Here is a 72,089-nt window from a genome sequence, read left to right on the forward strand (position 1 = left end):
AACACGATTGGTATCTAGCACATATACTTACTGTAAATAAAATATTAGGTCAACTTGTCGTTAGATATACTAGACTTCCTATTGCACTCCTATAATATTTCAAATCTACAAGTTTTCCTTCTAAGTCAGAGTCAATTTTAATATTAGTTGCCATTGGAGTATTTATATTTTTAGAGTTTTCTATTCCAAACTTTTTAATTAATTCTTTAGCGTATTTGGTTTGAAAAATATGAATTCCTTCTTTTGTTTGTTTTATTTGTAAACCTAATAAAAAAATTAAGTTCTCCTACTAGGCTCATTTCAAATTTATTTTCCATTACTTTAGTAAATTCTTTTAGGAATTTAGTATTTGTTGAGCCAAAGATGATGCCATCTACATAAATTTGAGCTATAAAGATATCTTTTTTAAGGTTTTAACAAATAGGGTTTAGTCTATTTGGCCTTGGTTAAATCCCTTAGATATTAGGTATATTGAAAGTCATTCATACCATGCCTTAGGTGCTTATTTTAATCCATATAAAGCTTTCTTTAACATAAGGACATAGTTTGGGTGATCTAGATCTTCAAATCTTAGGGGTTGATTTATATAAACTTCTTCTTAATGAACTTGTTTAGGAATGCATATTTTACATCCATTTGGTATAACTTGAATCCTTTATTTGCTGCATAGGTTAGCAGCATCCTTATGGATTCAAGTCTGGCTACGGGTGTATAGGTTTCGTCATAATTTAACCCTTTGGTTGGATCGAAAGCGCTAGAGGGGGGGTGAATAGTGCTCATGGCTTTCACATTCATTTCGAAAAACTTCAATTAAATACGCAGCAGAATAATAAAACACAAACACAAACACCAAGGATTTTATTTGGTTCGGAGCCTATGGCGACTCCTACTCCAAGGCCCACGTTCGTTGAGCATTTACTTCAGGCAATCACTATCAATTTGGAAGTCACAATTTGAAGTACAATATAAACAAAAAACTTATACTGACAAACAAGGAATTAGTAAACTTGAAGCTTCTGGTCGTCGGAGTCGAGTTGCAGCTTTATCGGATCATCCTTTGAGCAGCAAATGGAAGAAAGATTGTGTTTTCAGTTGTCTCTTTGCTGCTGCTCAAGACATGCTTATATAGCCTGTTGAGGGCACCCTCAATAGCATGGAGGGCGCCTCCAACCCCTCTGGATCTGTAGCGTGGATAAGCTCCGCTTCACCCGCAGCCTATCCGCCCGAGGGCGCCTCCATGCCCATGGAGGGCGCCTTCCATCCAGCGTCCAAGGCGCCCTCAAGCCCCATGGAGGGCACCCTTGGCCTGCTTCCTGCGTTGCTTTGGCCAAGGCACCCGAGGCGCCTCTAATTTCCATGGAGGGCGCCTCGCACACTATTCATCCGGGCTTTTAGTACTTTTTCATTCCCTGCAAGATATGTTTGAACAAAATACAAAACATATCCTACAAAATAGAGTTAGCACAAATAAAATAAGATTAATATAAGAATTTGACAACCATCAGACTATCCGGTTCTGACTTTGAATTTTCATCCAAACACCATTGATCGAACCGACGCCTACTGTTTCCTCACCGGGGAACATGTTCTCACCTACTCCACTCAGGAGAGTTTACCTATTGCTAGACCTATCCTCCAGATTGACTGGACTTTTACTCAGTGCCCGAGGCTCCAGGACTTTCTGCTAGATGTTTACTCCACGACCCGTCTAGTCTTCCACCCAGTTCGCGACACCAGGATTTTCCACCTAGAGTCCCAAACTCTAGGGTTTTTGCTCGAAGCCCTCGACCTGCCAAGACTTTTCGCCTAGGGTTACCACCCCCTAGGGTTTTCCCTTTGCCTAATCGTAGCTAGGACTTTTGCCTAAGTACACTTAGAACTTTCCTATAAACTCATTCAAACATGTTAAACCACAAATAGCCTTAACTTTGAACCCTTTGCCATTTATCAAAACTCAAGTTCGATCATCAGATGCTTCCTGCACCAACAATCTCCTCATTTTTGATTATGGCAATAAAATTCAAAGTTAAGTAAAATATGAAAGTAGCGTACAAGCATAAAATCAAGATTCAAGTGCAATCAAGTGGAAAAAAACATGTAGGTGCAAAAAATATAAACATTTAGTTGCAACTTGTTTGTATCTCCCCCTTAATCACTTATTTACTTAACTTTCACTTTCCTCTCCCCCTTTGCCATATATCAAAAATATTACTTAAAAAGGAGAAAAAAAAATGGAAAGATAGGAAATATTAAACTCCCCCTCAAAGGTAGCTCTTAATTAAATATAATTTTGCAAGAAGAAGGAAAAATTTGAAAGAGACTTTAATTAAATATTAAAAATACCTTATCTTTAAGGGATTTTAGACATAGGTAAGCACAAGCTTTAAGCTAAGTTGATTAAACACTTAGCTTTAAAAGTACTCAACTTAAATAAAGATTCTGATAAAAGTTTTAGCTTAGTCAAGTATTTAGTAAAACCTTTTGATAAAAATACTTTTGACAAACTCTAAGCTTAAAAACTAATTTAACATTAAGCTTAATAATAATTCAAAAATTAAGCTTAAAAATAATTTTAATATTGAATAAACACTAAGTTTTAACAAAAGACTCAGCTAAATTTGTACTAAGCTTAAAAATAATTTGGTTAAAGATGAAAAAATAATTTCATTTTAACACAAGTTTAAAAATGTCTAAGTTTTAAAAATAATTTTAAGTAAAGTTTAAAAAAAACTTTTATTTGAAAAATACTTTTAAGAACTTGGCTTAATTTGAAAATTTTCTTTTACTTCCCCTTGACTAGTGCCAGTTAATTTTTGTAAACAAAATTTAAAGTCCTAGAGTACACGCATGAGTAACAAAATATCTACTTTTAAATAAATGTCTAACCTTTAGTTACTAGATGTTTACCATGAGGTAGCAACTTTCACTTGGTTAGTCAAATTAAGTATTCCAGTTAGTTTGACTAAGCATGGACAACTTAATTTTATTAATATGAGTTTGATATTTAATTCCCAGACTTATGTTGATGCATAGACATAAGCATTCTGAAGTCCAGACAGTACCCTATGCATCTCACACCATTCTAAGTGTCTTTCATACACAAGCAAGGTAATCCTAGTGTGCTTGTGAGATGCTCTGGTTGAAACTAGGGGTACATGCTTTCTAGGGGGTAGATACATAGGTTAAGTCCGAACTTTGAAAACTAACAAAATTAGGATTTTAAAAATATTTTTCCTAAAATTTAAAACTAAGATTGTCACTTTGAAACAACAATTAAAGAAGAACTAATTTTGAAAGTAAACTCTATTCTACTAAGCACATTCTTATTTGTCTTCTAAGTGCACTGAACTCAAGTTCAGGTAAGGGTTTTGTGAAAATGTCAGCTAGGTTTGATTTGGACTCAACATAGTTAAGTACAACGTCACCCTTAGCTACATGATCTCTTACAAAGTGATGTTTTACTTCTATGTGTTTAGTCCTTGAGTGATGAATTGAATTCTTGGTTAAGTTAATTGAACTTATATTATTAATTGAATTTTTGTATTTTTATATTCTAGTTGATAGTCTTTTAAGGCATGTATCATCCATAATAGTTGAGATGCACATTCCTTTAGGGCTATGCACTTAGCTTCAGTAGTGGATAAAGCAACACAGTGTTGATTTCTGCTTGACCAACTTACTAGGCATTGACCTAGAAATTGGCAACTACCACTTGTGCTTTTTCTATCAAGTTTGTATCCGACATAGTCTGAGTCAGAATAGCCAATTAGGTCAAAGGTGCAAGTCCTAGGGTACCAAAGCCCTACATTTAGGGTTCCCTTAATATATCTAAGTATTCTTTTAACATTTGTTAGATGTGACTCTTTTGCACAAGATTGGTATCTTGCGCATATACCTACTGTAAACGAATATCGGGTTGACTTACAGTTAGGTAGAGTAAACTCCCTATCGCACTTTGGTAATATTTTAAGTCTACTGGTTTTCCTTCTAAATCAGAATCAATTTTTACATTAGTTGCCATTGGAGTATTTATATTTTTAGAATTTTCCATGCCAAATTTTCTAATTAATTCCTTAGCATATTTTGTTTGAAAAATATAAATTCCGTCTTTGGTTTGTTTAATTTGTAAGCCTAAAAAGAAGTTGAGTTCCCCAACTAAGCTCATTTTAAATTCTCTTTCCATTAATTTGGTAAATTCTTTCAAAAACTTAGTATTGGTTGAACCAAAAATTATATCATCTACGTAAATTTGGGCTATAAAGATGTCTTTTTCTAGGATTTTTACAAATAGGGTTTGATCTATTTGACCTTGTTTAAACCCCTTAGATATTAGATAAGTTGATAAGCGTTCATACCAAGCCCTATGTGCTTGTTTTAGTCCATATAGGACTTTCTTTAACCTAAAGACATGGTTTGGGTGGTCCAAGTCCTCAAATCCTGGGGGCTAATTTTGATGTAAATTTTCCTAGGTAGTCTTTAGTGTTTAGAATGTGGAATTTACATCCAAACACCTATAGATAATTTAGGTTGGGTATTTTATTATAATATATTGCATAAGGAGTTTTATTATGAAATTTATTAATTAAAATTCTATTTTAAATGTAACAAGCTGTATTAATTGCTTCAGCCCAGAATCGATTATTTATGTTATATTCGTTTAACATGGTTCTAGCAGCTTCTTGTAGGGTTCTATTTTTACATTCTACTAGACCATTTTGTTGAGGGGTTCTAGGGCATGAGTACTCGTGTTTGTATCCATTAATTTCACAAAATTCAGAAAATTTATGATTTTCAAATTCTCCTCCATGATCACTTCTAATTCTTTTAATTTTAGTATCTTTTTCATTTTCTACTAAGTTGCAAAAAGTTTTAAAGATTCATAAGTTTCATCTTTAGTTTTTAGAAATTTTACCCAAGTAAATCTTGAGTAATTATCAATTATAACTAAGTAGTATTGATTCTTGCTTAGTGACTTGACTCTATGTGAATCAAACAGGTCTAAGTGTAGGAGCTCAAGTATTGAGTTAGTTCTATTTAAGTTGGTTAATTTGTGGGTTGATTTGGTTTGTTTACCGTGTTGGCAAGCATTACAAATTATATTTTCTATAAATTTTAATTTTGGTAAACCTCTAACTAAGTCATTTTGACTCATTTATGAAATGAGTCTGGTATGAGTGTGACCCAGTCTTCTGTGCCACAATGTAGTTTTCTCTTGTTGTGTCAATAGACACTTTAGTGAGGAGGTTGGTAGGTCAATTGTATAAATATTCTTTTTCCTAATTTCCTTAAGTATAATTTTAGGATTTTCAACATTTTTAATTAAGCAATTAGTTTTTGAGAATGTGACTGAGTACCCTGAGTCACATAATTGACTAATACTAAGTAAGTTAAAATTCAGTTGATCAACCAATAAAACTTTTCGAATTTTGAAATTGGAACTTAGTTGGATATTACATGTTCTGATTACTTTAAGTGTTCCGTCGTTATCGAATACAACTAACCCTAGGTTTTTGAATTTCAGCTTAGTAAATTTCAATCTATCTCCAGTCATGTGTCTGGAGCATCCATTATGTAATATCCATTGATCCAAATCTTTATGCTCCTACACATAAAGTATTTGATTTGGTTTAATTTGATGGAAAAAGATAGTTTGATTGAAATTAATTCTTTAATATTCCATCTCACCCAGTCTAGATTATTGGTATTCCTATGGGTGATTGAGAGATGGTTTTGTGTTTGAATTTAATTAAGTTAAATTTTGAATTAAACTAGTTAACGATTGGATATATTAATTTGGGTTAATTAAGAATTTATTAAATTGAATTAATTAGATTTATTTGGTTAATTAATTATTTATTAGATTAATTTAGTTATTGATTAGATTAATTCATTAATTAAATACTTAATTGATTAATTTTATAAACTGATTAGATTAATTAATTGAATTGATTAGATATTAATTAGTTATATTAATTTGATTAGATTAATGAATTGATTAGATTAATTAATTGAATTGATTAGATATTAATTAGTTAAATTAATTTGATTAGATTAATGAATTCATTAGATTTATAAATTGATTAGATTAATTAATTTGAATTGATTAGATATTAATTAGTTAAATTGATTTGATTAAATTAATGAATTAATTAGTTAGGTCTAAATTTTACCTAGGTCCATCTCACCCTTTTTTAAGTTATCAATCAGGGAACCTTATAGGTTTTTGTGAAATGGTTAATTTCATCTTTGATTTAGGTTATCATCTGAGGATTAATTTACATTTGAGTTAGACTCAGATTTTTCAATTAGTCAATTAAATATTCATTTTAAAGATTGGCTTCCAAGTTGTGACGAGACACTAGGCCTTCTTGGGTATGAGATCATCCACTACTTTTAGACAAAGCCTTTAAAAGAAATTGGATATTTAATTTTCTTTTTGAAACTCCTAGTTCTAATTAGTCAAGTGTAAATCATGCCTAGGTCTTTATCTAGCCTAATCTAAGCATGTATAATAAGAGTAAGAAAAAAAAGCATCAAACAATTCTATTTATAAAAATAGTTTTTCTATTGGCTCCCCCTAGATCATAGCCTCGATAGTGTCTATCAAGGTAGTGGACTTGATCCTTGGGGATCCAATATTGTCCAAGTCCAACTTGATTAATCAAGTTTAACTTGGGGACCCATGCCTGGACTACTTTTCTATTTGTTCTATTTATAATTGATAAATATGACTTGTATTTTCGTTTAGCCTTAAATCCAAGTTCGGATCGATTGTAGATGAATCACTATTTTCCAAGAATCAAATTAAGATTCTTGGAACCAAAGTGAACCATTCCAACGTGTCCTTGTTCTTTAACTTGAGTTTTCAAATTGAAATTTTCTTCCTCAAGTTGTTGGACTTGAGTTGAACTTTCAATTTGAACTGACTCAGTCAAAGGACTCAATTTAGTCTCCTCCTTAAGGATTGTTACCTCCTTTTGGAGTGACTTGACTCGGAGGTTGGATTTAGTTAATTTATACATAAGGTAATTAACTAAATTATGCAGTTTACTTAATTGAGAAATACTTACAGTGGGTTTAGGCCCTTCATGTAACGACCACCTTTCTTACTACTACTACTCTCTAAGGATGACCGTTACTTAACTACTAACTCTACTTAACCAGTATGATCAAAACCACAAAGAATCCCTACCGAAAAATTTCGACAGAATCTCCCCTGTACCGGTGACCAAATTCATCAATACATGCAAATAATAAACCATCAGCCACATGCGGCTGGTATATATACTTCACAACCATGCAGTAATAAGACAACAACTTAAAAAAAAACTCCTCTAGCAATAGTAAATGAATAAAGCTCCAACAGTGGAAATAACCAAACTAACAATGCGGAATAGACTCAATTAGCAACATCAGAAAAATAAGACTCAACTCCATAAACAATCTCAATTGACATAAATCATAAAGTACGACTCAATTTCCCAGATCTCTCCCACAGTCCTGGCTTCACACACCATCCGCACCACCTTGTCGCCTTCCTTGCTAAATCTTTTCCTTTCCTTTATCTGCAGTAAGAGGAAGTGCAATCTATAAGCAAAATTTGCTTAGTAAGCGCTATCTAACTCACAAAAACATGAATATGCATGTATACAGAAAGAACTAGAAACTATATGCCCTAAAAGAAAGTAAAGCATAAACATAACTGCTCATGTCAAACTAATAGCAAAGAAAAGCTAAGGAATCTACTCATGTAATTCTAATAGCTAATCATGCTATACTAGGATAAAACTGCATGCTGGAAGATAAAGCTAATCATGCTCAATAAACTAATCAGGAAACAAACAAAACTAAAACTGCATGCTTTAAATTAAAAGAAGCTAAACTTACTGACTCTAAGCATAAATGGTGCTTGTTTTAAAACTTATCTTTATTACTTTAAAATAATAATCAACTTCTCTTGGGCCCTGCATTGTACCAATTTGCGTACATCCTTAATATGAGTCGAGGTAGCTAATCCCGAAACTACTAAGGTACTTCTAGGCGATTTTGTGCCTAGGGGCGATGTAGGAGCCCACCCAATGGACCTTGTGTCCGGTACATTCTATTAAAAAGTAAAATACTTATTTTCTTTTTAACTATAACTTCCTTATACTTGTTATTCTTTAATTCTCTTACAACAAAATGCCTTGGCATTTATTCAAACACTTAGTGTGCTTTTAATCCTAAACTTCTGGAATTTAGGATCAATTTAAGACCTTGGTCTTTTCTCACTTATAACTACTCATTATAGCAAGGATAGTCTAAACTACATGCTATGTATATATATGTATATGCTATATTCTGTTCATGCACATCTTAAAGCAAGAGAAAAAAAATCAGCATACTACACTTATAAAAATCTGCACTTAAACTCAATAAAATGCTTAATAAAATTATGTATTGCAATGCTCAATAGAAATCTGCATTTCAAGCTTAAATAGAAATCTGCATACATAACTAACAAAAATCTGCACCACTTTATGCTAATCAAAATTCTGCACTTGCTAATAAAAAAAGGCAAAACTAATTCTGCACTATAACTTTTAAAGCAAACCTATGTAATCTTATTTAAAGCTTACCCCTTCACAAAGATCTCCAAAACAACTAAAAGAAGAAGACCAATCTGATCCGGAAGCAAGGAAAAACAAGCTAAATCCTAGCTACTGAAATAAGATCTTGTTTTTTATTGGTTCTAAGCTTATACCTTATTTTCTTCCTTTGTAATTCACGGCAGCAAGTTTAAAGAAACAATCCTCAACTTCTCACAAAGGTGTGACCCAATTCAATCCATAAAGTATCGTATCAATCTTAACTTACTTAGACCTCTTCAATTGTCAAATATCCAACCACCCTTGACTTGATTGATAAGTATTTAATTAATCTTAATCTACTTGACAAACGATATCAACTTAACTTAAGCATGTTGTTGGAATATTAAAGCTACTTAGTTGGCCTCGACTGCTTCGTATAATTGCACCAAAAATCTCCATAACATCATTTGGTCAACCTCAACCACTTATGGCATGATTGCATTCAATTAAGTCAACTTGGGTAAAAAACAGTTAGAGCTTAAGGTAAATCATGTTTAGGAATATGATGGACTCAAAGCTATACATACCAGAAGTAATGAATTCTGTTGGTGCAGTAAGCATCCGATGATCGAACCTCAGTTTTGATAATGGCAAAGGGATTCAAAGTTAAGATTCCTTGTTATCTAACGTGGTTAAATAAGGTTTCAGGAAAGTCTTAACTGCGGTTAGGCAAGGGAAAATCCTAAGGGGGGGGGTAACCTTAGGTCCTAGGGGGTGGTAACCCTAGGTGAAGGAAAATCCTAAGGGGGGGGGGGTAACCTTAGGTCCTAGGGGGCGGTAACCCTAGGTGAAGGAAAATCCTAAGGGGGGGGGGCAACCTTAGGTCCTAGTGGGCGGTAACCCCAGGTGGAGGAAATCCTAAGGGGCGGCAACCTTAGGTCATAGGGGGCAGTAACCCTAGGTGGAGGAAAACCCTAAGGGGCGGCAACCTTAGGTCTTAGGGGGTGGTAACCCTAGGTGGAGAAAAACCCTAGGGGGCGATAACCCTAGGTCGTAGGGGGTGATAACCCTAGGAGGAAAGTCATCAGGATCGGGAGGACCGATGGCACAGTAATCTCTCTTGAGGGAGTAGGTGAGGCCTCCCCATAGCAGGGCGTCGAAGTCGACCTAGGGTTTCCGGCGGCCGGCGAGAGTCAGGAGACTGTCCATATTTCATTTATCATATTTATTGTGCTAACTTTGTTGTTGCAGGATAGTGTTTGGGACTAACGTATCTTGCACCGCAAGGAGCAACCTAAAGTCTCGGATGAATAGTGTCCGGCGCTCCATAAACTTGGGCGCCTGTGCTAACTAGAGCTGTCATGGCACCATTGGAGGTGCCTTGAAGAGAGCCTTCTGGCGCCTTGAGTGAGGTTTAAGGCGCCTTAAGCAGATGACTTCGACCAGTTCAAGCTTGATCCACGCGGAGGACTCGACAGCATAGAGGCACCTTGAACAACCTTCAAGGCGCCTTGAACACTCTTTATAAGGGGGTATCGACCAACACTTCAGATCAACAACTTCCACACTTCCTTTCTTCAACGTGCTGCTAACGAGATCATCCCGAAGTGCTGCTACGACATACCGACGACCCGGAGCTCCAGACTTTGATATATACTTATTGTCGGTATTGTTTTTCTTTATAGTTCTAATTATAACATTCTTGTAACAATTACGTGCTTATAGTTGTTGCCCACGGAAAGTGATCACGGATCGCGGTCCTTTGAGTAGGAGTCGTCACAGGCTCCGAACGAAGTAAATCCTCCGTGTTTGTGTGATTGTCTTTTCTATTTTCGCTGCATTTACTCGTACGTTTTAAATCAAACGATTCCGATAATTCAAACGAAATAGCCACGAGCGCTATTCACCCCCCTCTAGCGCGGTCTTGATCCAACAATTGGTATCAGAGCCCTAAGGATCAAAACATTCTTAACTAGAAAATTGAGTATCCTTTACCAACTGTCTAACCTTTAGTTACTTGCTGACTGCCTATAGGGCAACAATTTTCACATGGTTAGTCAAGTCAAGTTGATTTGGTCCAGTTAGATTTGACTAGGGCTGGAAGACTCAACTTGATTAATGTATGTTGCGTATTTAATGCCCAGACTCATATTGATGCACAGATATAAGCATTCTTGAGTCCAGGCTATACCCTATGCATCTCACGCCGTTCTATGTTTTTTTTTTAATTACAATCAAGGTATACCTAGGTGCTTGTGAGATGCTCTGGCTTAATTCTAGGGGAACATGATTTCTAGGGGGAAAGCCTAGGCTATTTCAATTTTTTGAACAATCTAGGAAATTGGGAATTTTGAAAATTATTTTTCTAGAATTTGAAAAATGATAAGTAAATCCAGAATTTTGAAAAATCAAGGAAATTGGAAATTTTGAAAATTATTTTTCCTAAAATTAAAATAACAAGACAACAAAATGAGATACCTACTCTACCCAACACATTCCTATTTGCCTTCTAAGTGCACTGAACTCAAGTTCAGGTAAGGGTTTTGTAAAGATGTCAGCTAGGTTTGATTTGGACTCAACGTGGTTGAGTGCAATTTCACCTTTAGCTACATGATCCCTTACAAAGTGGTGTTTTACCTCTATGTGTTTAGTCCTGGAGTAGTGAATAGGATTCTTGGTGAGATTAATTGAGCTGATATTATCAATAAAGATTTGTGTATTTTTATACTCTAGTTGATAGTCTTTTAACGTATGCATCATCCACAGCAGTTGAGATGCACATTCTCCTAGAGCTATGTATTCAGCTTCTGTGGTGGATAGAGCAACACAATGTTGCTTTTTGCTTGACCAACTTACTAGGCACTGACCTAGAATCTGGCAGCTACCACTTGTACTTTTTCTGTCTAACTTGCACCCGACATAGTCTGAATCAGAATAGCCATAAATGTTAAAGGTGCAAGTTCTTGGATATCAAAGTCCTACATTTAGAGTTCCTTTAATATACCTAAGTATTCTTTTAACGTATGATAGGTGTGACTCTTTTGCACAGGATTGGTATCTTGCGCACATACCTACTGCAAACAATATGTCGGGTCGACTTGCAGTTAGGTAAAGTAAGCTACCTATGGCACTCCTATAGTATTTTGGGTCAACTAGTTTTCCTTCAGGGTCAGAGTCAATGTTTATGTTGGTTTCCAATGGAGTATTTATAATTTTTGAATTTTCCATACAGAATTTTTTAATTAACTCTTTAGCATATTTAGTTTGATAAATATAGATTCAATCTTTAGTTTGTTAAATTTGTAAGCCTAAGAAAAAATTAAGTTCTCCAACCATAGTCATTTTAAATTCACTTTCCATTAATTTGACAAATTCTTTTAAGAATTTTGAATTAGTTGAGCCAAAGATTATGTCATCAACATAGATTTGGGCTATAAAGATGTCTTTTTCTATAGTTTTCACGAACAAAGTCGGATCGATTTGTCCTTGGTTAAATTCTTTGGATATTAAGTAATTGGATAATCTTTTATACCATGCTCTAGGGGCTTGTTTTAGTCCATATAGTGCCTTTTTTAATTTAAATACATAATTAGGGTAGTCTATGTCTTCAAACCCTGGAGGTTGGCTTACGTAGACCTCTTCCTTGATAAAACCATTTAAAAAGGCTGACTTAACGTCCATTTGGTACAATTTGAATCCTTTATATGCTGCATAGGCTAATAACATCCTAATGGACTCGAGTTTAGCTACTGGAGCATAGGTTTCATCATAGTCTAAGCCTTCGACTTAACTAAACCCTTTGGCTACTAACCTTGCTTTGTTTCTTATTATATCACCGTGATCATCCAACTTGTTCCTAAAAACCCATTTGGTGTCTATTATTGATTTATCTATGGGTTTAGGTATAAGGTCCCAGACTTGGTTTCTCTCAAATTGGGCTAATTCTTCTTGCATTGCAATGATCCAGTCTGGATCAGGCAGGGCTTCTTCTATAGTCTTAGGTTCAATTTTAGAAATAAGGGCAATCTGACTAAGGTTTCTATAGGATGATCTAGTTCTGACTCCTAGGTTTGGGTCACCCAAAATTTGGTCAGGTGGGTGAGAGGTACTTACTCTAGTTGGTCTTATCTGTGAGTCAGAAACTGGTTCTTCTGACTCATTAAGATTAGGTTGTATTTCATCATCGTCTATAGCCCTTGGATTAATGTCAATATTTTCATTTATATAAGGTAAGCTGTTTTCTTCATCAAATATTACATTAGTTGTTTCTTCAACTTTCGAGGTATTTTGATTATATACTCTAAAGGCCCTACTGGTAGAGGAGTATCCTAAGAATATTCCTTGGTTAGACTTGGGTGTAAATTTTCCTAGGTAATCTTTAGTATTTAAAATGTGAACTTTACACCCAAATACTTTTAGATAGTTTAGATTGGGAATTTTATGATAGTAGAGTTCATATGGTGTTTTATTGTGAAATTTATTAATTAAAATTCTGTTTTGAATATAATTTGCAGTATTTATCGCTTCAGCCCAAAATTGATGATTTAAGTGATATTCGTTTAATATAGTCCTAGCTGCTTCTTGTAATGTTCTATTTTTACGTTCCACTAGTCCATTTTGCTGGGGGGTTCTAGGACATGAAAATTCATGTTGGTATCCATTTATTTTACAAAATTGGGTAAACCTATGATTTTCAAATTCCCCTCCGTGATCACTTCTTATTCTTTTAATTTTAGTATCTTTTTCATTTTCCGTTAAATTGCAAAAATTACTAAATATTTCATAGGTTTCATCTTTTGTTTTTATAAATTTTACCCAAGTGTACCTAGAGTAGTCATCAATTATTACTAAGCAATATTGGTTCTTGCTTAGTGATTTGGCTCCATGTGAATCAAATAGATCAAGGTGAAGGAGCTCAAGTATGGTGTTGGATCTTTCTAGGTTGGTTGACTTGTGGGTTGACTTGGTTTGTTTTCCTTTTTGACATGCATCACAGATTGAGTTTTCAATAAATTTTAATTTGGGCAAACCTCTAACTAGACCATTTTGACTCATTTTTGAAATGAGTCTAGTGTGAGTGTGACCCAGCCTTCTGTGCCACAGTTGGGTTTCCTCTTGTTGTGTCAGGAGACACTTTATTGAGGATATTGATAAGTCAATTGTGTAGATGTTATGCTTTCTAAGTCCTTTAAGTTGAATTTCCGGGTTTTCAATATTTTTAACTAGACATCCAGATTTATCAAAATTGACTAGATATCCACTGTCACACAATTGACTTATACTTAGTAAATTAAAGTTAAAATTTTCAACCAATAAAACATTTCGAATAATGAAATCGGAACTAAGTTCAATATTACCTTTTCCGATTACTTTAAGTTTACCGTTGTTGCCGAATGCAACTGATCCTAGACTCTTGTACTTGAGTTTGGTAAACTTCAACTTATCTCCAGTCATATGTCTGGAGCATCCACTATCCAACATCCATTGATCCAATTCCTACACATGAAGTAGTTGAATTGGTTTCTTTTTAATGGATTTAAAGATAGCGTGATTGAAGTAGACTACTTAGATTTTCTATTCTATTGTATTCAAGATAATTTAGTAAACACTTATGTTTATTGAGTTTTTTTTAAATATTTTGAAATTTAAGTTTTTAAATAATTTTGAAATTTAAGTTTTTAAATAATTTTGAAATTTAAACTTCTTAGTCATCTCACCCAATCTAGATTGTCAATAAGGGAATCCTATAATTGTTGTGAGATGAATTATTGTTGAATTTGAGGGTCTGGTTTAACTTTGTGTTAGATTCAGGTTTAGCTTTGGGTTCAACAAGTAAGCATTTTTTTGATAAACTTCTGGGCTATGGTGAGTCACTCGGAGCTCATTAAAGTAACCAAGCCTTCGAGGTTTTCCAAATAGTCCTACCCATTGAACTTAATACTAATCCTTGGTCTAACTTGTTAGGATCCATTTAAGGGTAGCTTCGGTCAGTTCTACTTGGCCAAATGCACCAGGTCGAAGCCATATCTTCCTAGACATGCGATGCCCAAGTTTCCCTTGTAAAGCCCGGGAAAAATTCCCGAATTTATTTTAGAATTTTTCTATGATTTTTGTGGAATTTTTAGATATTTTTCCGGAATTTTTCGAGTAGCGGAAGTGGCAAAAATAATTGGAACCGTAAAATAGCTTAGGCGGGAATCGAACCCGAGACCTATGGTTTACAGATAAGTTTAGTAACCGGTGAACCCAGCAGGGCCGTGCTGAAAGAAAGGAGAACCAAATATATTTATATTAGAGTTGGGTTCATTAAACCACTTAATATAAATAATAAACTTAAGATGGAGTTGGGTTATTTTATTTTGGTTCGGCAACTTTCCCTCACCCTAACCTCACCGACGCCACCTCTCCCTCTCCTCCTTCTCTCGGCGCCACAACAAGGGAAAGCCTAGGGTTCTTTCTCTAGGGCCCCAAGGACACTTTCCGGCGACGACTCCAACACGAAAGAGGTTCGTCTCCGCGAGAGGAACGCGAAGACGTGAGCGAATCGTCGAGAAATTTGTCTTCACCGGAATTTCTAGTGAAAGGAATTGTAAGAAAACCTTGCGATTGAGGTAAGAAACCCCTCACTTGAAGTATAATTGCTCTCGCTTGTTAGTTTTGGCGTTAGTTCAGTAGTTCTACAGTTTTCAGTTTTAGGGTGTGCTTATAGTGCACACCAAGCATTCGGTAGAATGCCCAGTTCAGAAGGATGCACCAGTAGGCGTCCTAACAGCATGTAAAATGTATTAGAAATATTTTATTCAGCTTATTACCAGTTATTACAGCTATATGGATCAGATATCCATTGGGTGGGCTCCCACAGTAGCCTCTAGGTTCAGATAACCTAGCTCTAGGTTCAGATAACCTAGAACAGCAAAGTAAAATAAAACAGTATTCAGTATTTTACTTTTATTCAGTTGACACTGTACTTGGATCAGATATCCATGGGCTGGACTCCCACAGTCGTCCCTAGGTTCAGATAACCTAGTAACCCTGCTGGATTCGGAACTTACAATCCCGGGTCTCGTAGGGATGCGCGCACAGTAAGTACAGTTGCCAGGGCCCAACAGCATGTTTAGTATTTTCATCTATTATATGTATAGTTTTCAAATTTGAAACTAGTGATGAGAACACTAATTTAGCTTTCAGTTCAGTTCAGGTTAAGTTTACATGATTTGAGTTCATGTACAGATTTAGATATATGCATGACTAGTCCAGTTTCATACTCAGTTTATAAGTGTGCCATGTTCAGTTTAAAGCATGTTCAATTTATATGGTATACATGTTTCAGTTCCAGTTTATGCTTTTATATGCCATGCCATGTTGCCATGCTCAGTTCAGTCTTCAAACAGCATGTTTTAAAAACATAATCGCTTCGTTGCATGTTTTTGTGAGGTAGATGGTTTCTTACTAAGCTTAAAGCTTACAGATACTATTTTCCTTATACTGCAGATACAGGAAAAAGGAAAATGGATTAGCAGTGGAGGCTGGAGGTCAATGCAGATGAGGATGTATGTGGAAGGAACTGGAATAAAAGACCCTCTGGGATTTAGCATTTACCTTAGCACTTTTCAGTTATTTGGTTTAGTTTCATGTTTTAAGCAATTAGAACTTTTAGAAATTCATACCTTCATGCACTTTAAGTTGTTAGAATGCCGTGAACCAGTAAACCTTGCTTTAGCTTAAGTTTAGAATTGTTACTACATGTTGCTAGAATGTTTATTATGCATTAGATAGTAGTAGTGTGAGGTTGTCACAAATCGGTCTTTGAAATCGAGGATTTCGATCGATTCTATCGATTATCCGAGCCGATTGCAATTCTCCTTCTCGGATCGGTGGATCCGATGGCCGTGCAGATATCTGCTATATCGTCGTCGGATCTCCTGGCGACGTCCATCCGAACGAATGCCAGTTCGCGAAAACCGAGTTGGGAGGGACGAACAACCGACATTGAGCAATCGGCGACATCGGGCCCAGATCGATCGGGCATCGACCGCTGTCTTGGCGATCGAGGCCAGCGATCGGTCCCGTGGCCGATCATCAACTGATCGGGCGGACCGATCCGTCTAGTGTTCGTGTCGATGGATCATTCACGGACCGATCCAAGCTCGATTTCACCTCCTCGGTATATAGCTATGAATATCTAGAAGGTAGTTGGATATGAAATCTCACTCTCACGGAGTTAACGGAGGCAACTACAATAGTTTAGTAAAATTTTATTTTACCCGGTCTTCCGTACAAGACAACACAGTGGTTTCAATAGTTAATGTAGCGATCCGGCTCTCACTTAGTACCCGGAGTTGGGGCGTTATAGTGGTATCGAGCAAGTTCCTCACTTCCTACACACACATCAACATTGTGCGACTTCCAAGTAAGAACGTCTCTCACTCAGGTTTGTTTTCAGCTTTCATATCGGTTATATGTGCTTCATGTTTGCTCTCATGTTGGTAGTTAATTAATTCATGTTTACTGATAGTATTTAACATGTTACGAGTAGTTAACTATAACATGATGGCCTAGTTATATATGTGTTCTTATTTAGAAAATGAGTACGAGGGCGTCAAAGCATCAGCAGTGGTGAGCCACATGAGCGCAGTGGCATGCCTGCCTTTACGAGACTAGTGGCTCGGCAAATCAATTAGGAGTGCGAGCAGGAGATAGCCTCCTTAAAGGCTAACCAAGACTACTCCCCCACACCCACTCCGATAATCTCACGACTCCGGTAATCGGAGGTTGTACCAGCTGTAGTACTAGTCGAGCTGGCGTGAGCGGGCTAAGAGAAGCCTACCTTATCCGGCAGAAATTAAGCGAGAACTTCTCGCAGTGAACCATGGAATGCTCGGGCATGGTTTAAAACAACCTGAAAGCACGATGGAGAGATAACCGCCTGCTCTCCTAGCGCAAGGCGAATCACTAAATCTCTATCTTGCTATAGGCGTCGCGGCTAATTTAAAATTTCACTAGCGATTATAAAGTCTTAACGACATTCTAAGAGTATCTAAGTGTTGTACACATGCTAGGAGAGACAATCTATGCCTCTCGAATGTCCCGCTAACGAAATCGGACATTTCAACCAACCCGTGAGTCGATTGAGCTTGAACGATTCACGAGATCGTTCGGTACGATCTCGCACGAGGCACCCTGGATCTGGCTGAACGATCCATCAGCTTTCGCCGACACAGAAGCGATCGGCTCGCTGCCACCGATCACCGACCGATCGCGGACAGACAGTCGAAGCGGCTCTGCGCCTCACGCGTTCGCCACAGGGCCCAGAGCGCATTCGACGAGCAGCAGACGGGCATGTAAACCATCGTGCATTCCTAACTACATTACGCTCACGGGATCGGTCGGTGGACGATCCATAACCTGCCAACTACGTTTGTGCTCGGCAGGTGGGGTGATCTGCGGTGACATAACTCATTCCTGATCGGTCGGTGCGATCGAGTTCGATTTCGAATCGAAACTCCGATTTCAACACTGGTTCGTGCCAAAACCTCCCACGACAACTATCTAATGTATAATAAACATTCTAACAACATGTAGTAACAATTCTAACTTAAGCTAAAGCAAGGTTTACTGGTTCATGGCATTTTAACAACTTAAAGTGCATGAAGATATGAATTTCTAAAAGTTCTAATTGCTTAAAACATGAAATTGAACTAATAAACTGAAAAGTGCTAAAGTAAATGCTAAATCCCCGGAGGATCTTTTATTCCAGTTCCTTCCACACACATCCTCATCTGCATTGACCTCCGGCCTCCACTGCTAGTCCATTTTCCTTTACCTATGTCTGCGGTATAAGGAAAATAGTATCTATAAGCTTAAAGCTTAGTAAGAAACCATCTACCTCACTAAAACATGCAACGATGCGATTATGTTTTATATCATGCTGTTTAAAACATACTGAATATGCAAGCATGGCATGGCATGGTATCATACAAAGCATGACATAACATAAAAACTGAACATGCTTTAAACTGAACATGGCATACTTACAAACTGAGCATAAAACTGAACTAATCCTGCATATATCTAAATCTGTACATGAACTCGAATCATGTAAACTGAACCTGAACTGAACTGAAAGCTAAACTAGTGTTCTCATCACTGGTTTCAAATTTGAAAACTATACATATAATAGATGAAAATACTAAACATGCTGCTGGGGCCCTGACAGCTGTACTTACTGTGCGCGCATCCCTACGAGACCCGGGGTTGCAAGTTCCGAATCTAGCAGGGTTACTAGGTTATCTGAACCTAGGGACGACTGTGGGAGTCCAGCCCATGGATATCTGATCCAAGTACAGTGCCAACTGAACAAAAGTAAAATACTGAATACTGTTTTATTTTACTTTGCTGTTCTAGGTTATCTGAACCTAGAGCTAGGTTATCTGAACCTAGAGGCTACTGTGGGAGCCTACCCAATGGATATCTGATCCATAAAGCTGTAATAACTGATAAATAACTGAATAAAATGTTTCTAATACATTTTACATGCTGTTAGGACGCCTACTAGTGCATCCTTCTGAACTGGGCATTCTATCGAATGCTTGGTGTGCACTGAAAGCACACCCTAAAACTGTAAAACTACTGAACTAACGCTAAAACTAACAAGCGAGAGCAATTATACTGCAGGTGAGGGTTTCTTACCTCAATCGTAAGGTTTTTACGATTCTATCCGCTAGGTTTTCGAGCAGATCCTTTCGACGATCCGCCTCTACGTCTTCGCGTTCCTCTCGCGAAGAAGAACCTCTTCGTGTTGGAGTCACGGAAGATGATCCTATGGACCCTTGCCTTGGTGTGCCGTGCGTGAGGAAGAGGAGAGGAGGGAGAGGCGGCGGTGAGGTTTTGGAAGAGAAATTGGCGTGAGGGCTTCGGTGAAGAGATTTGCCGAACCAAACTTCTAAAATAAACCAAACCCACTTAAGTTTATTATTTATATTAAGTGGTTTAATGAACCCAACTCTAATATAAATATATTTGGTTCTCCTTCCTTCGCCTCATTGCGTTCACCGGTTTCTAACATTATCCAATAAAGGTCTCGAGTTCAATTCCGCTTAGGCGTTTTACGATTCTATTTATTTTTGCTACTTCGCTACTCGGAAAATTCCGGAAAAATATCTAATAATTCCGAAAAATCGTACCATAATTCTAATATAGTTTTGAGAATTTTGCGGCGAGCACGAAAAGGTGAAGTGTGCCTCCTTCTATTTAACGAGAGGCAGACGCGTGTGGTGGGAGGCGGATTAAATCGTGGCGGCCACGATGACATGGGCCAACCGAGAAAAGAATTCTTGAGAATTCTTTCACATCAAAACACGACACTATGCGAGTTTAGATTTCGTCGGCAACCTATCGATTCGGAGGCCGTGAAGAAATTCACTTGGCCTGGTCTGTGTCCGGAACTAGTCACTCGAGAAGGAGCGGCGGTTGATTACGAAGATGCTCGGCAGAGATCGCAATGAATGTGGTGGGTGGCGTTCATGAGGCTACAAACCACAAAGGAGCTAGTGGTAGTGCTCCGATCACGCGGCACTATCGGCAATCACCGGTTTTCCAGAGCCCAAGGACAAGCGGGCTCGGTACTCAGCGAAACAATGGACATAGCTCCAGCTGGAAGGGAAGCGTAAGGCAAGCGGTGACCCAAAATGAGGACCGAAAACATTCCGACATCCCAAGTGTGCTACTTGTGGGAAACATCATCCAGGAGTTTGCCGCAAGGGTACGCGAGGTTGTTTTGAATGTGGATAGGAAGGGCACATGGCTAGCGTGCAGAACAAGAAACGATCTTCCTCACCTCCCGATGAGATATGGAGCTCGAGCCAAACTACACGGATGTATCTTGCCTTAGATGGTCCAGATCGATCAGGGATTAGAAGCCCCACGAACACGAATGCCGGATTTTCTCACCGACGGAGGAGGCGTAGCAAATGCCTCGGCGGTTGTCACGTCGATCGATCGTATTTTGACGATAATGCAACTGTCTTATTCGATCTGGGGCAACCCACTCTTATGTATCCGGCGCTTGCAGAAATTAGTAACACCTCGGGGTACTCAATAGTCGGTTACAACACTACCCTCGGGAGACATTATGACATCTACACAATGGCTCGAGGCGGTGCGGTCATTATAGCGATGACAGAGAACTTTTGGTGATCGATAGTGCTAGAAATGATGACTACGATGTCATCTTTGGAATGGATTTTACGATCGATACGGCGCTTCTATAGAGTGCCGTAAACAAAAGGTCATATTCCAACCTGAAGAAGAGTACAGTTTGAGTACATAGGAAAACCAAAGAGAAAAGCCGAAGTTTCTCTCGGCATTGAAAGCACAGCAGCTATTGGATTCGGGATGCATGGGATTTTTAGCAAATGTAGTCAACACCCGGGACAAGAACCAACAACTATCGGAGGTTCGAGTCGTTTGTGATTACCCAGCAGTTTTCCCTGAGCTACCGGGCTTAGCACCAGACGGGGAGATTGAATTTGAGATAGAGCTCATTCTGCACAAATCCAATTTCCAAGGCATCATCGCATGGCTCCATTGAACGAAGGAACTTCGGAGCAATTGCGGGAGTTTCTTGACAAGGGTTTCATACCCTAGTCACTCACCATGGGAGCACTGTGTTGTTCGTGAAGAAGGATGGAAGCATGCACCTATGCATAGACTACCGTGCCTTGAACCAGGTCACAATTAAAAGTACCCTCCCTAGGATAGATGACCTGTTTGATTAGCTAAAGGAGCCACGGTGTTCTCTAAAATTGACCTCAGATCAGGATATCACCAGGTTAGAGTCAAGAAAGGTGATATACCTAAAACGACTTTCAGGACCAGATATGGACATTATGAGTTCGTAGTCATGCCTTTCGGCGTGACAAATGCTCCAGCTACTTTCATGGACCTCATGAGCGAGTATTCAGAGAATACTTAGACAAGTTTGTCATCGTGTTCATCGATGACATTCTTATCTATTCGGGCACTCAGGAGGACCATGCGAGCATCGAAGACAGTTTTGCAGATCCTTCAGTAGAACCAGTTGTACGAAATGTGAATTTTGGCTAGACCAGTAGCCTTTCTCGGTCACATCATCTCCAAGGATGGTGTTATGGTAGATCCCAAGATAGAAGCGATAAATAATGCTGGAAGAGACCGGAATGCCGGTGAAATCGAAGCTTTGGGATTAGCGAAGCTACTGAAATTGTGAGGACTTCTCCGGATAGCCTCTCCACCGACTCTCACGGGAAGAACAAGAAATTTCGGTGAGAGGGAATACCAGAACTAAAAGCGGAGATTGACCGGTGCTCCTATTTTAGCTATACCAGAAAACACAGCTCGACATCTATAGTGACGCCTCTAAATTGGGATTAGGAGCAGTGATGCAAGAAGGCAAGGTGATCGCCTATGCCTCCGAGACAACTCAAGGATTATGAGAGGAACTATCCTACTCACGACCTTGAGCTTGCGCGGCGATAGTGTTCGCCTCAGATTTGGAGACATTATTTGTATGCGAGCTCGGTCAGAGTGTATAGATCATCAAAGTCTAAAGTATTTCTTTACTCGAAGGATCTGAATATGCGACAACGCAGATGGTTAGAGCTGGTCAAGGATTATGACATAGATATCCTCTACCATCAGGGAAAGCTAATAAGGTAGCAGACGAGCAGGAAGTCCGATGCTACCTTATTATCTTTAGCAACTATGTCACCACCCCTAAGGAAGGAGATTACGACTTTTAGTCTCGAGCTTATAGTCGGGCGACTTTCCACTATGTCCTTAGCATCTACCTTGCTTGATGATATCCGGACAGACTCGAGGCAGGATCACGAAATCCGAAAATCAAGCAAGGGTTAGCGAGGGAAGTGGAGAGTTGAGTGTCCGCTGGGGTAGTGTCTTGTGGTAGCGACTTTGTGTTCGATCGGGAGGAACTACGAAAATAGATTCTAGACAAGGCTCACAGGACTCCCTACGATGCATCCTGGTTCCACCAAAATGTATCGGGATCTAAAAGCGATTTTGGTGGCACGGGATGCGAGATATCGCCAATACGTCAACATCGTCTAACACTGGTCAGAGGGTTAAGCGAACTCTGCGACGGAGGAGTCTGCAGTAGATCCAGTCCAAAATGGAAGTGGGAGGATATCTCTATGGACTTCATAGTGGGATTACCCGAACCACGAATGGTTTTGATGCCATCCGGTAATAGTCGACAGTTGACTAAATCAGCCCACTTCTTAGCTATCGGAATATCCTATTCCATGGGCAGCTAGCTCGGTTGTATCTCAAGGAGATTGTCGGTGCATGGAGTCTCACGAACCATTATATCGAGACAGAGATTTACATCACACTTCGAAGTGTGTACGATCAACCATGGGCACCCGGTTAAAATTCAAGACCTTCCATCCTCGGATAGATGGTCGACGGAGCGAGTAAATCGGTACTCGAAGATATGCTCGGGCTTGTGCCTAGATTTCAAGGAAGTTGGTGCAAATATCCGAGTCTAGCGGAATTTGCATACAAAACAGTTATCGTGCCACTATCGGCATGACACCTTATGAGGCACTCTATGGGCGGAGGTGCGAGATCACCTGTGGTATGAGAGTGGTGAGCAGAAGGAACTAGAGCTTCAAAGAGATCTAGTAGCGAGATACCAAAGAGCCATACAGATTCGCGAGAGGATAGAAGCAAAGCACGCCGTAAGAGCTATCTTACATGACGAGACCCCTAGAGTTTTCTTGGGGATACAGTTTTCCTTCGAGTAGCTCCCATGAAGGGAGTCATGCGTTTTGGGAAGAAGGCAAGCTAGCTCCCAGATATGTGGGACCATACCTTATCACGAAGAGAGTGGGCAAGGTAGCATATGAGTTAGAGCTACCTCAGGAGATGTCGACTGTCCAGAACGTATTTCATGTCTTCATGCTGAAGAAGCATATTCCAGACGCCACCCAGGTGATTGAGCCCCAGTTGGTACAGGTCCGTGATGATCTCAGCTATGACAGTCGACCTATTCAGATAATAGACCGAGCAGTAAAGAAATTACAGAACAAGAAAGTGCCATTAGTCAAAGTCAGTTGGCAAAATCACACAGCAGCAGAGGCGACTTGGGAGACAGAGGCCAGCATGAGACAGAAGTACCCAGAATTGTTTTAAGTTCGGGGATGAACTTTTTATAAGGTATGGGGGATTGTAAAGCCCGGGAAAAATTCCCGAATTTATTTTAGAATTTTTCTATGATTTTTATGGAATTTTTAGATATTTTTCTGGAATTTTCCGAGTAGCGGAAGTGGCAAAAATAATTGGAACCGTAAAATAGCTTAGGCGGGAATCGAACCCGAGACCTATGGTTTACGGATAAGTTTAGTAACCGGTGAACCCAGCAGGGCCGTGCTGAAAGAAAGGAGAACCAAATATATTTATATTAGAGTTGGGTTCATTAAACCACTTAATATAAATAATAAACTTAAGATGGAGTTGGGTTATTTTATTTTGGTTCGGCAAATCCCTCTTCACCGAGACCATTCACGCCGCCCCCTCCTTTTCTTCCTCCTTCTCTCGGCGCCACATCAAGGAAAGGCTAGGGCTTTCTTCCTAGGGTCCCAAGGTTACCATCCGGCAACGATTTCAACACAAGGAAGTTCCCTCCGTGAGTAGAGCACGTGGACGCGAGCGAATCGTCGAGAAATTTGTCTTCACCGGAATTTCTAGTGAAAGGAATTGTAAGAAAACCTTGCGATTGAGGTAAGAAACCCCTCACCTGCAGTATAATTGCTCTCGCTTGTTAGTTTTGGCGTTAGTTCAGTAGTTCTATAGTTTTCAGTTTTAGGGTGTGCTTATAGTGCACACCAAGCATTCGGTAGAATGCCCAGTTCAGAAGGATGCACCAGTAGGCGTCCTAACAGCATGTAAAATGTATTAGAAATATTTTATTCAGCTTATTACCAGTTATTACAGCTATATGGATCAGATATCCATTGGGTGGGCTCCCACAGTAGCCTCTAGGTTCAGATAACCTAGCTCTAGGTTCAGATAACCTAGAACAGCAAAGTAAAATAAAACAGTATTCAGTATTTTACTTTTATTCAGTTGGCACTGTACTTGGATCAGATATCCATGGGCTGGACTCCCACAGTCGTCCCTAGGTTCAGATAACCTAGTAACCCTGCTGGATTCGGAACTTGCAATCCCGGGTCTCGTAGGGATGCGCGCACAGTAAGTACAGTTGCCAGGGCCCAACAGCATGTTTAGTATTTTCATCTATTATATGTATAGTTTTCAAATTTGAAACTAGTGATGAGAACACTAATTTAGCTTTCAGTTCAGTTCAGGTTCAGTTTACATGATTTGAGTTCATGTATAGATTTAGATATATGCATGACTAGTTCAGTTTCATACTCAGTTTATAAGTGTGCCATGTTCAGTTTAAAGCATGTTCAATTTATATGCTATACATGTTTCAGTTCCAGTTTATGCTTTTATATGCCATGCCATGTTGCCATGCTCAGTTCAGTTTTCAAACAGCATGTTTTAAAAACATAATCGCATCGTTGCATGTTTTTGTGAGGTAGATGGTTTCTTACTAAGCTTAAAGCTTACAGATACTATTTTCCTTATACTGCAGATACAGGAAAAAGGAAAATGGATTAGCAGTGGAGGCTGGAGGTCAATGCAGATGAGGATGTGTGTGGAAGGAACTGGAATAAAAGACCCTCTGGGATTTAGCATTTACCTTAGCACTTTTCAGTTATTTGGTTTAGTTTCATGTTTTAAGCAATTAGAACTTTTAGAAATTCATACCTTCATGCACTTTAAGTTGTTAGAATGCCGTGAACCAGTAAACCTTGCTTTAGCTTAAGTTTAGAATTGTTACTACATGTTGCTAGAATGTTTATTATGCATTAGATAGTAGTAGTGTGAGGTTTTGCACGAATCGGTCTTTGGAAATCGTGGATTCGATTTCGATTCGATTGTCCTCGATGGATCGTCAGAACCGATCGGTTGCCATTCTTGGATCGGTCGGCCGATCCATCGATAATCTCTGATGATGTATCTCTCAGATCGATCGGTCACTGACCGTTCCATCCGGGGCAGAGTTGGGACGACGAATCGATCAGTCAGTCACATCGGTCGTCGCCGAGCTGACTGGCAATCGATCGGCCGAGACCGATCCAGGCCCGATCCAGCCAGCGTTCTGTCTTGCGATCGGTAGAGCCATCTGATCGGTCCGCCGTCAGTGAAGGGTAATCAGCTCGAGATCCGCCGCCGGCTAATGGGTGTCAGTGGATCGTTCCACGGACCGATCCAAAGCTCCAGTTTCACCTCCTCAGTATAGCTATGAATATCTAGAAGGTAGTTGGATATGAAATCTCACTCTCACAGAGTTAACAGAGGCAACTACAATAGTTTAGTAAAATTTTATTTTACCCAGTCTTCCGCACAGTTCATCACAGTAGTTTCAATAGTTAATGTAGCGATCCGGCTCACAGCTTAGTACCCAGGAGTTGGGGCGTTACATCCCTAACGTACTATCATCTAAAAACTTCACCGGTAGTGTGGTTCAAGTTAAACTCAGCCCTTTTTTAAACTAGCCTTAATTACCCTGCCTGGTAATCTACTCTTGTTTTACCCATTTCGGGTAAATTAGGTTCAGTTACCCTGTCGGGTAGTGCAGTTGGAGGAGCCAGCTAGTTTGGATCCACCATCTATTTTAGAATTTAATTTCAAATTTTTAACTTTGATTTTGAATTTTGAATTTTTTTAATTTCGAATTTTTAATTTTGATTTTGAATTTTGAATTTTTAATTTTGATTTTGAATTTTGAATTTTTAATTTTGATTTTGAATTTTGAATTTTTAATTTTTAATTTCGAATTTTGAATTTTGATTTTGAATTTTGAATTTTGAATTTTGAATTTTTAATTTTGATTTTGAATTTTGAATTTTGAATTTTGAATTTTGAATTTTTAATTTTGATATGATTTTGAAAAGATTTTTCAAATAAATTTTAAAAGAATTTTTGAAATTCAGTCTTAGAGATTTTGAAAAGATTTTTCAAATAAATTTTAAAAGAATTTTTGAAATTCAGTCTTAGAGATTTTGAAAAGATTTTTCAAATAAATTTTAAAAGAATTTTGAAATTAAGTTTTGAAATGATTTTGAAAAGATTTTTCAAATAAACTTTAAAATAATTTTGAAATTAAGTTTTAAAGATTTTGAAAAGATTTTTCAAATAAATTTTAAAAGAATTTTGAAATTAAGTTTTAAAGATTTTGAAATGATTTTGAAAAGATTTTTCAAATAAATTTTAAAAGAATTTTGAAATTCAGTTTTAGAGATTTTGAAATGATTTTTCAAATAAACTTTAAAAGAATTTTGAAATTAAGTTTTAAAGATTTTGAAATGATTTTGAAAAGATTTTTCAAATAAATTTTAAAATAGTTTTGAAATGATTTTGAAAAGATTTTTCAAATAAATTTAAAAAGAATTTTGAAATTAAGTTTTAAAGATTTTGAAAAGATTTTTCAAATAAATTTTAAAATAGTTTTGAAATTAAGTTTTGAAATGATTTTGAAAAGATTTTTCAAATAAATTTTAAAAGAATTTTGAAATTAAGTTTTAAAGATTTTGAAAAGATTTTTCAAATAAACATTAAAATAGTTTTGAAATTAAGTTTTGAAATGATTTTGAAAAGATTTTTCAAATAAATTTAAAAAGAATTTTGAAATTAAGTTTTAAAGATTTTGAAATGATTTTGAAAAGATTTTTCAAATAAATTTTAAAAGACTTTTAAAATTTATTTGAAAAGCCTAGGCTATTTTAATTTTTTGAACAACCTAGTAAATCAATCTAGTGAACATGACTCATGCTTGGACTTAAGGACCAACTGAATTTGAATGACTGAGATGGAAAATTAGGAAAATAATTTTTTAACCTCTCATGCTTGAACTCCTGAACTCAAAAATTTATTAAGGCATTAATTAAGGGAGAGTGATTTTGAGTCGATTTTAAAATTAGTTTTTCTTTAAAATTTTTAACTTGACCTTAAAATTAAAAACTATTTTTGGCATATCTTCGAAAATTCAAGCTATTTTTAACTTAGCTTTAAAATTAAAATTATTTATGACCTGACTTTTAAATTATAACTCCTCTATAAGCTAAATGTTTTCAAAGCTGAGTACTTAATTAAGTTTTCTCTAACTAAACTTAGTTAAATTATTTTCTAAACTTAGCTACTTGGCAAGATATTTTCTCAATGCAATCATTTTTACGCTGAAAACATAGCTAAGTATTTTCAAATATAGCTAAATATTTTTTTTTTTCAAAAACATTTTGCTAAGTACTTTTTAAAGTGTTTAAAAAAAAAGAAAAGAAATTTAGCTAAGTATCTCTCAAAGCAATTGTTTTCAAATGCTAAGTTCTGCTGAAAATGCTAAGTATTTTCCAAAGCATTCTCAAAATTTCATCAAAACAATTTAAAAAAAAAAACTAAATCTTTTTGAAATCACAAAAATTTGTTAAGTTACTGTTTAAAGACAAAATAACTTTATCTCAGCTAAAAGTATCTCTCAAACTAAAGGAAGAATTTTGCTTTCAAAATTATGATTTCACCTATCTAAAAGTCTTATAAGAAAAATTAAGTGTTTATCAAAAGTAAATAAAAAGATTGGAAGATAAGATTGAAAATTATCTTTGAAAGTTAAGCTAAGGCCCAGATTTTCTTCACTCTCTTGGGTATTTTGATATATGGCAAAGGGGGAGAGTAGGAAGAAATTCAAAGAATATTATAAATTAAAATTAAAATGAAAATTTTGTTGTGAATGTGCCTATGCTTTATTTATGCCTGTGCTTATTTATGCGTATCTTTATTGCATTTTTACTTAACTTTGAATTTCGATTGCCATAATAAAAAAGGGGGAGATTGTTGGTGCAGTAAGCATCCGACGATCGAACCTCAGTTTTGATAATGGCAAAGGGATTCAAAGTTAAGATTCCTTGTTATATAACGTGGTTAAATAAGGTTTCAGGAAAGTCTTAACTGCGGTTAGGCAAGGGAAAATCTTAAGGGGGGGTAACCTTAGGTCCTAGGGGGTGGTAACCTTAGGTCCTAAGGGGGGGGGGGGGGTAACCTTAGGTCCTAGGGGGCGGTAACCCTAGGTGAAGGAAAATCCATGGGGGGGGCCACCTTGGGTCCGGGGGGGCGGTAACCCTAGGGGGAGGAAAACCCTAAGGGGCGGCAACCTTAGGTCCTAGGGGGCGGTAACCCTAGGTGGAGGAAAACCCTAAGGGGTGGCAACCTTAGGTCCTAGGGGTGGTAACCCTAGGTGGAGAAAAACCCTAGGGGGCGGTAACCCTAGGTCGTAGGGGGTGGTAACCCTAGGCGGAAAGTCCAGTCGGTCGGAGGAGGCCGGTGACATCGAGTAATCTCTCCGAGGGAGTAGGTGAGGCGTTCCTCATAGAGGGAACAAGATGGCGGCGTCGAGACCTAGGGTTTCCAGGTTGGAAACCAGAGTCAATCAGACGATCGGTGGAGGCTATACTTCATTTATCATATTTATTGTGCTAGCTTTGTGTTGCGGATAGTGTTTGGGACTAACATATCTTGCGGTGCAAAGGAGCAACCTAAAACCTCGGATGAATAGTGTCCCGAGGCGCCTCCATGGAGCTTGAGGCGCCTCGGGTGCAGCTAGAGGCCTGAGCACCATTGGGCGCCTTGAAGAAGGCGGCGCCTTGGGGCGCCTTGAGTGAGGTTTAAGGCGCCTTGCAGATGAACTTGACCGGTTCAAGCTCGATCCTGCGGAGGACTCGGCGGCGCGCCTTGACTACCTCGACATAAGGGGTTTGACCACGACCAACCAACCACTTCCTTTCTTCAACGTGCTGCTAACGAGATCATCCCGAAGTGCTGCTACGACATACCGACGACCCGGAGCTCCAGACTTTGATATATACTTATTGTCGGTATTGTTTTTCTTTATAGTTCTAATTATAACATTCTTGTAACAATTACGTGCTTATAGTTGTTGCCCACGGAAAGCGATCAAGGATCACGGGCCTTCGAGTAGGAGTCGTCACAGGCTCCGAACGAAGTAAATCATCCGTGTTTGTGTGATTGTCTTTTCTATTTCCGCTGCATTTACTCGTACGTTTTAAATCAAATGATTCCGATAATTCAAACGAAATAGCCACGAGCGCTATTCACCCCCCCTCTAGCGCGGTCTTGATCCAACAAATTCAAATTAAAATAAAACATATGTCATGCTTAAAGAATTCGAAAATCTGCACTTACTAGGTCTACACTTCTAAGCTATTTCCAACAAGGCAAAGCATGAGGAAAGGATGCTTCTACTATCAGAAATTTCCACATAAAGATAGAAACATACTAGGACATACACTTAACAAACCTACACCTTCTAAATTACTTCTAGCAAAACAGAGCATAAGGAAGAGGTAATCACTACTGCTATCAAAAGTTAACCCATGATATACTAAGGCATGCTGTAACACCCTAAATTTCCTCAATTAGAGTCCTAAAAGTAATTTAAATATTTAAAAATGCTATAGAAATATTCTAGGGATTTTTAGAAATTTTTAGAGTATTTTTATGTAATTTTTGGAGGTCATTTGGTATTTTTACTAAACGAAGGAAGTTTCGACAAAAAAATGTCCAAGCCGAGAATTGAACCCATGACCTTTGACTCGGTCAAAACCCGGCTGACCAGGTGTGCAAACGGATTTTTCTGTTTAAGATAGTTAACAGAATATTGGATTATAAAAGGGATAAGTTGATCTTGGATTTGTCTATTTAGAAAAGGTAGCGAATTTATTTAAGATAGTTAACATAATATTATAAAAGGGATAAGTTGATATTGGATTTGTCTGTTTAGAAAAAGTAGTGAATTTATTTAAGATAATTAACAGAATATTAGATTATAAAAGGGATAAGTTGATGTTGGATTTGTCTGTTTAGAAAAGATAGCGAATTTATTTAAGGAGTTAACAGAAATATTAAGTTATAAAAAGGGATAAGTTGATGCTCTGTTTTCTCGTGACTTAAACCATTCTCTCATTCTCTTCTGCGTACGATGGCGGAACTCGGGCAGAAAATGAAAGGGAGTTAGGGCATCATCTCCGGCGACCGACCAAGGTCCTAGAAGCCCTTTTTGTTCGGTTGTGAGTCCAAGAATCAAGGTAAGTGCTTCTCACCTACAGTAGGAGTAGTTTCGGACCTTTGTTCTTCTTGAATCATGAGGCGCGCTTATAGTGCAGATTTTAATTAAGCCTATAGTGCAAAGTGAATTAAGCTTTATAGTGCGATTTTAGTAACTTATAGTGTAGATTTTAATATGATTTAGCCTATAGTGCATTTTTATTAAGCTTATATTTATAGCTAGTGCAGATTTTAATTAAGCTTGTAGTGCAAATTTTTAATTAAGCCTATAGTGCAAATTTTAATTAAGCTTATAGTGCAGATTTTTATGTAGGCTTATAGTGCAGATTTTAATTAAGCTTATAGTGCAGATTTTTATATAGGCTTATAGTACAGATTTTTAATTAAGCCTATAGTGCAGATTTTAATTAAGCTTATAGTGCAGATTTTTATGTATGCTTATAGTGCAGATTTTAATTAAGCCTATAGTGAAGATTTTTAATTAAGCTTATAGTGAAGATTTTTATATAGGCTTATAGTGCAGATTTTAATTAAGCTTGTAGTGCAGATTTTTAATTAAGCCTATAGTACAGATTTTAATTAAGCTTATAATGCAGATTTTTATGTAGGCTTATAATGCAGATTTTAATTAAGCTTATAGTGCAGATTTTAATTAAACTTGTAGTGCAGATTTTTAATTAAGCCTATAGTGCAAATTTTAATTAACCTTGTAGTGCAGATTTCTTAGAGCTTAAAATGCAGATTTCTTTAGAGTAGATTTCTTTAGAGCTTGTAGTGCAGATTTCTTAAGAGCTTATGGTACAGATTTCTTTAAAGTTTATAGTGCAGATTTTTGGTGGAACTTGTAGTACATATTTTTGGTGGAATTTATAGTGCAGATTTTTTGTGGAACTTGTAGTGCAGATTTTTGGTGGAACTTATAGTGCAGTTTTTAAAGAAAAAGATTATAGTGCAGTTTGGTTAAGTATAATAGTGCAGAATTTATGTTTCCATAGTATGAAGAAACAGTATAGCATAGAATGCAGAATCTTGATTAATATAGTATGCAGAATTTTGATTAGCATAGTATGCAGATTTCTGTTTATGCATTTCAAAGTTAGAATTTGTTTAAACATTTCAGTTTTTAAAGAAGCATTCTTTTATTAGAAGTATTAACAAGTGTAAGAAAGATAAAGAAAAGAAAAAGAAAGGCCAAGGCCTTAAGTAGATCCCAAAGTCAAGACTTTAGGGATTTTGGCACACAAGGTGCTTAAAGAAAATGCCGAGGCATTATATATTAGAAGTAATAAAAGATAACAAGTATTTTACTTTATTTAAGAGGCTAGTACCTGATTTCCGAGGTTGTCGTTAAACAAATCCAGGTGTCCAATTCCGAGGTCTTGGCCCTGGTAGACCGAGGTCTGCACTTTTAGGATTGGTGGCTCGCTACCCCAACCTATTAGGGAACGCGCATAAGATGATACTACGCCTGGGCCCAATAAGAAAGTTGATTATTATTTTGAAGTATTAAAGTATAAATTTTTAAACATGTGAAATAAGATTCATAAAGTGTTTAAAATTCAGCAAGATTATGCTAGCATGATTGTATAGATTTGTTATACACGTTTAGCATTTCAGTATGTTTCTTTTGCTTGTAGATGAGCATGAGTAGTTTTCCTTTTGAGCATTCAGCTTTTAGATTTCAGTATATTCACATGCATATTCGAGTTTTGTGAGTTAGATAGCGCTTACTAAGCAATTTTGCTTATAGATGCATTTTCCTTTTACTGCAGATAAAGGAAAGGAAAAGTTATAGCAAAGGAAGGCGACAAGGAGGTGCGGATGGATGTGTGATGCCTGGACTATAGAAGCCTTGGGACCTAGCATAAGAATTTATTAAGAATGTATTAGATGAGTCATTTAGTCTTCCGGTGCTAGTTAATTGTATATTTTGAGTTCTCCGAGAGTTTTATGAATTTCTATCAACATGTGAACAAGGATAGTTAAGTAAAGTTAGTAGTCCAGTAGCGCTCGCCCTCGCCGACTAGTAGTGAGGAAGGTGGGGTGTTACACATGCACTCCGTAGGTCTACAGATTCTGATTCATCTCCAGCAAAGCAAGGCATAAGGTAAGAATGCCATCACTAGAAAAGAAAGTGATTCATAAAGATGATGGAATGCATGAACCTGCTGGAATTTAAAACTTGGGTAAAGCTTGCACTTTCGTAGAGTAGAAGAGGTCTTTAAGCATATTACTACGTGATCTAAATTGGATTACCACCATGAGCTCAAACCGAAAACTAGGGGTTGAAATCTAACTCCACCTCAATCTAGGTGAAAACTCACTCCAATGAATCCAAAACTACACAAGATTAACTCGCAGTATAATAACAAAATAATTCCAACAATTAGATACTACTTCACTTTAGAAGTCTACAACTATCAAATGATATAGGATATCAAGCATACTGTCCGGACTTTTCTCCATCTACATTCATATATGGCATAGGGTACTTAGTGAATATGAAATCTGTTCGTGCATAATAGAGTGTAGGCTATATTTCTAATTGTTCCATATTTCCACATCCCCTAAGCAGAATAGGCTTCACATATCTATCTAACTGGTTACCAATCAAAAACCCAAAACCAGTACAATCTAAGCATCATGCTCGGAAACCAAAGAGGAGCAATCAAATCTCGGAACCACTCAAGGGTTTTCAACAAGCTCCGGAAAAATAAGAAACAAAATCCGAAACCTCAATTGTTCTGTTAAGCAGCACATTGACAGATTTTCTATTAAGCACATGCTATTAAAAGGTGATTGCTATGTGCCACGGCAAGGAAACCAAAGAAGGAATTTCTACTGTAACAATTTGCTACTGGAAACCTAAAATCCTAATTGTTCTTCATGCTCATTGCTTAGAACAACAAATTCCGAACTGCACAGCAACTCATGGCAGCAATATAAATTCCTTGCTCCCTACTTCATGCTTCGGAAAATAAACCATATGCCTAACTAAACATCCTGATCAAATCTGAAGCAAACAACTCACGGCAAAAACCCTAAACCGACAATCATCACAAAAAAATTCGAAAAGAAAGGGGATAGAAATCCGGAACTATCCTACTGCAGGTGAGCAGCGACTTACCTCTTGTTCTTGGACTTACAACCGGAAGAAGGGCTTCTAGGGTTCGGAGAGGTTAAGATCTCGGCGTCTCCTTCGGGTCCACATGCTCTCCACGACGAGAGGGTCACGATTGAGTGAAGATCGGCCGGAAGAAACCTTCGCCGGCCGCCTGTGGAAGGAACCGTAGCTCCTTCATGTTTCCGCCCTAGTGCCGTCGCGCGCACGAGAGGGAGAAGAGAAACGGGATTAGGGTTCGGGAAAAACCTAAACCCTTTTCTTATAACTAGGTTTTTTTATTAATCAACTACAACTTAAATATTATTCGCTCTTTCCTTAATTAACACGGCCCGCCGGCACAGCTAGTCAGCTGGGTTTTGCTCGGGTCAAAGGCCTCGGCTTCGATCCCTCAGCCGCGCACTTTTATTTCAAAATTTATTTTCGGTTTCTAAATATCGCTTAATTACTATTGGTTTTGATTTTCTTCAAGAAACAATTGCTTGCTCACTTGGTCAGCCTGGTTTTGACCGAGTCAAGGGTTGATGGTTCAAACCTCGGCTTTGATATTTTTTTGTCAAAACTTCCTTCGTTTAGTAAAAATACCAAACGACCTCCAAAAATTACATAAAAATACTCTAAAAATTTCTAAAAATCCCTAGAATATTTCTATAGTATTTTTAAATATTTTTAAATTACTTTAAGGACTCTAATTGAGGAAATTTGGGTTATTCCAATTCCCCATACCTTATAAAAAGTTCGTCCTAGAACTTAGAATAATTCCAAATATTTCTGTCTCATACTGTCCTCACGCTACTAAGTAACTTTCTCGTGCTTCTGGTTCTAAGTGACTTTGACTAATGGTACTCTTTGTTCCTTAGTCTCTTAACTTCTCGCTCCTCTATCATTCATATCGCATCGTACTCATTCGTGGTCCTTGAAATGCCTGTTATAAAGTCTCTGGAGACCATAGGTGCATTAGTCACACCAATTGACATGACTACAAATTCGTAGTGTCCATATCTAGTCCTGGAAATTGTTCTGGGTGTATCACTTCCTTTCACTTCCAACTGATGGTACCTAAAGCGCAGGTATGTTTTAGAGAACATTGTTGCCCTCTTTAGCTGATCAAATAGATCATCTATTTTGAAAAGAGGGTACTTGTCCTTAACTGTTACTTTGCTCAGCGCTCTAAAATCTATGCTCATCCGCATAGACCGTCTTTCTTCTTAATGAACAACTCTGAAGCTCCCCGGGGTGAATGGCTAGGGCGGATGAAACCCTTGTCAATTAGCTCCTGAAAATGTTCTTGTAACTCCTTTAGCACTGCTAGAGAAATTCGGTACGGAGCTTTTGAAATTGGGCTGGTGTCAGGAACCAATTCAATTTCAAACTCCACTTCTCTATTGGGAGGTAGTCTAGGTAGCTCTTCTGGAAATACTTCTGGATACTCGCATACTACCCGAACATCCTCCTGCTTGAGTCCTTTCTGTTCTTCTGTATTCACAATGAATGCAAGAAAGCTAGCACACCCTTTAGCTAACATCTGGTGAGCTGTCAGAGAATAGAGAATCTTCTAGGTCCTCTTCCTTGGCACTCCTGTGAATTCAAAGGTTGGTTCACCCTCTCGACTAAAGATCACTTTCCTTCTAGTTCTGATTACTTGACTGGGCTCTCTGTTTCCCCACTGTCTTGTCTTCTATCTTGACTGGCTTGTGTTGCGTTTGTTGTGCCTTGATGCTGTTCAGATAGTGCTCACTAATGCCCTGCTGACCAACTCTTCACCAATCTGTGGTCGGTGAGTTTCACTACTCACATTAAGTGTTATTTCTAGTCTCAGCATTCGGAGCATCAGTCTGACTCGTTCTTTCACTGTACTTACTAACTCTAGGCAAAGGCGAGCTAGCCTGTTGAATCTTTTGACCGCTTCTTCTACTGGTAGGTCATCTTGTCTGAATTCTATAAGCTCTTCATAATGTTTATTGGTGATCCGTTGACGGAAGAATTCTTCGTAAAACTCTATCTCAAAGTCAACCCAGCTCATCTGGTTGACTACTCTCTTACTCTTAACTCGCTCCCACCACATACAAGCATCTCCAGATAGGCAGAAAGAGGCACACTTAACCTTCTCGACTCCTGGCCAGTCAAGAAGCTCCATTGTGCTCTCAAGTGTCTTGAACCTAGCCTGGGCATCCCAGGGTCAGTCGTGCCTAAGAAAATTTTTGGCTTCAGCTTCAGCCACTGTATCAGGGATACTTCTTGTCTTCTAGGTGTTGTGGTGACTTCCAGGGAAACTGATGGGACTTCAGTCAACACTGGGGTCTCCACATTGATGGTTGGGGGAGTGGGAGGAGCTGGCTTCTGATTGGCCATCAGATTGGCAATCACTTGTTACTGATCTGCTATTTGTTTCTGAAGTTGAGCAACAACTTCAGAGAGATTAGGCCCAGTTGTTTTGGGCTCTTCGTTCTCCATAGCTCGATCCTCAGTACGAATGGTACGAGGATGTCCTCTTCTTGACATCTAGTTATGCAGAGAAAAACTTGATATCTTCTCTATCCTTTCTAAACATACTTAGGTATTTGGATAAAAGAGAAACAAAACTTCTATCTTACTAAAGCGCATATAAGCAAATACTCTATACTACAAATAATAAAGAAAGCATAAAAGGAAAACTTAAATACTTTCTTACTTGAAGACGACAAAGCTGGTGCTGATGTGTGATGCTGGAGAATGAGAACTGCTCTGATACCAACTGTAACGACCACCCTTCTTACTACTACTACTCTCTAAGGATGACCGTTACTTAACTACTAACTCTACTTAACCGGTATGATCAAAACCACAAAGAATCCCTACCGAAAAATTTTGGCAGAATCTCCCCTGTACCGGTGACCAAATTCATCAATACATGCAAATAATAAACCATCAGCCACATGCGACTGGTATATATACTTCACAACCACACAGTAATAAGACAACAACTTAAAAAAAAACTACTCTAGCAATAGTAAATGAATAAAGCTCCAACAGTGGAAATAACCAAACTAACAATGTAGAATAGACTCAATTAGCAAAATCAGAAAAATTAGACTCAACTCCTTAAACAATCTCAATTGACATAAATCATAAAGTACGACTCAATTTCCCAGATCTCTCCCACAGTCCTGGCTTCACACACCATCCGCACCACCTTATTGCCTTCCTTGCTAAATCTTTTCCTTTCCTTTATCTGCAGAAAGAGGAAGTGCAATCTATAAGAAAAATTTGCTTAGTTAGCGCTATCTAACTCACAAAAACACGAATATGCATGTATACAGAAAGAACTAGATACTATATGCCCTAAAAGAAAGTAAAGCATAAACATAACTGCTCATGTCAAACTAATAGCAAAGAAAAGCTAAGGAATCTACTCATGTAATTCTAATAGCTAATCATGCTATACTAGGATAAAACTGCATGCTGGAAGATAAAGCTAATCATGCTCAATAAACTAATCAGGAAACAAACAAAACTAAAACTGCATGCTTTAAATTAAAAGAAGCTAAACTTACTGACTCTAAGCATAAATGGTGCTTGTTTCAAAACTTATACTTTATTACTTTAAAATAATAATCAACTTCTCTTGGGCCCTGCATTGTACCAATTTACGTGCATCTTTAATATGAGTCGAGGTAGCTAATCCCGAAACTACTAAGGTACTTCTAGGCGATTTTGTGCCTAGGGGCGATCTAGGAGCCCACCCAATGGACCTTGTGTCCAGTACATTCCATTAAAAAGTAAAATACTTATTTTCTTTTTAACTATAACTTCCTTATACTTGTTATTCTTTAATTCTCTTACAACAAAATGCCTTGGCATTTATTCAAACACTTAGTGTGCTTTTAATCCTAAACTTCTGGAATTTAGGATCAATTTAAGACCTTGGTCTTTTCTCACTTATAACTACTTATTATAGCAAGGATAGTCTAAACTACATGATATGTATATATATGTATATGCTTTATTCTATTCATGCACATCTTAAAGCAAGAGAAAAAAAATCAGCATACTACACTTATAAAAATCTGCACTTAAACTCAATAAAATGCATAATAAAATTTTGTACTGCAATGCTCAACAGAAATATGCATTTCAAGCTTAAATAGAAATCTGCATACATAACTAACAAAAATCTGCACCACTTTATGCTAATCAAAATTCTGCACTTGCTAATAAAAAAAAGGCAAAACTAATTCTGCACTATAACTTTTAAAGCAAACCTATGTAATCTTATTCAAAGCTTACCCCTTCACAAAGATCTCCAAAACAACTAAAAGAAGAAGACCAATCTGATCCGGAAGCAAGGAAAAACAAGCTAAATCCCAGCTACTGAAATAAGATCTTGTTTTTTATTGGTTCTAAGCTTTTACCTTATTTTCTTCCTTTGTAATTCACGGCAGCAAGTTTAAAGAAACAATCCTCAACTTCTCACAAAGGTGTGACCCAATTCAATCCATAAAGTATCGTATCAATCTTAACTTACTTAGACCTCTTCAATTGTCAAATATCCAACCACCCTTGACTTGATTGATAAGTATTTAATTAATCTTAATCTACTTGACAAACGATATCAACTTAACTTAAGCATGTTGTTGGAATATTAAAGCTACTTAGTTGGCCTCGACTGCTTCGTATAATTGCACCAAAAATCTCCATAACATCATTTGGTCAACCTCAACCACTTATGGCATGATTGCATTCAATTAAGTCAACTTGGGTAAAAACAGTTAGAGCTTAAGGTAAATCATGTTTAGGAATATGATGGACTTAAAGCTATGCATACCAGAAGTAATGAATTCAAATTAAAATAAAACATATGTCATGCTTAAAGAATTCGAAAATCTGCACTTACTAGGTCTACACTTCAAAGCTATTTCCAACAAGGCAAAGCGTGAGGAAAGGATGCTGCTACTATCAGAAATTTCCACATAAAGATAGCAACATACTAGGACATACACTTAACAAACCTACACCTTCTAAATTACTTCTAGCAAAACAGAGCATAAGGAAGAGGTAATCACTACTGCTATCAAAAGTTAACCCATGATATACTAAGGCACGCACTCCGTAGGTCTACAGATTCTGATTCGTCTCCAGCAAAGCAAGGCATAAGGTAAGAATGCTATCACTATAAAAGAAAGTGATTCATAAAGATGATGGAATGCTTGAACCTGCTGGAATTTAAAACTTGGGTAAAGCTTGCACTTTCGTAGAGTAGAAGAGGTCTTTAAGCATATTACTACGTGATCGAAATTGGATTACCACCATGAGCTCAAACCGAAAAATAGGGTTTGAAATCTAACTCCACCTCAATCCATGTGAAAACTCACTCCAATGAATCCAAAACTAAACAAGATTAACTCGCGGTATAATAACAAAATAATTCCAACAATTAGATACTACTTCACTTTAGAAGTCTACAACTATCAAATGATATAGAATATCAAGCATACTGTCCGGACTTTTCTCTATCTACATTCATATACGGCATAGGGTACTTAGTGAATATGAAATCTATTCATGCATAATAGAGTGTAGGCTATATTTCTAATTGTTCCATATTTCCACATCCCCTAAGCAGAATAGGCTTCACAGATCTATCTAACTGGTTACCAATCAAAAACCCAAAACCAGTACAATCTAAGCATCATGCTCGGAAACCAAAGAGGAGCAATCAAATCTCGGAACCACTCTAGGGTTTTCAACAAGCTCCGGAAAAACAAGAAACAAAATCCGAAACGTTAATTGTTCTGTTAAGCAGCGTATTGACAGATTTTCTGTTAAGCACATGCTATTAAAAGGTGATTGCTATGTGCCACGGCAAGGAATCCAAAGAAGGAATTTCTGCTGTAACAATTTGCTACTGGAAACCTAAAATCTTAATTGTTCTTCATGCTCATTGCTTAGAACAACAAATTCCGAACTGCACAGCAACTCACAGAAGCATTATAAATTCCTTACTCCCTACTTCATGCTTCGGAAAATAAACCATATGCCTAACTAAACATCCTGATCAAATCCGAAGCAAACCACTCACGGCAAAAACCCTAAACCGACAATCATCAAAGAAAAATTCGAAAACAAAGGGGATAGAAATCCGGAACTATCCTACTGCAAGTGAGCAGCGACTTGCCTCTTGTTCTTGGACTTACAACCGGAAGAAGGGCTTCTAGGGTTCGGAGAGGTTAAGATCTCGGCGTCTCCTTCGGGTCTGCGTGCTCTCCACGACGAGAGGGTCACGGTTGAGTGAAGATCGGACGGAAGAAACCTTCACCGGCCGCCTGTAGAAGGAAACCTAGCTCCTTCGTGTTTCCGCCCGAGAGCCGTCGCGCGCACGAGAGGGAGAAGAGAAACGGGATTAGGGTTCGGGAAAAACGTAAACCCTTTTCTTATAACTAGATTTTTTTTATTAATCAACTACTACTTAAATATTATTCGCTCTTTCCTTAATTAACACCGCCCGCTTGCACAGCTGGTCAGCTGGGTTTTGCTCGGGTCAAAGGCCTCGGCTTCGATCCCTCAGCCGCGCACTTTTATTCCAAAATTTATTTTCGGTTTCTAAAGATCGCTTAACTACTATTGGTTTCGATTTTCTTTAAGAAACAATTGCTTGCTCACTTGGTCAGCCTAGTTTTGACCGAGTCAAGGGTCGCTGGTTCAAACCTCGGCTTTGATATTTTTTTGTCAAAACTTCCTTCGTTTAGTAAAAATACCAAACGACCTCCAAAAATTGCATAAAATTACTCTAAAAATTTCTAAAAATACATAGAATATTTCTATAGTATTTTTAAATATTTTTAAATTACTTTTAGGACTCTAATTGAAGAAATTTGGGTTGTTACAATTCCCCATACCTTATAAAAAGTTCGTCCTCGAACTTAGAATAATTCCAAATATTTCTGTCTCATACTGTTCTCACGCTCCTTAGTAACTTTCTCGTGCTTCTGGTTCTAAATGACTTTCACTAATGGTACTCTTTATTCCTTAGTCTCTTAACTTCTCGCTCCTCTATCATTCATATCGCATCGTACTCATTCGTGGTCCTTGAAATGCCTGTTATAAAGTAACTGGAGACCATAGGTGCATTAGTCACACCAATTGGCATGACTACAAATTCGTAGTGTCCATATCTGGTCCTGGAAACTGTTCTGGGTGTATCACTTCCTTTCACTTCCAACTGATGGTACCTAAAGCGCAGGTATGTTTTAGAGAACATTGTTGCCCTCTTTAGCTGATCAAATAGATCATCTATTTTGAAAAGAGGGCACTTGTCCTTAACTGTTACTTTGCTCAGCGCTCTAAAATCTATGCTCATCCGCATAGACCGTCTTTCTTCTTAATGAACAACTCTGAAGCTCCCCGGGGTGAATGGCTAGGGCGGATGAAACCCTTGTCAATTAGCTCCTGAAATTGTTCTTGTAACTCCTTTAGCTCTGCTAGAGAAATTCGGTACGGAGATTTTGAAATTGGGCTGGTGTCAGGAACCAATTCAATTTCAAACTCCACTTCTCTATTGGGAGGTAGTCCAGGTAGCTCTTCTGGAAATACTTCTGGATACTCGCATACTATCCGAACATCCTCCTGCTTGAGTCCTTTCTGTTCTTCTGTATTCACAATGAATGCAAGGAAGCTAGCACACCCTTTATCTAACATCTGGTGAGCTGTCAGAGAATAGAGAAGCTTCTGGGTCCTCTTCCTTGGCACTCCTGTGAATTCAAAGGTTGGTTCACCCTCTCGACTAAAGATCACTTTCCTTCCAGTTCTGATTACTTGACTAGGGTCTCTGTTTCCCCACTGTCTTGTCTTATATCTTGACTGGCTTGTGTTGCGTTTGTTGTGCCTTGATGCTGTTCAGATAGTGCTCACAAATGCCCTGCTAGCCAGCTCTTCACCAATCTGTGGTCGGTGAGTTTCACTACTCACATTAAGTGTTATTTCTAGTCTCAGCATTCGGAGCATCAGTCTGACTCGTTCTTTCACTGTAATTACTAACTCTAGGCAAAGGCGAGCTAGCCTGTTGAATCTTTTGACCGCTTCTTCTACTGGTAGGTCACCTTGTCTGAATTCTATAAGCTCTTCATAATGTTTATTGGTGATTCGTTGACGGAAGAATTCTTCGTAAAACTCTATCTCGAAGTCAACCCAGCTCGTCTGGTTGATTGCTCTCTTACTCTTAACTCGCTCCCACCACATACAAGCATCTCCAGATAGGCAGAAAGAGGCACACTTAACCTTCTCGACTCCTGGCCAGTCAAGAAGCTCCATTGTGCTCTCAAGTGTCTTGAACCAAGCTTGGGCATCCCAGGGTCAGTCGTGCCTGAGAAACTTTCTGGCTTCAGATTCAGCCACTGTATCAGGGATGCTTCTTGTCTTCTAGGTGTTGTGGTGACTTCCAGGGAAACTGATGGGACTTCAGTCACCACTGGGGTCTCCACATTGATGGTTGGGGGAGTGGGAGGAGCTGGCTTTTGATTGGCCATCAGATTGGCAATCACTTGTTACTGCTCTGCTACTTGTCTCTGAAGTTGAGCAACAACTTCAGAGAGATTAGGCCCAGTTGTTCTGGGCTCTTCGTTCTCCTTAGCTCGATCCTCAGTACGAATGGTACGGGGATGTCCTCTTCTTGACATCTAGTTATGCAGAGAAAAACTTGATATCTTCTCTATCCTTTCTAAACATACTTAGGTATATGGATAAAAGAGAAACAAAACTTCTATCTTACTAAAGCGCATATAAGCAAATACTCTATACTGCAAATAATAAAAAAAGCATAAAAGGAAAACTTAAATACTTTCTTACTTGAAGACGACAAAGCTGGTGCTGATGTGTGATGCTGGAGAATGAGAACTACTCTGATACCAACTGTAACGACCACCCTTCTTACTATTACTACTCTCTAAGGATGACCATTACTTAACTACTAACTCTACTTAACCGGTATGATCAAAACCACAAAGAATCCCTACCGAAAATTTTTGGCAGAATCTCCCCTGTACCGGTGACCAAATTCATCAATACATGTAAATATTAAATCATCAGCCACATGCGACTGGTATATATACTTCACAACCACGCAGTAATAAGACAACAACTTAAAAAAAAACTACTCTAGCAATAGTAAATGAATAAAGCTCCAACAGTGGAAATAACCAAACTAACAAAGCGGAATTGACTCAATTAGCAACATCAGAAAAATAAGACTCAACTCCTTAAACAATCTCAATTGACATAAATCATAAAGTACGACTCAATTTCCCAGATCTCTCCCACAGTCCTGGCTTCACACACCATCCGCACCACCTTGTCGCCTTTCTTGCTAAATCTTTTCCTTTCCTTTATCTGCAGTAAGAGGAAGTGCAATCTATAAGGAAAATTTACTTAGTAAGCGCTATCTAACTCACAAAATACTATGCTCTAAAAAGAAAGTAAAGCATAAACATAACTGCTCATGTCAAACTAATAGCAAAGAAAAGCTAAGGAATCTACTCATGTAATTCTAATAGCTAATCATGCTATACTAGGATAAAACTGCATGCTGGAAGATAAAGCTAATCATGCTCAATAAACTAATCAGGAAACAAACAAAACTAAAACTGCATGCTTTAAATTAAAAGAAGCTAAACTTATTGACTCTAAGCATAAATGGTGCTTGTTTTAAAACTTATACTTAATTACTTTAAAATAATAATCAACTTCTCTTGGGCCCTGCATTGTACCAATTTGCATGCATCCTTAATATGAGTTGAGGTAGCTAATCTCGAAACTACTAAGGTACTTCTAGGCGATCTTGTGCCTAGGGGCGATCTAGGAGCCCACCCAATGGAACTTGTGTCCGGTACATTCCATTAAAAAGTAAAATACTTATTTTCTTTTTAACTATAACTTCCTTATACTTGTTATTCTTTAATTCTCTTACAACAAAATGCCTTGGCATTTATTCAAACACTTAGTGTGCTTTTAATCCTAAACTTCTGGAATTTAGGATCAATTTAAGACCTTGGTCTTTTCTCAGTTATAACTACTCATTATAGCAAGGATAGTCTAAACTACATACTATGTATATATATGTATATGCTATATTCTGTTCATGCACATCTTAAAGCAAGAGAAAACAAAATCAGCATACTACACTTATAAAAATCTGCAGTTAAACTCAATAAAATGCTTAATGAAATTCTGTACTGCAATGCTCAACAGAAATCTGCATTTCAAGCTTAAATAGAAATCTGCATACATAACTAACAAAAATCTACACCACTTTATGCTAATCAAAATTCTGCACTTGCTAATAAAAAAAGGCAAAACTAATTCTGCACTATAACTTTTAAAGCAAACCTATGTAATCTTATTTAAAGCTTACCCCTTCACAAAGATCTCCAAAACAACTAAAAGAAGAAGACCAATCTGATCCGGAAGCAAGGAAAAACAAGCTAAATCCCAGCTACTGAAATAAGATCTTGTTTTTTATTGGTTCTAAGCTTATACCTTATTTTCTTCCTTTGTAATTCACGGCAGCAAGTTTAAAGAAACAATCCTCAACTTCTCACAAAGGTGTGACCCAATTCAATCCATAAAGTATCATATCAATCTTAACGTACTTAGACCTCTTCAATTGTCAAATATCCAACCACCCTTGACTTGATTGATAAGTATTTAATTAATCTTAATCTACTTGACAAACGATATTAACTTAACTTAAGCATGTTGTTGGAATATTAAAGCTACTTAGTTGGCCTCGACTGCTTCGTATAATTGCACCAAAAATCTCCATAACATCATTTGGTCAACCTCAACCACTTATGGTAAGATTGCATTCAATTAAGTCAACTTGGGTAAAAACAGTTAGAGCTTAAGGTAAATCATGTTTAGGAATATGATGTACTTAAAGCTATGCATACCAGAAGTAATGAATTCAAATTAAAATAAAACATATGTCATGCTTAAAGAATTCGAAAATCTGCACTTACTAGGTCTACACTTCTAAGCTGTTTCCAACAAGGCAAAGCATGAGGAAAGGATGCTGCTACTATCATAAACTTCCACATAAAGATAGCAACATACTAGGACATACACTTAACAAACCTACACCTTCTAAATTACTTCTAGCAAAACAGAGCATAAGGAAGAGGTAATCACTACTGCTATCAAAAGTTAACCCATGATATACTAAGGCATGCACTCCGTAGGTCTATAGATTCTGATTCGTCTCCAGCAAAGCAAGGCATAAGGTAAGAATGCTATCATTATAAAAGAAAGTGATTCATAAAGATGATGGAATGCTTGAACCTGCTGGAATTTAAAACTTGGGTAAAGCTTGCACTTTCGTAGAGTAGAAGACGTCTTTAAGCATATTACTACGTGATCTAAATTGGATTACCACCATGAGCTCAAACCGAAAACTAGGGTTTGAAATCTAACTCCACCTCAATCCATGTGAAAACTCACTCCAATGAATCCAAAACTAAACAAGATTAACTCGCGGTATAATAACAAAATAATTCCAACAATTAGATACTACTTCACTTTAGAAGTCTACAACTATCAAATGATATAGAATATCAAGCATACTGTCCGGACTTTTCTCCATCTACATTCATATATGGCATAGGGTACTTAGTGAATATGAAATCTGTTCGTGCATAATAGAGTGTAGGCTATATTTTTAATTGTTCCATATTTCCACATCCCCTAAGCAGAATAGGCTTCACAGATCTATCTAACTGGTTACCAATCAAAAACCCAAAACCAGTACAATCTAAGCATCATGCTCGGAAACCAAAGAGGAGCAATTAAATCTCGGAACCACTCTAGGGTTTTCAACAAGCTCCGGAAAAACAAGAAACAAAATCTGAAACGTCAATTGTTCTGTTAAGCAGTGCATTGACAGATTTTCTATTAAGCACATGCTATTAAAAGGTGATTGCTATATGCCACGGCAAGGAAACCAAACAAGGAATTTCTACTGTAACAATTTGCTACTGGAAACCTAAAATCGTAATTGTTCTTCATGCTCATTGCTTAGAACAACAAATTCTGAACTGCACAGCAACTCACTGCAGCAATATAAATTCCTTGCTCCCTACTTCATGCTTCGGAAAATAAACCATATGGCTAACTAAACATCCTGATCAAATCCGAAGAAAACAACTCACGGCAAAAACCCTAAACCGACAATCATCACAGAAAAATTTGAAAACAAAGGGGATAGAAATCTGGAACTATCCTACTGCAAGTGAGCAGCGACTTGCCTCTTGTTCTTGGACTTACAACCGGAAGAAGGGCTTCTAGGGTTCGAAGAGGTTAAGATCTCGACGTCTCCTTCGGGTTCGCGTGCTCTCCACAACGAGAGGGTCACGGTTGAGTGAAGATCAGCCGGAAGAAACCTTCGCCGGCTGGCTGTAGAAGGAACCCTAGCTCCTTCGTGTTTCCGCCCGAGAGCCGTCGTGCGCACGAGAGGGAGAAGAGAAACGGGATTAGGGTTCGGGAAAAACCTAAACCCTTTTCTTATAACTAGGTTTTTTTTATTAATCAACTACTACTTAAATATTATTCGCTCTTTCCTTAATTAACACCGCCCGCTTGCACAGCTGGTCAGTTGGGTTTTGCTCGGGTCAAAGGCCTCGGCTTCGATCCCTCAGCCGCGCACTTTTATTCCAAAATTTATTTTCGGTTTCTAAATATCGCTTAACTACTATTGGTTTTGATTTTCTTCAAGAAACAATTGCTTGCTCACTTGGTCAGCCTGGTTTTGACCGAGTCAAGGGTCGCTGGTTCAAACCTCGGCTTTGATATTTGATATTTTTTTGTCAAAACTTCATTCGTTTAGTAAAAATACCAAACGACCTCCAAAAATTGCATAAAAATACTCTAAAAATTTCTAAAAATACCTAGAATATTTCTATAGCATTTTAAAATATTTTTAAATTACTTTTAGGACTCTAATTGAGGAAATTTGTGTTGTTACACTTCAGAAATAGATACAAATTTATGGCTTTGCTCAAACTTGGTTTTCAATTTGCTCTCAGTTTCTGATTCTTCTAGTTGTTCCCAGGCCGTCAATGTGAGGAAAATCATCTGTTCGAGTTCTTCATCAGAGTTTTCTAAAGAAGACTCATCCCATGTTGCTTGTAATGCTTTCTTCTTCCTTTGCCTCTTTTGCTTCCTTTTGATTTGGACAGTTAGCTTTGATGTGTCCATTTTGGTTGCAGCCATAGCAGGTAACTTCGAACTTTACTTTTGGACTGGCTTTCACTGTCTTGGACTGAATCACCTTCTTGATGTCCTTGTTCTTGAATCCTTTCTTTTTTTTGTAGAGTTTGCGTACTAGGTTGACGATCTCGACTATGATCTCATCGTCATCATCTTCTGAGTCCAATTCATCTTCAGACTTGGGTTCGGTTCCGCGCTTTGCTTTTGGTTCTCGGGTTCTGCTTGTACCTACAATCAAAGCAACACCTTTCTCAGCTGGATGTGCATTAGTCTGTTCATGCAATTCAAATTCGGAAAATAACTCGTCTAGTCTAATTAAAGAAAGGTCCTTGGATACTTTGTAAGCATCTATCATGGATGCCCATAAAGTATTCCTCGGAAAGGCGTTGAGTGCGTACCTTATTACATCTTGATTCTTTATCTTTTGTCCGATCCCGTGGAGTTCGTTCAGTAGATCTTGTATCCGTGCGTGAAGTTGGCTAGCTGTCTCACCTTCTTGCATTTTTATATTATATAACTTATTTAAAATTAGATTGTGCTTACTTACTTTCGTATCAGAGGTGCCTTCGTGCAGCTCGATCAGCTTCTCCCATAATTCTTTCATGCTTGAGGATGGACCAACTCGGTTCAGCTCTTCCTTTGTTAGACCACATTGAAGAGTACACATTGCTTTGACATTGGCCTCGACCTTATTTATTATACCTGTGTCCCAGTTCTCACATGATACTGGTTTTCTCGTGCTGTCGAGTGGGATTGAGATGTTGGTTCTGATGATCATCCACATCTCGAACTGGGTTTGGAAGTAGAACTCCATTCGACCCTTCTAGTAATCGAAGTCCTCGTCGGAGAAGAGAGACGGGTGAGCTATGCTGTAGTCTTCTTGGTGGGCCATTGTAGAAGTAAAATCTCGCACAAACAAAGACAAGAAACTTTGTTCCAAGACTTGGTCTTGGATTAGTAGTGCGGGATTAAAACTAACTGTGTGAACTCAAGTGGTGTTGCACCAGCTTCGAGGGGAAATTTTGATTATGATAAAAATAGATTGGAAGGCAGCAATTTTACTGATTCCGATCGACTCTGAAAAACTAAAAATTACCACAAAAAATTGCTTGAATGGTGGTTTCACCAATTCGAAGCAACCTCGCTCTGATACCAATTGTTGGATCGAAAGCGCTAGAGGGAGGTGAATAGTGCTTGTGGCTTTCACGTTCATTTTGGAAAACTTCAATTAAATACGCAGCGGAATAATAAAACACAAACACAAACGCCGAGGGTTTTACTTGGTTCGGAGCCTGTGACGACTCCTACTCCAAGGCCCATGCTCGTTGAGCGTTTACTTCAGGCAATCACTATCAATTCAGAAGTTACAATTTGAAGTACAATATAAATGAAAAACTTATACCGACAAACAAGGAATTACTAAATTTGAAGCTTCTAGTCATCAGAGTTGAGTTGCAGCTTTATCGGATCGTCCTTTTGAGCAGCAAACGGAAGAAATATTGTGTTTTTAGTTGTCTCTTTGCTGCTGCTCAAGACAAGCCTATATAGCCCGTTGAGAGTGCCCTCAACAGTATGGAGGGCACCTCCAACCCCGCCGAATCCACAGCGTGGATAAGCTCCGCTTCACCCGTAGCCTATCCGCCCGAGGGCGCCTCCAATCCCATGGAGGGCGCCTTCCATCCAGCGTCCAGGGCGCCCTCAAGCCCTATGGAGGGCGCCCTCGGCCTGCTTCCTAAGCTACTTTGGTCAAGGCACCCGAGGCACCACCAATCTCCATGGAGGGCACCTCGCACATTGCTCATCCGAGCTTTTAGTACTTTTTCATTCCTTGCAAGATATGTTAGAACAAAATACAAAACATATCATACAAAATAGAGTTAGCACAAATAAAACAAGATTAATATAAGAATTTGACAGCCATCGGACTATCCGATTCTGACTTCGGATTTCCATTCGGAAACCCTAGGTCGAACCAACGCCTACCATTCCCTCACCAGGGAACACGTTCTCACTTACTCCACTCAGGAGAGTTTACCTGTTGTCAGATCAGTCCTCTAGACCAACTAACTTTTGCTCAGCCCCCGAGGCTCTAGGACTTTCTGCTGGGTGTTCGCTCCACGACCCATCCAGTCTTCCACCCGGTTCGTGACACCAGGACTTTCCACCTAGAGTCCCCAACTCTAGGATTTTTGCCCGAAGCCCTCGACCCATGAAGACTTTCCGCCTAGGGTTACCACCCCTTAGGGTTTTCCCTTTGCCTAATTGTGTTGGATTTTTCGGGCCGCGAAAACCATTTTTTCGCGTCGCAGAAACCCCGAAAGCCCCGTCACTGGATTCGTACGAAGTAAAAATAAAATAAAAATATTCGAGAACGAGTTTACTAAAGCCTAGATCTACATTAGGAGAAGATCTTTACCCTTGGTGCGAAGCCCTTCGCGTATCCCGCTCTTCCAAGTGATGCCGGATGTTGGATCGAGATGCGCTAGAGGGGGGGGGTGAATAGCGCTCACGGCTATTTCGTTTTTCGAATCCGTAAATCGTACGAGAAACTAACAGAGTAATAAGCAACGAAATAAAAACAATCAAACACAGACACGAAGGAATTACTTCGTTCGGAGCCTAAGGCGACTCCTACTTGAAGGCCCGCGATCCTTGATCGCTTTCCGTGGGTAACAACTAAAATATTGTGAATAATTACAAGGAAATAAGTACAACTGGAATTGAAATAATACCAACAACAAAATAATAACTGAAGCTTCGGGTCATCGGCGACTGCAACAGCACTTTAGAGTTGTTTCTTGAGCAGCACACAGTAGAAGGAAAGCTTGTCAATTGTTGATCTTCACTGCTGCTCGAAGACCCCTTATAAAGGGAATCCAAGGCGCCTTGAAAGCCTCCAAAGGCGCCTCCATAGCTCCGAGTCCACCGTGCAGATGAGCGCTGACCATTCTGCGCTTATCACCTTGAAGGCGCCTTCATAGGTCTTCAAGGCGCCTTCCAAGGCACCTTCCAAGGTGCCTCCATAGCCAACCGAGGCGCCTTCAGCCCTGCTTCACGGCCAGGTCAGCTTTTGCACCCGAGGCGCCTCCAAGCTCCATGGAGGCGCCTCGGACATTGTTCATCCGAGGTTAATCTTTGCACTTTGGTCCCTGCAAGATACATTAGTCCCAAATATACCCTGCAGCACAAAGTTAGCACATAAAACATAATAGATGTGATAGTGACTGTAATGCCCGAAAATTCTCAAAACTATTTTAGAAATATTCTATGATTTTTCTGGGATTTTTAGATATTTTTCCGGAATTTTCCGAGTAGCGGAAGCAGCAAAAATAATTAGAACCGCAAAATAGCTTAGGCGGGAATCGAACCCGGAACCCCTCGGATCCGATAACTTTTAGTTAGCCTTAGTAACCGGTGAACCCAGCAGGGCCATGCTGAAAGAAAGAGGAATCAATTATATTTATATTAGAGTTGGGTTCAATTATCCACTTAATATAAATAGAAGAGTTAGGTTGGGTTTGGTTTATTTTAGAATTTGGTTCGGCAAACTCCTCCCCTCCAAACCCTCACGCCGAACACCCTTCTTCTCTCCTTCTCTCGGTGCCAACCACAAGGAAGACCTAGGGTTCTCTCCCTAGGGCCCCAAGGATATCTTCCGGCGATAACTCCGGCACGAGGACACTCTCCTCCGCGAGGGGAACGCTTAGACGTGAGAAGAACGTCGAGAAGTCGTCTCCACCGGAATTCTAGCGAATAGAATTGTAAGGAAATTAGCGTACGAGGTAAGAAACCCCTCACCTGCAGTATAAGTAGCTCCGTTTGGGTTTTCTACACATTAGTTTAGCTATATGCAGATTTTTATCGACGCATAGCGTGAAATTGACCCTCCTCTCAGGTTTAGGGATTTAGTGAGCACTTCTAGATGAGCCAGACACGTAATCCCTCTTCAGTGGGGGGTTTCTAGACGTTGTCGGGTGCCTAGAAGTGGTCTCCCTAATAGAGAGGAGAGTTGGGGCACACCAAGTGTTCGATAAAATAGCTAGTTAAGTAAAAATGCAAACTAGGCATTTTAACAGCTCAGTTGAATGCATTAGAAGCATCTAAATCAGTAAATCAGTTTATTCTAGCTTATATGGGACTACGGTCCAATGGGTGGGCTCCCACAGTAGCCTCTGGGTTCAGACAACCTAGCTCTAGGTCCAGATAACCTAGAAACAGCAATTTAGAACAGTTTAGCTATATTCAGTATTTTACCTTTCAGTTGGCACTGTACCGGATTAGATATCCATTGGATTGGACTCCCACAGTCGTCCCTAGGTTCAGATAACCTACTAAACCCTACCAAATTCGGGACTTGCAAACCCGGGTTTAGTTAGGGATCTTGCCGCATGATGAAGAATTCTTCGGCCCAACAACACATGATTATTATTTTGATATACTATGCTATTAGTTTTCAAAACTCATAAAATCAGTTATGTTAGTTGAGTTTGATTTCATTAGCTTGATTAGCGCTTAGTTCTATTATTGTTCTATTGTTAACGTTCTAGTTGATTATTGTTATTTAGATTACATTGCCGTTATACTAATCGCATTGTTCAATTATTTCGAGAGTATGCCATTTCGATGTTCGCATTCTTTATGTTTGCATCGTTAGTTTAGTGAGGAGTAGGTAGTAGTTTAAAGTATACTTCTCTACTGATAAAGAAAGGATGGAGGAAAATGGACTAAAGGAGTGGGTTCCAATGCATGCAAAGAGTGTGTGGCTGGAATAAAAGATCCTCGGGGGTTTTAGCAAGCTTAAATAGTTTAATTCTTAGTATTTCTTCTTTCATGCATTTTAGACCTTAGAATGTTTAAACCATGGGAGATTTATTTAGTTTGTTAGTAATTATGTTAGAATGTTGGTTAATAGTTGCTAGAATATATTCCAATTGATTTTAGAATTGTTGTGTGAGGTTTTGCCGCGGAGATCGGAGCCGGATGGACCGATCAGTCGAGTGTGCCATTGGATCGGTCGCTGGATGGAGCCACTGGATCGGTTTACCGACCGATCAGTGTGCTCCTGGATCGGTCGGTAGACCGATCCAACCACACACAGAAACACACAGAAGCGACATATCTTGTGGATCGGTCAGCCGACCGATCCACGATCTGACAGCCCAATCGATTCATGGATCGATTGAAATGCCTAATTACAGCTAGCAGGACATCCGAGAAGCATAGATTATCCTCCCTAGCATGTGTACAACCCCTAGGTACACCTAGAATATTAAGTTCAGATTTTACAGAGATCAGTTTAGTAAAATTTTAATCAATCCAGATTTCTGCAATAGTAATTTAGCACAACATTACGTAACGATCGACCTTACAGCCTAGTCAGTAGAAGGCGGGTCGTTACAAGTTTGGAAAACCCTAGGTCGACCCGACGCCTATTGTTCCCCTCTATGGGGAACGCGTCCTCACTTACTCCACTCAGGAGATTTGTGCGATCCTCCGGATCGACTGGACTTTTGCTCGACACTCGACGCTTCCGGACTTTCTGCTGGACATCCGCTTCCGGCTAGTCCAGTCTTTCACCAGTTCGCGACACGGGACTTTCCACCTAGGGTTACCACCCCTAGGACTTTTACTGAAGCCATCGACCAAGACTGTAACGCCCGCCCTCCCTGCTACTCAAAGGGATGGGGCTACTTACTTACTTAACCATTCCAGGATACATACATATTCAAAAATTCTTTCTTATAACTTAAAGCAGCGGAAATGTCATAGAGTTATACTGGAATGTAACATAAATACAATGTTTCATGTCAAACATAACAAAGCATTATAGCAGGTCTTATTCGTCCCAGCCGAGCCACTGCCACACACACCTCCTTGCCTCTCCTGCAGCTCCCCTAGGTCATCCATCTTTTGCCTTTATCTGTGGTACAAGGAAGTAAGCTATTAGCGCACAGGCTCAGTAAGATTCTTTCCTACTCACAACAATCCGTATCTCAAGCATAATCATACAAGCATATCATCAATGAACAAATAACATAATCATCACTATGTGAGCATGGTTTCTTATCATAACATATTATTATGAATCATGTTTCTAACATATCATAAACAAAGTAATCATATGAGGTAAACCATGAGAAGCATAACATATCATGAACATGGAAAGAAACATATCATATAAGGAGGGGTGCATTATGCAAAATGCCTTTTTAAAACATATGCAATGTTGAGTGCAAAATGTCTTTATACATATCTTTTAATACTTGAACATAATATCATCATCATGAGGGCCCGGCTTGTACCACATACATACATAAATGCGCGCAATCCCTAGGACAGGGTAGCTAGCCCCGAACCTACTAGGGATCTAGACCCGTTCATAGTCTGTCGGTCTAGGGGCGTACTAAGGAGCCCGTCCCTTTTTACTAGACCCGTTCATAGTCCGTCGATCTAGGGGCGCTTATGGAGCCCACCCTTGGTACAAGCCATACAAAGTAAAGTACATGTCATGCATATCATATCATCATAATTGCCATATCATATCATCATAAGGTCATGCTCTTGTCTTAACATGAAGAGTGCTCTTAATCCCAACTTAAGAGAAGCAACTCTTTGTCATTTTCTTATCATATCATAAGGCATGCATTCTTGGCACATGGCCATCATATAAAACCCTTATCATGCTTGGTTCATAAGCTTACATATATGAGCATGCAACATGTTGAAATCATACATGCTTGAGTACATAATCATCATAAGGATCATATCATGCATAATTCATAACATACATAATCAACATGTTACTGATCTTATCATAAAGCATGCACACTTAACATAAAACATATCATAAACAAATTCATGGCTTGCTAAGTTTAAGTTAAAAACTTTCTTGAATTCTAAGTTATAGTCATGGCCGAAAGTTCATAACAAAAGAATACTCCAAAGCCACATACAACATGAATACTTAGCAAATCTTATAACATATCATAAGGAGTCTATGAACATACTAAATTAGGTTTTGAGTTTCATGAACCCTAACATCTTATCATAGCCGAAACATCATAACAAGAAGTAAACTTCTAAGCAACACATGAACATAAATACTTAGCCAAATTGTTAACATATCATAAGGAAGTCTATAAGCATGCTAGATTAGGTTTTGAGCTTTGTGAAACCCTAAATTATTATCATGGCCGAAACTTCATAAGCCAAGGATGTACACTTCTAAACCACATGTAGCATGAACACCTAGCTAATTCCATCATATATCATAAAGAAGTCCATAAGTACACTAAATTAGGTTTTGGAGCTTCATGAACCCTAAGGATTCATCATGGCCGAAACTCCATCATGTAGAAAATGAACTCCTAAGCAACATATAAGTACAAGTTTCTATCCCATTTTATAACATATCAACAAGAAACCTATGAGCATACTAGCTTAGGTTTTTGGGCTTCATGAACACTAAAATTATCATAGCTAAAACATCATGCACAAGAAGTGGACTTCTAACAAATCTCTTAACATGAATACTTAGCCAATTTGATAACATATCACAAGGAAACTTATAAATATGCTAAATTAGGTTTAGAGCTTTATGAAACCCTAAATCACTATCTTGGCCGAAACTTTACAACTAGGAAATAAACTTATGAACAACATGTAGACATAAATCTTTTTAGTTAATTTCATAATATATCACATGGAGGTCTATGATCATACTAAATTAGGTTTTGAGTTTCATAACCCCTAATGTTTCCATCATGGCCGAAACTTCCTCAAGCAAAAAACATAGTTTCTAAACAACATATGAACATGAATCTCTAACAAATTTCATAACATATCATAACTAAATCTATGAGCAAGTTAGATTAGGTTTTAAGCCTCATGAACCCTATATTTCTATTATGGCCGAACCCTTCTTCAAGCAAGAACAAAATCTCTAGATAACATATGAACATGAATCTCTAGCAACTTTCATAACACATCATAAATAAATCTAAGAGCAAGTTAGATTAGGTTTTAAGCCTCATGAACCCTATATTTCTATCATGGCCGAACCTTTCTTCAAGCAAGAATAAAATCTCTAGATAACATATGAACATGAATCTCTAGCAACTTTCTTAGTACATCATAAATAAATCTAGGAGCAAGTTAGATTAGGTTTTAAGCCTCATGAACCCTATATTTCTATCATGGCCGAACCTTTCTTCAAGCAAGAATAAAATCTCTAGTTAACATATGAACATGAATCTCTAGCAACTTTCTTAGTACATCATAAATAAATCTAGGAGCAAGTTAGATTAGGTTTTAAGCCTCATGAACCCTATATTTTTGATCATGGCCGAAACTTATAAAAAGGAGAGAAAGTTAATAAACATCTCAATAAAACGATTAAGCTTAACATCACACACATAATTTCCTTTCTAACTAAAATCATATCATAACCTATCAAGTTCATAAGCATGGTTTCTTCTCTTCTTTTATTTCAAATTCTAAGAGTTCGAGTCTTTCGAGAAAACCGTAAGCAACTTGTACCACAGGTGAGGGAATACTTGCATCCTTATTCGCTTAAGGAAAGAGGGATCTTGCTTGTGGAGCCTTCCTAGAGAGGGGTCTTCCTTGTTTTTGGGTTTCGGCAAGGAGAGGTAGGGGAGGCTCCTTGGTCACGGTGAGGAAGAGAAGGGAGGAGGAAGAGAAGAAAAAAATGAAGTTTCTTCTTAATTTCCCCTTTTATTCATCATGAGAGGAGGAAGGGAAAATGTATTTTTCCTTCTCCTTTCTTTTACTTCTCCTTAATGAAAAGAGGAAGTAAAAATCCTCTTTTCTTTTGAGAGGGAGAGGCAACTCTAACTTCTCCTTCTCAATGAAACAAAAATCTCTTTTCTTACCCTTAACTATATTGTCACTTCCTTCTTTAACAATAATTTCTCTTGGTCTATTGGTTAACACATGAATATATCTAGTAGGAGATCCAAGGTTCAAGCCTTGGTCATCTCTCTTTTTGGTTCTATTTCTATTTTTTTTTTGTAAATTCAACATAAGGCCTATTTTTATTCATGATAAAAATATCTAAAATCTTGCTAAGTACTCCATGGGTGTTACAACCACCCCCTATGACCTAGGGTTACCGCCCCCTAGGATTTTCCCTTTGCCTAACCGCAGCTAGGACTTTTCTCCACCTAGGGTTACCACCCCCTAGGACCTAGGGTTACCATCCCCTAGGGTTTTCACCTGCCTAACCGCAGTTAGGACTTTCCTGAAACACTCATTCAACATGTTAGATAACAACAAGACTTAACTTTGAACCCTTTGCCATTATCAAAACTTGGGTTCGATCGTTGGATGCTTCCCGCACCAACAATCTCCCCCTTTTTGATTATGGCAACCCAAATTCAAAGTTAAGTAAAACAAATGTATAAGATAGATTAAAAGATTTTAAGTGATCAAGCTTAAGTATATAAATTCAAATGAAAGCATAACTTAAGCTAACACTTAAACTTTGTGACGCTCCCCCTTAATAAAGGGCTTTCTTTTTGAATTTTTTTTACTTTTGAATTTTCTACTCTCCCCCTTAATAAAAGCAACATTTTTTACTTTTGAATTTCCTACTCTCCCCCTTTGCCAGTTGAAGGCAAGTTTTAAGTTTTTTAGAAAAAACAGATTTAGTCTTTGAAAAAAAAATGCTTGTGTAACACTTATAATAAAATTTTGCTAAAAAGTTGTTAGTTAAGGGAGAAGGAGGACTTAACAAGGAATATTTTTCTCCTAAGTTAAAAAGGCTAATGTATGGATGACTTTGAAGGATGACTTTAGCCTCTTTTTAAACTTAGTTGTTTTATGAAAAAATACTTAATTAAATTTAGAAAAAAAACTTAGCTAGATTTTAAAGGATTTTTGAAGCCAGATTATGTTTAAAGAAATTTGAAGTCTCATTATACTTAGCAAAAATCTTTTGAAAGCCATGAGTTAAATTTTGCAAAATATGCTTTTAATACTTTTAGCTAAGTATAGAATGAATCTAAGAGGTAACTTAGAAAAGTATTTTAGCCAAAATTTATAAAGGTGGCTAAGTTTGAGAAAGTTAGAAAGTTGCTCTATGAATCACTTAGCTAAGCCTTTTGCAAATATTGAATTTTGAAAAATATAGCTTAAGTGAAAAGGGACTTAGCTTAATTTTGAATAAAATAATACTTATTTTTGAAAAAGAACTTGTTAATTTTTAGGTTGAAGAGAGAGAGTAGCTAATATTTTAATTTAGGTTATTTATTTAGTTGGTCCTTAAGTCCAAGCATGTCTAATTGGTGTTGATCAGGTATCAGAGCCCTAAAGTACAAGTAATCTTAATCTTAATATTTCCATTTCCTTTAGTTTGAGAGATACTTTTAGCTAAGATAAGGTTATTTTTGTCTTTAACAAGTAACTAAGTGATATGACAACACTTTAAATTCTTAGTTTTTAAAGAGGGAGTTTAGCTAAGATTTTTACTTTAAAAATACTTATGAAGATAATAGTTTTGTTAAGTATTTAATCTTAAAAAGACTTAGTTTTTTTTAAAAAAATTGTTTTGATGAAATTTTGAGAATGCTTTGGAAAAAACTTAGCATTTGAAAACAATTGCTTTGAGAGACACTTAGCTAAATTTCCTTTTTATTTTTTTTGAAAACTTTAAAAAGTACTTAGCTAGATTTGAAAATACTTAGTTAAATATTTAGCTTAAAAATGATTGCCTTGAGAGAACTTCTTGCCAAATAGCTAAGTTTAGAGTATAGTCTAACTAAGCTTAGTTAAAGAAAACTTGATTAAGTACTTAGCTTAATGAGGTTTTACATAAAGGCTTAGCTTTGAAAATATTCTAGAAGAGTTGTAATTTAAAAGCCAGGTCATAAATAATTTTAATTTTAAAGTTAAGTTAAAAATAACCTGAATTTTTGAAGATAAGTAAAAATAGTTTTTTAATTTTGAGGTCAAGTCAAAATTTTATTTTAAAGAAAAACTAATTTTAAAACCAACTCAAAATCACTCCCCCTTAATTAATGCCTTAATAAATTTTTTGAGTTCAGGAGTCCAAGCATGAGAGAAAAAAAAAAAATTATTTTCCTATCTTTCCATCTCACTCATTCTAGATTAACAAGCATGTTTAGCATATGAGTGAGTGTGAGATGGAGTTGTCCTTGTAGTTGATATAAAACATAAGTTTTAAATTTCAAAAAAAAAAAAATTAAAAGATTTTTAAAATGATTTTGAAATTAAGTTTTGAAAAGATTTTAAAATTATTTTGACAATAAGTTTTGAAAATATTTTAAAATGATTTTGAAATTAAATTTTGAAAATATTTTTAAATAATTTTGAAATTGATTTTGAAAATATTTTTAAAGGAATTTTGAAATTAATTTTTAAAGATTTTTTTTAAAATAATTTTGAAAAGATTTTTAAATGAATTTTGAAATTAAGTTTTAAAGATTTTTTTTTTAAAATTTTTTTTTAAAATTGATTATAGAATTTGAATTAAATGAGTTTAATTTTGAATTTGAATTTTAAATTCCTTAGTCATCTCACCCGATCTAAATTTTCAATCAGGGATTACTATAATTTTTGTGAGATGAATTGAGGTTCAATTTAAGGGTTTGGTTTAACTTTGTGTTAGATTCAGGTTTAACTTTGGATTCAACAAGTAAACATTCTTTGGATAAACTTCTGGGCTATGGTGAGTCACAAGGAACTCATTAAAGTAACCATGCCTTCGAGGTTTTCCAAATAGTCCTACCCATTGAACTTAATACTAAACCTTGGTCTAACTAGTTAGGATCCATTTAAGGGTAGCTTCGGTCAGTTCCACTTGGCCAAATGCACCGGGTCGAAGCCATATCTTCCTAGACATGCGATGCCCAAGCTTCCCTAACGTACTATCATCTAAAAACTTCACCAGTACTGTGGGTCAAGTTAAACCTAGCCTGTTTTTTTTTTCTAACCTTAATTACCCTGCCGGGTAGTCTACTCTTATTTACCCATTTCGGATACATTAAGTTCAGTTACCCAGTCGAGTAGTTCAGTTGTGTTCTATTGTCGGATTATATTTGACGATTCAATTAATTGTCATAATAATTACAAAATGAATTATGTTTTGGATTCTCATCTATATTTTGATTTAAATAATTATTGAATTATTTATAAAAAATATTTAAGTTTTAAAGTTTATATTTTATTATTAAAATATTTAATTTGAAATTTTGAATATAATTTATAATTAAAATTTGAAAATTTTAATTATTAATTTTATTTTAATTTTAATGGAAATTCATCAAGCCCTAGTCTATGTGGCTTCTATGTGTAGTATATTTGATCCTTCGGGATCCAATATTGACCAAGTCCAACTTGATTAATCAATTTGGACTTGGGGACCCATGCTTGAATTATGTTTCTATTGTTTCTATTAACTAGAGACAGATATGATTTATATTTTATTTTGGTCTTAAATCCAAGTCCGGATTTGTTGTAAATGACTCGTTGTTTTCCAAGAATTAGATCCAAATTCTTGGAACCCAAGGTGAACCGTTCCAACGTGTCCTTGAGATCTTTAACTTGAGTTTTCAAATTGGAATTTTCTTCCTCAAGTTGTTGGACTTGAGTTGAACTTCCAATTTAAACTGGCTCAGTTAAAGCACTCAAGTCAGTCGCTTCCTTAAGGGCTGTTACCTCCTTTTGGAGCGACTTAACTCGGACGTTGGATTTAGCTAACTTCTTTAATAAGTAAGGAATTAACTTTTCTGAATCATCTAAGCTAATACTAGAAATTAGAGCACTTACAGTGGTTTTGGGTCCTTCAGAAACGGATACGGATCCGTGGCTTCGCTCGGACTCGGTGTAACGCCCCGGCCCGGGCGGGCGACAGGATCATCTGTCGGTTAATGCACATTACTCCACTGCAATAGAGCTAGCAAGATTAACTGGGGATGTTGTCTCACATGCAGGGGCTCTGGAAGGTCACCATCTATGTTCTATTGGTCGATCGAATGGAGTTCTTAAGTTTGTTCTAGAAAGGAAGGTGCACCTTGGTGATATGGATAGTACCATCTAACCTTTTAAGCCATACTTAACTAGAATCTCAGAACCGGGGTATTACAATCACCCCCACTTAAAGACACAATGTCCTCGTTGTGTAACCACAAATCACACCACAAACAAATCCCAGAATCTCCCTCGCTAGGTGGTGCCCTGGGTGCTCCTACCACAGGCGCACTCACGGTCGCAAGGTCGCTCTGATACCAATAAATTGTCACGCCCCCAGAGGAGTCCTTACCGAAAAATTTCGGCAGCATCTCCCCTGTACGGGTGATAATCTGAGACATACATACATACAAAATACATCAGCCACATACGGTTGTAATACCCCGGTTTTGAAATTCTGGTTAAGTATGGCTTAAAAGGTTAGATGGTACTATCCATATCACCAAGGTGCACCTTCCTTTTCGGAAGCCCAAACTTAAGAACTCCAAAGTTAAGCGTGCTTGGCTTGGAGAAATCTGAGGATGGGTGACCTCCTGGAAAGTTTCCAGGGTGCATGCGAGTGAGGATAAAACACGCTGAAAGGACCTCCGGTGGTTTGTGGAGCAAGTCGTCAACCCGATGGGCAATTCTGGTGGCGTTCCCATCTCGATCCGGATGGGACCCACCCGGGCCGGGTCGTTACAGATGGTATCAGAGCGACCTTGCGACCGTGAGTGCGCCTGTGGCAGGAGCACCCAGGGCACCACCTAGCGAGGAGATTCTGGGATTTGTCTGTGGCGTGATTGTAATACCCCGGTTTTGAAATTCTGGTTAAGTATGGCTTAAAAGGTTAGATGGTATTATCCATATTACCAAGGTGCACCTTTCTTTTCGGAAGCCCAAACTTAAGAACTCCAAAGTTAAGCGTGCTTGGCTTGGAGAAATCTGAGGATGGGTGACCTCCTGGGAAGTTTCCAGGGTGCGTGCGAGTGAGGATAAAACACGCTGAAAGGACCTCCGGTGGTTTGTGGAGCAAGTCGTCAACCCGATGGGCAATTCTGGTGGCGTTCCCATCTCGATCCGGATGGGACCCACCCGGGCCGGGGCGTTATACTCGGTGTCTGATTCGCTCTCTGTTTCTGAATTGGGCTCGAACTCGGACTCGGTTTCAACAACATGTGCTAGTACTGGTAGAGCGAGAAGGCTCGCTTGCTCTTCTTCGTCCGATTCGGATTCATCTGATGACTCGGACCAAGTTGCCTTCAGTGCTTTCTTCGTCTTGCTTGTTCCTGCAAATAACGCAACACCTTCCTCGGCCGGAATAGTATTAGTCTGCTCAACTAATTTATTTATTAAAACATGCTTACCTATTTTTGTATCAGGAATACCTTCGTGTAGCTCAATCAGATTCTCCCACAGCTCCTTAGCGCTTGAGAATGGGCCGGCGCGATTCAGCTCCTTATTCGTTAAACCACACTGAAGTGTATATGTTGCTCTTGCGTTTGCTTCTACCTTTTTGATAAGGTTCGCGTCCCAGTTCTCGTACGGTAGTGGCTTGCCGGCGCCGTCAGTTGGCAGTTGAAACCCGGTTTTGACGATCATCCAGACTTCAAAGTGAGTCTGGAGATACGCTTCCATCCCACCCTTCCAATCTTCGAAATCATCTCCGGAGAAAAGCGGTGGGTGAGCAGTGTTGTAGCCTTCTTGATGGGCCATTTTAGAAAGACAATCTCGCAAAATAAACACAATAAAACTTGTTCCAAGACTTAGTCTTGGATTAGTAGTGCGGGAGAGAAATAAAGATAGTGATTCAGGAATTTCGAGAAAAAGTAATAAAATATTATTAAAATAATATTAAAAAATATTACTACAAATTTTTGAAAACGCAATATTTCGTTAATTCCAACCAATGGTGAAAAGATGAAAATTAATTTTTCAAAAACAGTTTTGGAGGGAAAAAAATGAAAGGCGTTTTATTTTTAACCTATACAAACGACAAAGCTACGAAAAATGCTTGAATGGTGGTTGCACCAGTTCAAAGCGAGCCCGCTCTGATATCAATTGTTGGATCAAGATGCGCTAGAGGGGGGGTGAATAGCGCTCGCGGCTATTTCATTTTTCGAATCCGTAAATCGTACGATAAACTAACAGAGTAATAAGCAGCGGAATAAAAACAATCTAACACAGACACGAAGGAATTACTTCGTTCGGAGCCTAAGGCGACTCCTACTCGAAGGCTCGCGATCCTTGATCGCTTTCCGTGGGCAACAACTAAAATATCATGAATAAGCACAAGGAAATAAGTACAACTGGAATTGAAATAATACCCACAACAAAATAATAACTGAAGCTTCGGGTCGTTGGCGACTGCAACAGCACTTTAGAGTCGTTTCTTGAGCAGCACACAGCAGAAGGAAAGCTTGTCAATTGTTGATCTTCACTGCTGCTCGAAGACCCCTTATAAAGGGCATCCAAGGCGCCTTGAAAGCCTCCGAAGGCGCCTCCATTGCTCTCATTCTACCGTGCAAATGAGCGCTGACCATTCTGCGCTTATCACCTTGAAGGCGCCTTCATAGGTCTTCAAGGCGCCTTCCAAGGCGCCTCCATAGCCAACCGAGGCGCCATCAGCCCTGCTTCGCGGCCAGGTCAGCTTTTGCACCCGAGGCGCCTCCAAGCTCCATGGAGGCCCCTCGGACACTATTCATCTGAGGTTAATCTTTGCACTTTGGTCCCTGCAAGATACATTAGTCCCAAATATACCCTGCAGCACAAAGTTAGCACATAAAACATAGTAGATGTGATAGTGACAGTCTTCGGACTGTCCGAGTCTGACTTCGGGTTTCCGACCGGAAACCCTAGGTCGACCCGACGCCTATTGTTCCCTCTACGGGGAACGCGTCCTCACCTACTCCACTCAGGAGATTTACCTGTTTCCAGTGCGATCCTCCAGATCGACTGGACTTTTGCGCAGCATTCAACGCTTCCGGACTTTCTGCTGGACATCCGCTTCCCGGCTTGTCCAGTCTTTCACTTGGTTCGCGACACCAGGACTTTCCACCTAGGGTTACCACCCCCTAGGACTTTTGCCTGAAGCCATCGACCTGGCAAGACTTTCCGCATAGGGTTACCGCCCCCTATGACCTAAGGTTACCGCCCCCTAGGGTTTTCCCTTTGCCTAACCGCAGCTAGGACTTTTCTCCACCTAGGGTTACCACCCCCTAGGACCTAGGGTTACCATCCCCTAGGGTTTTCACCTGCCTAACCGCAGTTAGTACTCTCCTGAAACACTCATTCAACATGTTAGATAACAACAAGATTTAACTTTGAACCCTTTGCCATTATTAAAACTTGGGTTCGATCGTCGGATGCTTCCCGCACCAACACCGGATCTCGAGGTTGTCAAGTGTACAACCCTCTAAAAGTATCCACACAAACAAATAGGTGGAGAAACCTAACACAAAGGTGTGCTAGCACCTTGGTAAGGTTCGGCCAAGAGAGGAGAGGGAGAAAGGTTGAGAGCTTGAGGAAGAAGATGAGTTGAATGAGCCTTGAATGAAAAATGAATTCCATTCACTAACAAAAGTGGCCGGCCACCCAAGGAATTGTAACCTCCATTCATATTTAATGTGGCCATTAAAGAGGGGATTTGTAACCTCCATTAAGTGGCACACACATGTGCTAAACATGATAATGTGGTACATCATCATTAGCCACTTAATGCCAACTCACAAATGATGTGGCATAAAGTCAAGTCAAACTTGACTTTCCCTCTTCCTCTCAAGTCAAGTCAAACTTGACCAAATCTCTCTCATGGTTGATCTAATCTAACCATTTGATTCAAACCAATTTAATATAATGAATCTAATTCATTTAATAAAATTGATTCAATGAGTCATAATCTAAATTAGATTCATTGAACACATGAATAAAGTTGAGTTCAACTCAATTAGCCCAATTAGGATTACTCTTAATCCAATTTGATTCATCACATGAATCTAATCCTCTTGGTTCATCATATGAACCTAATCTCCATCTAATTGTCCTTAGTGTGTGACCCTATAGGTTATTGTAACGTTGGTAATGCCCCTAAACCCATTTAGGAGCATAAGTAATGAGCGGTATCTAGCAACACATCATTACTACCCAAGTTACAAGAATGTTGAGATCCAACATCACCTTGTGACTACTAATTGTGACTCCTCACAAAATATGACAAGTGTCCTTCTATCCTAGACATCTAGATTGATCAATATGAGGCATAGACCGTGTCATCCTCTAATCAATCTAAATCTTGAACTCCAAGTAGACTCACTCAATCAAATGAGCTCAATATCTTATATTGACTCATTTGGGCGTGGCCATGCACTTAGTGGTCTCACTCTATCAAGAATATCGATGTCACTCCCGTCATATATGAGGGATAAATCCCATCTACATCACTCACATCCCTCTGCATAATTTGTTACATACCCAGTAATCGCCTTTATAGTCCACCCAGTTACGGGTGACGTTTGACGAAACCAAAGTACAGAACCCCTTATGTAGGGAACCATGGTGACTTCAGGTCCAAGGACTACTAGTCATACTAATAGCCACATGAGAAAGTATATGACACTCATATAACGATCCATGATACTTTCTCATGGCGGGTCATTCAGTATACATTCTCCAATGCATACCCATGTGTCAACTTAATATCTCCATATCCATGACTTGTGAGATCAAGTCATCGATTTGACCTACATGCTAGTCTCGTTGCATTAACATTGTCCCTGAATGTTAATACTCGACTAGGAATGATTAAGAGTAGTGTTCCCTATATCATCTCACTATCGATTCAACCAAACGATTTATATAGGTAAGAACCTTCTATTCAAGGACGTTATTATACTTAGTTTATTTGGCACCAATACAAGTAAGCATAATAACCAAAACAACATGCCTTTATATATAAGAATATGATACAATGAGTCCATACAACAATCATCAAATAATTGGCTCTAGGGCTCTAACTAATAATCTCCCACTAGCACTAGTGCCAATCAGTGTAGACTCTAAGCCCCAATGACCTAGTGTGTCCATCATGCTTCCTCTGTGCCAAAGCCTTGGTCAAGGGATTTGCGATGTTAGGCTCTGTGGGTACTCTGCAAATCTTTACATCTCCTCTCTCGATAATCTCTCGAATGAGATGGAAGCGTCGTAGTATGTGTTTGGTCCGCTGGTGTGAGCGAGGTTCCTTAGCCTGTGCTATAGCTCCATTGTTGTCACAATAGAGCTCAATAGGGTCAGCGATACTAGGAACCACCCCAAGTTCAGTGATGAACTTGCGGATCCAAACTGCCTCCTTTGTTGCTTCTGATGCAGCAATATACTCGGCCTCTGTCGTAGAATCAGCTATTGTGTCCTGCTTTGAACTCTTCCAGCTCACAGCACCACCATTTATGCAAAAAACGAACCCTGACTGCGATCGATAATCATCCTGGTCGGTCTGGAAGCTAGCATCACTGTAACCCTTTACAGCTAGCTCGTCATTGCCTCCATATATCAAGAAATATTCTTTAGTCCTTCTCAAGTACTTAAGAATATTCTTGACCGCTATCCAGTGACTCTCACATGGATCTGACTGGTATCTGTTCGTCATGCTCAAAGCATATGAGACATCAGGTCGAGTACATAGCATGGCATATATGATAGATCCTATGGCTGAGGCATAAGGGATCTGATCCATGCGGTCTCTCTCCTCTCTAGAAGAGGGACCTTGAGTCTTCGAAAGACTCATGTCATGTGACATCGGCAAAAATCCCTTCTTGGAGTTCTGCATGGAAAACCGTAGGAGTACCTTATCAATGTATGTACTCTGACTTAGGTCAAGCAATCTCTTAGATCTATCTCTATAGATCTGTATCTCTAGAATGCGGGATGCCTCACCTAAGTCCTTCATTGAGAAACATGTCCCTAGCCAAGTCTTGACAGACTGTAGCAAAGGGATGTCTTTCCCAATGAGTAGTATGTCATCCACATACAATATGAGGAAGACAACTATGTCCCCTACAACCTTCTTGTAGACACAAGGTTCATCTTTATTCTTGATGAAACCAAACTATTTGATTGCATCATCGAATCAAAGATTCCAGCTCCGAGAAGCTTACTGTAGTCCATAAATAGACCTATGCAGCTTGCATACTCTACTAGTATGATGTGGATCTTCAAAACCCTCAGGTTGTGTCATGTACATATCCTCGAGCAGGTTTCCATTCAGAAACGTGATTTTGACATCCATCTGCCATATCTCATAGTCATGGTATACTGCAATAGCAAGCATGATCCGAATGGACTTAAACATCGCTACTGGAGAAAAGGTTTCATCATAGTCAATACTATGAATTTGCTTGAAACCTTTAGCTACCAAGTGACCCTTATAGATAAGTCCATCCATGTCGGTCTTTCTCTTAAAGACCCACTTACACCCAATGGGTTTTACCCCTTCAGGTGGATCAACCAAAGTCTATACTTGGTTGGTGTACATGGATTCCATCTCGGATCTCATGGCCTCTAGCCATTTCTCGGAATCTGGTCTTATCACAGCTTCCTGATAGGTGGTAGGCTCATCCTCTATGAGCACAACGTCATCATGGTCAGACAAGAGAAATGAGTATCTCTTAGGCTGACGACGTACCCTATCAGACCTGCGAAGAGGTATGTGTTGGTGCGGGAAGCATCCGACGATTGAACTCGTGTTTTGATAATGGCAAAGGATTCAAAGTTAAGGTGTTTTGTATTCTAACAAGTCTGCTTGAGAATTTCAGGAAAGTCCTAGCTGCGGTTAGGCAAAGGGAAAATCCTAGGGGGTGGTAACCCTAGGTTATAGGGGGTGGTAACCCTATGCGGAAAGTCTTGGTAGGTCGATGACTTCAGGCAAAAGTCCTAGGGGTGGTAACCCTAGGTGGAAAGTCCTGGTGTCGCGAACCAGGTGAAAGACTGGACTAGCCGGGAAGCGGATGTCCAGCAGAAAGTCCGGAAGCGTCGAGTGTTGAGCAAAAGTCTAGTCGATCTGGAGGATCGCACTGGCAACAGGTAAATCTCCTGAGTGGAGTAGGTGAGGACGTGTTCCCCGTAGAGGGAACAGTAGGCGTCGGGTCGACCTAGGGTTTCTGGTTGAAAATCCGAAGTCAGACCCGGACAGTCCGGAGACTGTCATAACATTCTTTACTATTCATATTGTTATTTTATGCTAACTTTGTGTTGCAGGATATTGTTTGGGACTAACATGTCTTGCAGGTACAAAATAACAAAGCTTTTCCTCGGATGAACAGTGTCCGAGGCGCCTCCATGGAGCTTGGAGGCGCCTCGGGTGCAAAAGCTGACCTAGCTCGAAGGTAAAGTTTGAAGTCACATGCTACGGGTGTAACCAGAAGGGGCACATCAAAGCCAACTGCCCCAACCAAAAGGAAGCCAAAAAGCAAAGGAGAAAGAAGGCCCTGAAGGCAACCTGGGACGAATCTTCTTCGGAGGACGACGACGACAACGAACTCGAGGGGACGAGTTTACTCGCACTGATGGCCCGGGACCAAATCATCGAGAGCGAGAGTGAGTTAGAGGCCGACTCCGAGCAAAGCCACGGATCCACATCCATTTCCGAAGGGCCAGACTCCGCTGTAAGTGTAACGCCCGAAAATTCTCGAAACTGTATTATAAATATTCTACGATTTTTCTGGTATTTTTAGATATTTTTCCGGAATTTTCTGAGTAGCGGAAGCAGCAAAAATAAATAGAACCGCTAAATAGCTTAGGCGGGAATCGAACCCGAGACCTATGGTTTAGGGGTAATGTTAGTAACCGGTTGAACCCAGCAGGGCCGTGCTGAGAGAAAGGAGAACCAAATATACTTATAATTGAGTGGGGCCAAAATACCCACTTATTATAAATAGGAAACTTAAAGAGGGTTTGGTTTATTTTATTTTGGTTCGGTACATCCTTCTCCACCGAAACCCTCTCACGCCACCTCTCCCTTTTCTTCCTCCTTCTTTCGGCGCCACACCAAGGAAGACCTAGGGTTCTTTCTCTAGGGCCCCAAGGACATTTTCCGGCGACGATTTCGACACGAGGGCGCACTCCTTCGCGAGAGGAACGCATAGACGCGAGAAGTTTCTCGAAAGGGTCATCTCCACCGGAATTATAGCGAATAGAATCGTAAGAAATTACGAACCGGAGGTAAGAAACCCCTCACCTGCAGTATAATAGCTACCGTGTGATTTTTCTGTGCATTAGTTTAGTTATATGCATATGTTTTCGACACATAGGGTGTATTTAACCCTCCTCGCAGGTTTAGGGATTTAGTGAGTACCTTTAGATGGGCCGGACACATCTTTTCTCCTTCAGTTGGAGGTTTAGATGCTGTTGGGTGCCTAAAGGTAGTCTCCCTAATAGAAAGGGGAGTTACAGCGCACTAGGTGTTCGATTAAATAACCAGCTTAGAAAAGAATGCAACTTAGGCATTTTTATTAGCACAGTTGAATGCATTAGAAGCATCTAAATTAGTAAATCAGTTTATTCTAGCTTATATGGGACTACGGTCCAATGGGTGGGCTCCCACAGTCGCCTCTAGGTTCAGACAACATAGCTCTAGGTTCAGATAACCTAGAAAGAGCAATTTAGAACAGTTTAGCTATACTCAGTATTTTACTTTTCAGTTGGCACTGTACTGGATTAGATATCCATTGGGCTGGGCTCCCATAGTCGGTCCCTAGGTTTAGATAACCTAGTAGCTCTACTAAATTCGGGACTTGCAACCCCGGGTCTAGTTAGAGATGCGCGCATAGCACGTACAGTTGTCGGGCCCATCAACAGCATGTTTAGTATTTTCACTTACTATATGTATATGATTTTCAACCTTTCACAAATTAGTTCGTGAATTCAGTACAGTTCTAGCAGTAGCTCAGTATTAGCGTAGCTCAGTTCTTAGTATCAGCTTAGTTTTTCCCTGTGAATATGCATGATGACTTTATGTTCAGCTTTAGATATGCCATGATTGTATGTTTATATGCCATGTCATGCTCAGTTTATTTAGTTTATCCGGCATATGTTTTAAACAGCATGATTTAAAATCTTATTTGCATCATTGCATGTTTTGTGAGGTAGATGGTTTCTTACTAAGCTTTTTAGCTTATAGATACTACTTTTCTTATACTGCAGATAAAGGTAAAGGAAAAGTGGATCAGTAGCGGAGGCTGGAGGGCAATGCTATCAAGATGTGTGTGGGCAGGAGTTGGAATAAAGATCTTTGGGATCTAAACAGTTTTACTTCAGTATTAGCTCTTTACGTTTTTAGTTTTCATTATTCAGTTTTGATTATTAAGTGTTATGAGATAGTAAACCATGCACTATGTAGTATGCCAGGTTTAGAATGTTAGTAGTTTTATATTAGTGTGATTTGCATTGGTTTAGAGTTGTTGTGCGAGGTTTTGGCACGCCAAAGTGAAATCATTCCCCAACGAACTCGATCGGCCTCGGACCGATCAGGGCCTCGGGATCGGTGCCGATCCAGACGATATCTGAGCTCATCCTCCGGATCGATCGGCCACCGCCAAAGACGATAGAGGCGTTCGGGAGAGTTTTGGTGCTGGATCGGTCAACCGACCGATCAACTGATCGAGTCCGCCGACCGATCCAGCCCACACTGGATCGGTCAGCGTTCAGAGAGTTTTGCGGATCGGTCAATCGACCGATCCAGACATACCTTGATCGGTCTGCCGACCGATCCAGCCACACCTGGATCGGTCTGCCGACCGATCCAGTTGGGAACAGAACGACCGTAGCTCCGATCGATCTGTGGATCGATCGGCAGGTCTGTAGGTAGTTGGGAAGTTTAGTTTCTAGTCCCTAGCTCAGTTGGGATGTTCAGTTTCCCCTCCTTAGCATGTGTACACCAGCAAAGAAAGTCTTTAGACCTTTCTTATTGGTTGTATCCGTCCTTAGTAGAGTAAAATTTTAATTAGCCCAGCTTTCCGCACAGTATAGTTTAGCATAAATTGTAGCGACCGGCCTTACAGCCAGTACCAGAAGGTGGGTCGTTACAGTAAGTATTCCCAGGCTTAATAATTTAGTCAATTATTTACTTCACAAATTAGCTAAGTCAAACCTTAGGATTAAATCACTTCTAAAGGAAGTAGCTGTCCTTAAAGAAGTGACTAACACTAAACCCTTACCTGATCAAGTTCAGATTGGAAATTCAACTCAAGTTCAAAAACTTGAGGAAGAAAATTCTAGTTTGAAAAATCAGGTAAAAGATTTAAAAAATACCTTAGAACGGTTTTCTCTGGGATCCAAGAATCTGGACCTAATTCTTGGGACGCAAAGAGCCGTCTACAATAGAACTGGGATGTGATATAAAAGTAAATATAGATCTTATTTATCCTTGATAAACAAACAAAGTAGTAAATCAGTCCAAGCATGGGTCCCCAAGTCCAAATTGATCAACCAAGTTGGACTTGGCCAATACTAGGTTCCGAAGGATCAAATACACTACCTCGATAGATCATATCGAGGCCATGATCCAGGGTGAGCAAAAAGCAAAATGGTCTTAAAAATTTAAAATTAAAAAATTCAAAATCAAATTAAAAATTTGAAATTAAATTATAAATTCAAAAATTCAAAATCAAATTAAAAAATTCAAAATTAAATTATAAATTCAAAAATTAAATTATTCAAAATCAAATTAAAAAATTCAAAATTAAATTATAAATTCAAAATTCAAAAATTCAAAATCAAATTAAAAATTAAAAATTCAAAATTAAATTATTCAAAATCAAATTAAAAATTCAAAATTAAATTATAAATTCAAAATTTAAATTATTCAAAATCAAATTAAAAAATTCGAAATTAAATTATAAATTCAAAATTCAAAAATTCAAAATTAAATTATAAATTCAAAATTTAAATTATTCAACATCAAATTATAAATTCAAAATTTAAATTATTCAAATTCAAATTAAAAAAAATTGAAATTAACTTATAAATTCAAAATTCAAAAATAGATGGAGGATCCAAACTAGCTGGCACCTCCAACATGACTACCTACTAATAAGATGAACCTAAGAAACATGAAACCCGTAGATAAAGTGACCGGAATTAATGTTAGATTAAAGCAGTAAGTTGAACTTGAACCATCGTCTTGGTGAAGCTTTTGGATGATGGAAGTGGGGAGCTTGGACATTGCATGTAGGAAGATAATTGCCTGACTGCATTTGGCCAAGTGGGCCCATCTACGACTAACCTTACTAGTTAGACTAAGGATTAGTATTAAGTTCAAGGTAGGACTATTTGGGAAACCTCGAAGGCATGGTTACTTTAATAAGCTCCTTGTCACCATAGCCGTAAGTTTATCAAAACTATCTTGAACCCAAAAGCTACACACCTGAATCTAACAAAAGTTCAGAGACCTTTAATTTCAAATTGACTTAAACCTAAATCAAGTTAATCAACAATTAAATTATCTTTAATTAACAAATTTCAAAATTATTCTAAAACTTAATTTCAAAATTACTTTAAAACTCAATTTCAAAATTATTTTAAAGCTCAATTTCAAAATTATTTTTCAAAATTATTTTCAATACCTTAAATTTCAAAATTATTTTAAAAACTAAATTTCAAAATTATTTTAAAAACCAAATTTCAAAATTATTTTCAAAACCTTAAATTTTAAAATTATTTTCAAAACCTTAAATTTCAAAATTATTTTCAAAACCTTAAATTTCAAAATTATTTTCAAAACCTAAATTTCGAAATCATTTCAAAATTATTTTCAAAACCTAAATTTCAAAATCATTTCAAAATTATTTTAAACCTAAATTTCAAAATCATTTCAAAACCTCATTTCAAAACATAAATTTCAAAATCATTTCAAAACTTAAAATCTCAAAATTATCTCAAAACGTTAATTTAAAACAACAATAAGATTAATTCTTGCTAACTTAGATTAG

Source organism: Zingiber officinale, chromosome 11A, assembly GCF_018446385.1.
Source record: "Zingiber officinale cultivar Zhangliang chromosome 11A, Zo_v1.1, whole genome shotgun sequence".
Lineage (NCBI taxonomy): Eukaryota > Viridiplantae > Streptophyta > Magnoliopsida > Zingiberales > Zingiberaceae > Zingiber > Zingiber officinale.